Raw genomic sequence first — 71,020 nt, forward strand, 5'->3', positions numbered from 1 at the left:
CAATCAACTCATCACTCAAGACATACGCCCGTCAAGATTACAGGCTTGTATGCAGTTGTGTGTCATTTCCGTAACAACATTTAATCTCTTTTTTTTATTTTGCTTGTTTAGCAGGCTGGTTATTTTGCATTTCACTTGTTCTGGTATCTAAAATAAATGGTATTTGTGGCTGGAAGGAAAAGGAACGCAGAAAGGTTATAACAGCATTTCCTGTTGCAGAGCTCATATATTGTAGGATGCTAATGCACTGCAATGGGAACACAAATCATATAGAATGCTCAGGTTATTCTATTACTGTGTTTCAGTTCTTTCCATAGGCAATTTGGGAGGAAATATCAAACTCAGCGTTAAAACTGGCACCCGTTCATATCCTTGTAGGCAGTGTGGGCAGAAAAGCCCTGGACTGAAAGAGCCAGGAGCCTGAACTAACACGCTCATCCATAACAATTCAGGGTTGAGGCACATTGGTGGATTGGGAAGATTGCCTTACCATTGTCCATGCTGCTTCTATTCTGTAATTTTCAGAGGTGTTAAGTCCCTGGAAGTCCAGCTGAAGTCAATGAGAGCTGCAGGTGCTCAGCACCTCTGAAAATCAGGCTCTCTGTGGTTAATAAAGTCCTACACTAGATTCACTTACATTTATTTTTCATAGTTTTTTTTTTTTTTTCAAATAACAATTGTAGGAATTCATTTCAAGAAAGAGAGGTCTCATGCAAATCTCTTTCAGTTAGTACTTAGGAATGCCCTGGAAAAACATAAGGCTGAATTAATTTTGCATCATGTGGATCTTTATTTACATTTACATACATTATAATTGTGTTAAAATTGTTGCATAGTTTATGCACACATTTATTTGCAGAAATGATCCACCAGCTAGCACCATGTTAACCGTCACATTTAAAGATGTGGAAAAAGGAGTCACATAGTAACAAATAAGAATGTACGTGTGTGTTGTCTAGCGATGCCGAAAGAAGGGGAGGAGACATTTGACATGGGTTTAATCAGGCCACAACTTTATTATTAGATGTCTGAGACTACCTGGTAGATAACAGTGTACAGTCCAGGTAACCCCATGTTTATTCTGTAATTACCCGGGGAGCTTTTACCAGCTCCCCCTCTTTTTCCCTCCAGGTCCCTCCAGCAAATCCATTTCCGGGACCTTACCATCCACCCTCCACCCCCTCGTAGGAGGGTTAAGGTGGGCTATAATGGGAGGCTGGCTCCCTGCCGTACCAATCATAGGAGTCCCCAACCACTCCCTATTCGTTCCTTTAATGAACACCTCTTTTGAAGTCCTTTTCCAAGCCATTTATCCAATCACTGTATACCTTTCCCATTGAGTACCTGCACTGGACATCCGCCCTACACTTAAATAATGAGTTGTGACATATAGCCTACCATCCATCACGCCATGCATGAATAGACCCCTTCCTGAAACCCACTGTGGGGAAGGTGGAAAAAAAAAACAACTGCACCCAAGCCAATATGGTGGTAAGGGAAATATTCCTTCCCAGTCCCCCTAAAAAAGGGGTGGCTAGCATAATGCCCACAGCAGGTGTTGACCAAACCTGGTATTTTACCACCTAAAAGGGAGGGAGGGTGGGTCCTGCTTCAGCCTTGGTCCGTGTAAAAAGGAAGGCTTCAGGCGCTGAGCTGCTGCTTGGAAACCCTGCCGTTCCCAGGGGATGAGTCATCAACCACGCTGACCCCTTTTTGCAGCTGTTTTCATCTCTCCCCTCTCCCCTCCCCCCACCAGCCATAAAGCACTGTTCCCATCGCTCGGCCGGCCAGCCAGCCAAACACCCCCCACTTAAAGGTGCAGGGCAGTCATTTGCAAGAGACAAGCAGCTGCCTTTGAAGCATGAAATCTTAGGCCAGTTCCAGTTTAGTACTTGCACACAACAGTCCATAATCATCTCTGACCTACTCTTTTGACCTCTCAATGGATTTACACTAGAGTTGAGTTTGTCCTGCTAAATTCAGCCTCCAGATGTGAGATACCTGTAACTGGTTACGGTTCTAACTGGTGCTAAGCACTCTCAGCTTCCACAGAATGCTCAACAACTCACAAGATCAGGCATCAAGTCTAGAAGCATGTGGCTTGATCTACACCTAAAACTTAGGTTCATCTAGGTACATCGCTCAGACTTGTGAAAAATTTCTAACCCCCAGTGTAGAGACAGCTAGACCAGAAGAAGGATTCTACTATCCAGCTACTGGTTCCTGAGGGGGTGGATTTACTACAGTGTGGAAAAACCCCTTCCATTGCTGTAGTAAGTGTTTACACTACAGAACTACAATGGCACAGCGGCAGCGTACTGCAGTGCAGACATACCTGTGAAACGTAGCAATTTTAGTTTGCAGGGGTGTCCGCGTGAGCCTTCTTTCAGTTTGGTTCATGTGGGTTTGCATCCAGAATTTTGCTTTATTTCCAAATCTTGAGGAGACCATTCATCTGAAATCTCTTGAATGTTGTCTGATTTCCATTTGAATCCATAAGCTGGTTCTGATTCATTCAAGTCTGGCCCTGGGCTCACTGAAAGCTAAGCCCAGCATACTTGAAGCTGGAGAAAGGTTCATCTAAAGTTCAACAGGGTTGTTGGAGCGGTTTGTCTAACCAAAAAATATCCACATAAATGAAACACACTTACATGAAAGAGAGTAATTCTCTTAAACTCAGATAAGTCACCATTATAAAATCATTTGCAGGGTAATGATCTATATTTGTCATTAGGATAATGACACATATGCTGGGTAAAGGATATGAGTGTTGCTCTTCTAGAGCAGTAGTTCCCAAACTGGGGTTCGCGAAATGTTACAGGGGGTTCTCAGGAAAAAACTCCCTAATGGCGGACAGAGCTGTCCCTAGGGACCCCAGGCAGCACAGGGCCAGCTGCCCAAAGCCCCTGAATGTCCAAGAGCTAAGAAGATCAAAGCAAGCATTTCTATCATACTGAGGAGATTTAAACGTCAAGATTCCTTATAAGAAATGGAAAGGGAGGTGGCTATTTTTTGCTGTTTTTAAAATTAAATAGGCAGCTTGTATTGTTTTTAAAATTATTATGAAGAACAAGTTTAAGCTTTGTTGTAACGTGCGTTGTTTGCCTGGACTGCTCAAGACCTGAATGCTTGTGTAGGGGGAACTCTTTGAGTTGTCGTCTTAAATACCTTCATGCTGTTTCACATCTGATACTCCTTGATGAAACATAGGAGCCTTGTCTTATAACAGGCTTATTCAAAGTGATACAAGCTACGGAAGTGAGATCTTGGAAGAGTGTTGCCATTTTCATAATGTAATACAAATACTGTAATGATAAATAATTAATAGTGTGTAATAAGCATGTCATAAAAACACATTTTATATTTCCAAGATCACGGCTTTCATAATTTATACTCAGGTAAAGGAGAAAATCCCTGGAAATATTCATTTTTAGGAGGGGGTTTGTGAGACTTGACATTTTATTGAAAGGGGTTCACAAGTTGTTAAAGTTTGGGAACCTCTGTTCTAGAGGGATGGATACTTTAGCTGATGGTAGAGTTAAAGACCAACACTTTAAAAAAAACAAACATACATGACTGGAAACACAAGCCTCTGGATACATTGCAAAACAGTCCCTGCAGAGAAGCTGCACATTTAACTTCAAATGTCTCTTTAAACTTAAACGTTAATGAATAATAATTAAGGCTGTGAGTTTGTCATGGAACTCATGGATTTCGTGACTTTCTGGGACTTCTGCAGCCCCTGTGCCAGCCGCACCAGCTGCTGCTGGGGCAGTCTTGAGCCCCCGCGCCACCAGCAGCAGCAGGAGTTTGGGAGTTCGAGGGGGCTGGGGGTTGGGGCATAGGAGGGGGTGAAGGCTCTGGGCGGTACTTACCTTGTGGGGGGGCTCCCTGGAAGTGACGACATCCTTCAGCTCCTAGGCAGAGGTGTGGCCAGGCAGCTCTGCATGCTGCCACTGCCTGCAGACACTGCCTGCAGCTCCCATTGGCCACAGTTCCCAGCCAATGGGAGTTGCGGAGCCGGCACCCGGGGCAGAGGCAGTGTGCAGAGTGCCTGGCCACGCCTCTGCCTAGGAGTTGAGGGAGGAGGATGTCGCCTCTTCCGGGGAGGCACGAAGCCAGCCAGGAAGCCTGCCAGCCCCGCCAACTGCCCCTCTCCCCCCCGAGCACCAGCAGGGGTCCTGGGCCACCCGACCCCAGCAGCCGCGGCCCCCTCCCGCCCCCAGGATTTAGTCAGGGGCATATAGTACAAGTCATGGACAGGTCATGGGCTGTGAATTTTTGTTTACTACCCGTAACCTGTCCGTGACTTTTACTAAAAATACCCGTGACTAAAATATAGCCTTAATAATACTTTGAATTTATGTCAAGTCTATTATTTGAAGATCTGAGGGCTTGCCTGCAAATGAAAATTATTCTGGAGTAAGGTAGGCCATCGTGTCAACACTCTTATTCTGGAATAAGAGTGTCCACAATGAGGAGTTATTCTGGAATAGCTATTCTGGAATAATTGGTGTGTAAACAGGCCCTAAAGTTCTGATCCAGAAACACTCATTGACTTCAGTGGGCTTTGGATCAGGCCCTGAAAGCCTTACAACAACTTGGTGAGTTTGGTAAGTCTTAATGTTGCTAAACCCATTTTTTCAGAGAGATAAATTGAGGAACAGGGAAGTTTAAATGACGTTTCCAAGGTCACATAGTGAGTCAGTAGCTGAGCTGAAAACAGAGCCCGGGAATCCTGGTGTCCAATGCCATTGCCCTAAACCATTTAAATAATGCCACCTCTTTGGTGACATATAACACGTATGTAAGAACAAGCTTGTTGCAAAGTATTGACTTTTTCATTCATCCTGTCTCTTTTAGGTTTCATAGACCGTAGCAGTTCAATTCTACTTGACTACTATGCCATCTTTAAAACCTAACTAAAAAGAACCGTAAGTGCTGGTATTATTCACTTCCTGTTGCGTACAATGTAAATCTTCTGAACTGCCTTTTTAAAATAATTAAATTAAAGAGATAAATGAAAATAAAGGGGGGGGGAGAAGCAAAAATGGAAATTGTACTTACATGTGATGGGTACTGCTACATCATCAGACCTGCTGGCACAAGCTTCGATAATAGAAAATACCTCTGGTGGGAATCATACCAAGAGCTGGCATCTATGTTTATGACTTCCTGACATGTGGATTCACCATATTTGTCCAAGCCCAACTGGGAATGCGTCCATTCTGTCTTCAGTCACCCCGCATCCTTGCAAGCATCTGTCGCCTGACTCCAAAGAAAGCTGAGGCACTTGGTGGTGTTCTGGGAATGACTGTGCTGGGGGAAGCCTCCAAGAGGCCTGCAGCAACGTTAAAGCACTTTTAGTCCAAACACTTCATTCAGCTTAGGAGCACCTTAGAAGGACAATGAGGGAGGAGAACTGCTCTCAGGACCTGCCCGCTTTCCGAGTACAAAGAAATTCACTTTCCATGGAGGAGTTTGTGACCGGTTGATCTTCACCATTTTGGTTCACAAGAACAAGAACAGCATTCCTTACTGAAGGGTGGTTTGGCTCAATCAACTTTTTGTTTTCCAAACCTAATTATGACTCCACAAACATTAAGTAACAATAATATTGGTAAATAACAAGCAAAAGGCACTGCCTTGACCTTGTGTAGTCATTGGTACCTGTGCCTAGTGATCGTAAAGGCGCGTAGAGCACAATCAAATCAGAATAGCTGGGTTTTCCCTCCAGTTCACGCAGGCGTAAGGCAGCAGTGACTCAGGTCCAAGGTCTGGATTCCAAGAAGGTATCCATGGGATATGTATTATTCTGTATGTCTGAGATTTTTAAAGGGCAGATTGGGCATGTACAGGCCTGCACTTCAATCATATTGAGAATAATCTTTTCTTGGTTCTGGTGTAGCAAAACGTGGGCCTTGTGTAACAAAAATATACTATTGTATTGTTATGGATGGCTCAGAATTGTCTGCAGTATTTAGAATCAAGGCAATAGGCAAAAACCCAGAGGCTTTTTTATACTGGCATGCTTTTATCTGTTAAAATGGCTACTTACAGCTCAGTACTCACTCTAGCCCTGACCCAGCAAAGCAATTCAGTGGGTCAAGCATGTGCTGAAGTGCTTTGCTGGATCAGGACCAGAGGGTTCAGCGCCTTGCAGCATCCAGCCCTGACACAATATAAACCTATCAAGCTGGAAACAAATGTCTGTGATTTAATCCCTTATGAGAAAATATACTGCTGCACTCTGTATAAATGGGCCAAAACGCTGAACTAACATTACTGTAAGTTGCAATGCTCTGGATCGTGACTGTGGAATAATATCAAATGTTGTTTTGCTTTTTAAAGTTTGTGCAGGGAGGCCTAGGTTTTCTATGACCACGGTATCCTTTGCAAGAGTTCACGTGCACACACAACCACTCACCCTTCCTCCTATTCTTCCCTGGAGTGCCCTGGTAATACAATACCCACCCCCTCCACTGATTTCAGATTAGCATCAGATTGAGGTTGCTTTAACAGGTGTATATTATGTGTCCAGTTATGTGCAGCACACGCTCAGCTCCTCTTGGACCTGTTTCTCATCCCACTTGCCCTGGTGTAAATCAGCAGCAACGCCATCTAACTCAGTGAAGTTACATTAGTATAAAGCCCACGTAAATGACATCAGAATAATGCCTATTGATTTCCTTAAGGAACTGAGGCGGGTCAGCACCTACCAGGATTGGGCTGTATCTGAGAAGAGTGGAAGCATTTCAATCTCATCTGAGGTCACCCATGTGACTTATGAATGAGCATTTGGGGAATATTGAATGTCTGTTACAGGGCGGAGGGCATTAAAAAGAAAGCAAAGAGCACCTCAGCCATTCCCACAGGAGCCAAAGTACTGACTGTTGCCCTTTTGCCTCATTTCTATTTGAGGTAATAGGTCTTTGAAGTTATTACTTAGCACTGTTAGTGGTTTCACAATAGCCTAAAAATAAAGATGATTCCTGCATCCTCATCACACGCACAGGATATACTTACCTGGACTTGTCAAAAGAAAATAATAGTCCCAATACACTCTGGGTGAAGATGATTTATCTTAGACAGAGGAAGCCCTGCCTTCTGTATAAATATGATCTGCCAGTGACGAGTTCTAACTGTCTTGATTGCAGGACATTGCAGATTAAAGTTAGTGGGGAAGTACAGTGCAGTTCCTCAGACAAGAGTTCACCAGCAGTGAGAACCTGATGTTCAACGTTATCAGCACAGTGCAGGAACAGCAGAGCAGGTATCCGCCTAGCACATATTGCTGCAGGGTTTTTTCCCTGAAACCACAGGTGTGCATATTATTAAATTCACTCTCACATATGGCTTGAAAGAAGAAAACAAAGGTCTTGGCATTATGAAATGGCCTGGCAACATGGCTGCTTCAAACAGCTGCAAGCCCCGGGATTCAGAATGTGACCTCCCACAGCTGCCCACATGTCCTGGCATCTCTGCCTGGTTGTCTGAGGTTAAGTCAGATGGGAGGGCTGAGGAAGCAGTAGCGACAGAAATCAGAGTATTCAGAACTTGTGTGTTGGTGGGAGGCAATAAGGAACAGAACGGGTGGATTTGGGTTTCTTGTTAAACAGGAGGAATGAGAGGCTGAGATAAGGGGATAGGCATCAAGCTGTTGCTATCACTGCAGACTTCTCGGGCAACACTAAGCCGCTGGTGGAGGAGCACGCACAGGAAATGCCACTGTAGCAATACAACCTGTCCCTTGTGTGTCAGGGCCATGTCGCAACCCCCAGTACACCTGCAGGTCAGGCAGCCGGACTGAACTGGCCCTGCTCAGTGGTTTTCTAGTTTACCCAGAATCAGGTCTCTACTGTATGGTCACAATATTGCAGGCTACCATGTGGCTGGAGATAAGGAATAAAGCCAGATCCCACTGAACTCCCAGGAAGTTTTTTTCAGGATTTGCTCGGCACTGAGACAAGATGTGGAAGGCGTTTGAGGTATTCTTCCATTTGCCTGACATTCTAGCAGAAGACATTGCAGTTCCGCTCTGATCTGAAACAGTGGAACTGCCATGTTTCTCATGAGCTGCAGCTACAGCACACTGCGGGAGAATCCAGGTGAAATGCCCAGCATAGCAGCATCAGTCCATGCTACACAGCTGGCATTTCTTCTCCCCCGAGCCTAAGGATGTTTGGGTGTTTAGCAGGAATTATGCCCTGACAAGGCATCTTCCTGAAAGGTGACTTGTTGGTGACTGAACACTGCATTGTGCCCTCAGTTTACTTACATCACTCCGATTGACATTCATGGAAGTTTAAGAGAAAAATGAGGACACACTATTTTTTTTTTAAATCTATTTTCTGCAGAAGTGCAAATGCTTTTCCCATCAAATACTCTGCTAAAGCCATGTCCGCTGAGTTACTGTACTTGGGATTCCATCTGAAACAAGGAGTGAGCTTTTCTTAAAAAAAAAATTGGCCAAGTAGAGCTAATAATAAAGCAGATAATTTTTCTACTGAACGTTCAGTTATCAGCAATGAGTTTCATTTGGATTAGAAGGATTTATAATCATAATAGCACACAATTCACTTTAACCAGCTTAAAGAAACAAAAGTAGGTTGATGAGAGCAAAATTTTCATCTACTCATCATTGATTGCTAAAAACTATGTGGAGGAAAAAATGCCAATGGTGAAAAAGAAAATATATTAGTAATAATCTAATGAATCAATGTTAATACTTACAAGGTGTAATGCAACATCTGCTCTAGAACTTATGGAAATATTAGTGGAAAATTGAAGGGGAAAAAACAAGGAGTTGTGGTAAAAATAATCATAAAACTTCTAATTGAATGTTTTGCTTAGTTTGAGAAAGTGACACAAACTACTGAGAAGTGATGGTGACGTCTATTCCTCCACCTCCAGGCCAGAGATCGTGTAAAATAGAGCTGAGTGAACTATTCATAGTGAACAATGTACTGTGCATTATCCATTTCAGATCGGAGTAGGTTTCAGGGTATATATAAACTCTTTGGGGCAGGGCCTGTTGTGCATCTGGTGCCTAGGACACGCTACCAGGAAAAATAGTGAATAATAATAATAAGCTTCTATTTTTACTAATTTATTTATTTGTAGTTGTTCAATGAACCCTTGAGAGGTTTCAACCTCAGGGTTACATGCAAGCACTTCACTTTGTCATTGACTATTCTCTCTTCATCAGGTGTGATTGGTCACCTGAATAACATGTTACTGCTTCTGCATGCCGACTGGACAGCTGAAACTTTATAAACAGGAGGAGAGCACTTCCAAAAATGACCAGCAAATACTTACATTCACACACACATACCCATGTTCACATGCAAATAGGGTTATGACACGCAGAACATCCATCCCCCAATGTTCCTGCAAATAAACCCACTTTGTACAAATATCCATGGAAGAAAAGGATGAAAACTTGGCCAACAGAAATGGTTACAAATGCCCACTGCTCACCCAGCTCTAATTTAGTATCACTTCTATAAAAACGAAGTATGTGAAGGGTACATTAACTGCTTTTCCATGCGTCTCTCATACTCCAGAACCAGTTGCATTTTCCAGCTGATATACAAGTGTATGTACATAGTTTGTCTTTGTATAGGAGTGAATGTGGTGACTGTCAATCATGTGCTCTTCCAGTATTGTAATTTAACAGATTATGACTGTATGAAAACTGTGTAAATAACTAGAAGAAAAAGTAAACTGGATCTCTATGTCCTAGATTTTGTACATACTGAAACTGCATGGAATTTAAATTATTGTTTGTCTCTGATGTATGCAGTTTCTTTAAAAAAAATCATTTTAAAAAAACCTTTCCTAGTCTTGTGTATTTTATTCACCTCCTGTTATATTCTTTGGCAGATACTGCAAAAGAAAAAAAAATGTACTTTAAGTTACCAGCCCTGCTATGGGGTTGTAAGCACTCAACACCTCACAGTGTTAGGCCTGTAAGGGAAAAATTATTGTAATCAGGATGACAGATCCTCAGAGGGTGTAAATTGGCATGGCCCTACTGACTTCAGTGGAGCTATGCCAGATTACAACAGCTGAGGCTCTAGTCCACCATCTCTGGGCCGGCTCAGCAAAGAAGACTGAAGGAGATTCGCTGTTCACTCTGCAGCTACAATCGTTTCAAACACCAAGCTAGTAAACACTGGTCTTCACTGCAGAAAAATCCCACTCAGCATGTTTTTTGCATTCCTTCGAGTGCCCTTTACAGGAGTCACATCTGTAGTGGTCTCCCCGTTCTGGAAATCTCACAGGCACAGAAGTTTGGTGGATAGTATTAGAGCAGATTTTGATCAGACACGTGCAATCAGCAACAAAAGCTCATTACAATTTAACAAAAGCCACAGGAAGAGAAATACTCATTCAGGCTCTTGCAAACAAAGGGCTTCTGCTCCTCTTTTTTCTTTTCTCCAAGTGCCTTTATTCTTTGTAAAGGTTGCCAGCTTAACAACACTGCAGAGTGAAATTTCCTATCCATGAAGGGAGAACAACTTGAGGTGCTGAAGTACAAGCTTCCCCACACTCCACTATTAATATTCTTCTCTACACAGACAGATGTGAGGGTAACACCCCCACCATGCCCAGGCGGTCCAGGGTAATTTGTGATGTGAACTAGTGTCCCCAGAGAGCTGGGCTAAAACCATCAAGGATAAAATCCACAAAGGTATTTAGGAGCTAAACCACCACTTTGTGCCCTGAGATTCTTACAGCCCCTGTTCAGTTGCTGCCTAACCCTCTAGGCACCTAAATGTCTGCTAGTAAAATCCCTTAGTTGCCTCAGTTTCCGCCAGTGGGCATACACAAAACTGCCTAAATCCTGATGACACCAAGCTTCTTGGTACTGTAGCAGGATGCCCAAGACCTGGTTAGATTCTCAGAGTAGGTGTTTCCCTGCCAGTCTTGCCTGCAGAGCCTGATCCAGTGGGTATTCTCCGAGCATGCCTCACCAGCACAAAAGAGAACAAGGGTGACCAGATGAGGAATTTTTGGGGCAGGCTGCCTGGCACGTGTACTACAATACCCAATAGCTCAGGAGCTGGGACACTCACCTGGGATGTGGAACACCTGTTTTCAAATCCCCATGCTGCTGGATTTGGAGCAGGGACTTGAAACTGTGTCCCCCGGGGGCATGCCTTTAACTCCCAGCCTATTGGATATTCTCGGGTGAGGCTCTTTCAGCCTCTCCTGTTGGAGTTGTTGCTGGCTTTTGTGAATCCCATTTTTAGGCACCTAATTCAAGGCTGTGAATTCCACTTGGCAGCAGGACACCTGCCACACATGCAATGCATAACTCCCTAGGACAAATTAAACAAGGCATCTGTAGGTAGTCTAGCTGGCTCTAATAAACTACAATCCCCTCAGAAGCTGTTGGGAAAGGTAGGGGGCTGGGTGGAGAGGTCTCACATGTGGAAGGGTGTGTTTGCTGCTGCTTTCTTTCTGAGGCTGGCTTAGAGAAAGCTTGGAGTGTGGAGAGTGACAAGTAGCAGAGGAAGGCTAGACCGGAGCCTGAGAGCAGAGTATGGGAGAGAATGACAGCTCATTGGAAATGAAGGTACTGTAGTGGGCATAAGCTGGGCTTGTCTTGCTTTAGAGACTTGTACTTTGAGTTCCTGAAGGGGGAAAAAAGTCTTTGATTGCACTTGTGAAACCCAGAATGTGCAGCATTTATAGAATCTGTGTCTGAAGAACTGCTGTGTTCTGTCTCCTCCCCTCCTTCATGTCTGTGGTAGTCAGGTCTACCAGGCAATAACCTGTCCTGGTGACAGTGCCTTTGTGGATTTTAGTCCCAATGCGCTTCACGTTGGTCTCTGAATAACTCTCAGATGGCAATAGCATTTGCTCTCTAAAAAGCCAGGTGGCTTTGGCTTGCTCAGGTAGAACAGGGAGTTCTACGTATTTTACCAGTCCCAATTGTGCTCTGCCTCCTCGCTATTGCTGATGGGTTCTATAGCAGACCAAACATGGTAATTCTGCCAGCGTTTTCAAATGCTTATGTTTTTAGCAATCCCTTTTATGATAAGGAAAATGGGGGGGGGGGGGAATCCATTTACTTTGACTAAACAGCAACAAGATACGATGTGTTTTAACTACAGACCCATGAGTTACCACCATTACTGAGTTACAGCTCGGCAAGGCTGCCTGCATTTCAGGCTTGGTTTATTCACGACCCATCAAGTATGGGGCTAGATTTTCTTCTTTTAAATAAACATTTGCTCCCTTCTATTAGTTGCTTTCTGTCTCTTCCTTCCCACCTCTCCCCCCCCCGCCCCCCCCCCCCCCACACACACACACACACACACTTCTCAGCATCTCATATTGCCTCAGCCTCATTGGCCAACTTCCACATTCATCTGTGCAGCTGTACTGCCCACCTTAGTTATTAAGTACAGTAAGCAAGAGAAAAGCCTATTCAAAACTTCCAGTGATTAAAAAATTAGGAGGAACATCTGGATTTGCCATTAGTTCAGAACAGATGAGCCCGGCTGCTACAGGTGTCTGATTATACTCAGTTGCTGTAGACTGACTGCTCTCTGACAGACTAATGTAACCTTCCTGAATCAGCGGCTTCTTTCAAACTTTAAAAGCTAAAGTAGTGCCCCAGACTGGACTAATGAAGGCGGGGCCTGTGCTTTCATTAAGGTTAGTTTATTACCAGCACATGGATTGTAATCTTGCTCAGTCTGGAGGAAGAGGGTTCTCCTAATCTCCATTGAAAGGTACACTCTGGTGGCCAGTTTGGGAACAGCATCAGTGTCATGTGCAGAAGCAGCAATTTTAGACCAGCTTTATTGAATGCTTGATTAGTCTAAGTGCTATAAAATCTGTACAGTTAATTGCATTGTATTGATATTTGGCACACCTCATGCGGGTGCTGGTGAGAGTTAGTAAACCAAATTTAGGGCCATTTGACAAAGGGATTCCCAAGATCCAGCCCCCTGTAAAAGTGTTTCTTACGGTTTATGGATCCTTCTAACTTCTCTCTGTGCAGATAGGAATGGAAACAAGGCTGTGATTGCCGCTCCAGAGAGCGGGCATGGCACCCACAAGCCTTCTGGGGACCAAAATTCAGAACAATCTTAGCCCAAGAGTCTGTCTCTCAATTTCGGTGCATGCCTAAAACTTCTAAGACTAGGGTGATCAGGTGTCCTGACTTTTTCTTAAAAACAGGCAAATTGTCCCATATTTTCTAATCCGCTGCCCCCATCAGTACTGGTAAGTCCTGCTGCTGGCCGGATCCCTGCTCACTAGCCACCTGCCCACCACCATTGGGGGGGGGGCAGTAGAGTGGAGTGGTGGTGTGGGAAGAGTGGCTCAGCTCAGGGGGGGGAGGTGGAGATTAGGGAAGGGATGGGATACTGAGGTTGGGGGGGACATGCAGGTGGAGGGATTGGCATGGGAGGCACCTGTCAGCCTCATTCTCTCCTCCCATGTGTGCACCAGGATGTGGGTGAGGCATGGCCATGCCCCGTTGGTAGGTATCTAAGATGCTGCTGTCTCTTGGGAGCTGGGATGTGGGGGGGCTCGTCTTTCCAGGTGGATTACAGATCCTCTCCATGTCCCCGCATGTGAGCCCCTCTGGGTGGGCAGCTGAGAACAGGCACACTCGGAGCATGCTTCAAGAGAACACATTGCTGACACTGCTGTGAGGCTTGATGGTATCACAGGCTTTCAAGTACTCATTGGAGACATGAGGGCACCCACTGAGATTACTGAAGTAGTCCACATGTCTCAGCTATATTGTCTCAGGCTGTATTCATCTCCATAGGGTGTTCTCATTCACATGACATGCGTCTGACGAAGTGGGTATTCACCCACAAAAGCTTATGCTCCAATACTTCTGTTAGTCTATAAGGTGCCCCAGGACTCTTTGTCACTTTTTACAGATCCAGACTAACAGGGCTACCCCTCTGATACTTGACTCCGTCACATGAGATTCTCACACTGAGTGATAATGGAATGGGCCACTTCATACCTCTCAGAGCCTCCAGTGCTGTGGATCTGGATATAGCAAATCCATTGGTGATGATTAACTTCATTAAAGATATACCTATCTCATAGAATGGAAGGGACCCTGAAGAGTCATTGAGTTCAGCCCCCTGCCTTCACAAGCAGGACCAAGTACTGATTAAGCCAGATTGCTAAGTGGACCCCTCAAGGACTGAACTCACAACCCTGGGTTTAGCAGGCCAGGCACCAACTTCTGCCTTAGCTGAGGTTAAGACTTGCTTTCTGTTAAGGCTCAGCTAAGTACTGCATGGTTACTCAGATTCCCTTGATACTCAGGGTGCCTCTAGGGGACACGTGGTAGGGTTAGTGATCCAAATTGGGGGACAGTTGAGTGTGACACTTGAGATGCAGCTTTTTCTTAATGTTCAGATTCTAACCACTTTTCATGCACACTTGGTTTCTAAAGTGCTTATGGGACAGGAAGGGAGGGGTGAGCTGGTAATGGGGAGAGGGATACTATATGTTGCAGAGGACGTGGGAGAGAAAAACCAGTCTTCTCACACATGAGGGTTAGCATAACTTTAAGCATATAATAGTGTCAAGTTTTGGGTCATAGATCATGTCTGGGATTTTTCTCACCTATGCACTTCAAGGCACAATCATCCCCACTCACCGTTAACAAAATTTTACAAGTTTTGCGAATACCTGGAGGATGAAGGGGTGATCACTAGCAGCCACTATGGATTTACTAAGAACAAATCATGCCAAACCAGCTTGATTAACCAACCGCAAACAAAGAGAAACTAATGGAATGATGTCAAGTATGAGGGGGTAGCCGTGTTAGTCTGTATCTACAAAAACAACAAGGAGACTGGTGGCACCTTAAAGACTAACAGATTTATTTGGGCATAATGGAATGATGTTAGATTGGAGGGAGGTCTCAAGTGGGATTCCACAGGGATCTGTTCTGGGTCTGGTGTTATTTTACATCTTTATTAATAATCTGGATGTAGGACTAGAAAGTGTACTGATCAAATTTGCAGGTGACATAAAGCTAGAGAGGGTTGCAAACACTTTGGAAGATAGAACTAAAATTCAAAGGGATCTTGATAAAGTATAGAACTGGACTATAGATAACCAAATGTAAGGTGCTACACTTAGGGAAGAAAAACCAAATTCATAAATATAGAAAGGGGGATAACTGGCTTGGCAGCAGCACTGCTGAGAAGGATCTGAAAGCTGTGGTGGATCACAACCTCACGTGAGTCAACAATGCCATGCTGTTGCAGAAAAAGCAAATGCAGTTTGGGGTTGCATTAACAGAGTCCTAGCATGCAAGTCACAGGCATGGGTGTATTTTGGGGGTTGCTGGGGGGCATTGTCCCATCCCAAACAGAAGTGATGTGGGGGGGCACATGCCACACATACCCCAATTTTTGCAAGCGCCGAGCTGCCCTGCAGGGCTTGCGCTGCTTGGCCTGTGGCAGGGAGGGTGGGCTGTCCTTCCCACACTGCGCCTCCCCCACCTGCCAGGCCAAGCAAAGGGAGCAGGACAGAGCAGCTGCTCTGGGTTGCTGCCCCAGCACCAGGATGCTACCTCGTGGGTCCTAGTGCCGCCTGTTTCCTGTACAACAGTGAGTGCCCATGGGGAGAGGAGTAGGAGGGGGGTGGTAGGGTGAAGAGACAGTGGAGAAGGGCGTGGTAAGGCAGGGGGAAGAGAGGGGATGGGGAGTAGGAGGAAAGGGGGATGGGTAAGAGAAGGGAATGGGGGCAGGAGAGTGAGAGCCCGACATGGCGTCCCCTTGCAGCAGCCGCAGCAGCACAGTGAGGCACCAGAGCAGCCACATCACTGCATCAGCCAATGCCAGAGTGGCCACAGCTCCTGTCCTCAGGGTCACCACAGCAGCAGCTGGGGCTCCCCCATTAGGCTAGGCTCTCCCATCCCATCCCCCCAGCACCAGTCCAGTAGCCCAGGTCATAGGCGCCGATTTCCTCAGTTCCCGGGGTGGTGCTCGACCTCTGCTCCACCCCAGACCCCGCCCCCAAATAGAGCAGTCAGACTACACCTACGGTCATGGGAGCTGATACCACTCTCCTCGGCGCTGGTTTGGCCTCAGCTGGAGTAGTGTCCCCAATTTTGGTCTCCGCTGTATAGAAAGGATGTAGAGAAATTGGAAAGGATCCAGAGGTGAGTGACAAAGATGATCAAAGGGACCGAATGCAGCCATACGAGCAAAGGCTGAAGGAACTGGGTATGTTTAGTTTGGAAATGGCAGTGGGACACTTGGGGATAGAACCCCAACTCCTTTCCTCTGCATTTCACTCCTGGCTAGCTCAGACAGCTCTGTGCTCATCTTATTGGCTGCTGGGAACCACTTCTTAGGCACCTTGGGCAACTCTCCCCATCCCATGGAGGAGGAGCCTTGACACCTCAGTCAGGGCTGTGACATCAACTAGGTAGCAGGGATCCTAGGAGTTAGATGGTGCAACACCTAATTCCCTTTGTGGATCTAGCCCCTTGTACCTACAACCATCTCTCTGTTATATATATGACAAGGTATTTATGTCCAATTCACAAATGTGCTCTTGGGTCACTGTTACTCTAATTTACTGAGCGAGCTCAAAGTTACTGACGCTACACCACACAACAGAGATCACAGAAAAACCTTGGCTGAGAATTGCCCCCCATTAGTGTCATCCTCTGCTGGCCAGCATTGTCGTTATCAGCTGGAGGCTTTGTTCAAGTGCCACAGTGCCACATTCGGATGCTGCCAGTGTAAGAACTACAACAGGCAACATGGGCTCAGCTAGAACCAGGGCATCTTTTTAAGCCTCTGGCAGAAGAACACGACTGCTTTTGGGTACAACTGGAACACATCAAGGTGGTGCGACTTGCTTGGCAGATCCATGGAGTTGTTTTCCAGGGGGTCCCCCCTCCAAAATGGATGCTTCAGTGCTCTTTCCTTGTAAAAACCATTCCCGCAGTCTTACACTCACACTCATGCAGTCACCAGACTCATGCCTGGCCAAGGGAGGAGAAATAATGCACCTGACACTTTAGTTTCAAGCTTCCAAGGGGGGGGGGGGTAGTTTAAATAACTACGATCAAATGACTTTGTGTCTCTTGTACAGTGACAGGGAGCAACAGAAAATGGGATCGCAAAGCAAATCCTTTATTTGCCCCTGTGGGCTAAGGGCCAAATTTAGACCTGTTACAAGCTACTATTCCCTACTATTACTCCTTTGCCCACACACATTCTTAGATGTATTTAGCACTATTCATTTCAAATGATTCCAAATTGCTTTCAATTCTCCATGTACTTCAACTAGGCAGGACAGGAGGACATCGCCTAGCACAGCCCAGGCCTGTATTTTACACAGTAACATAGAGCAGATGGTGTCGTCACCACCCTGCCTCTGCAAAATAGCCTCAGCTGGCAAACCGCAGCCTGGAGCCCTACACAAGCCAGCCAAACAGAGCTGGTAGCCATCCAGCTACTGGCCCTTCCACCCCATGCTTACGCCAAAAATAACAGTGCTACCCCCAGCTTAGTTCCTCCAGCCCAAGCACCAATCTACATGTAGTTCAGTGGCTGAATATCCCAATTTGACAACGCACACCTGTGGGCACTGACCTTTATTTTTCCTGGTGCATGCGCCACCCCTGCTCTGCCCCCAAGGCCCCACCTTCCCTTTGCCTCCTCCCATCCCTGCTCCGCCCCCTTCTGCAAGGCCCCCTCCCGCAGCATGCTGTTCTCGTCCCTCCTGAGTACCCTGCCAGCAAGCTAGGACTGGTGGGTGCTGAGCACCCGCTATTTTTTTCCATGGGTGCTTGAGCCCCAGAGCACCCATAGACTCACCAGCTATGCCTGTGGGTGGTTTTTTTAATATATATATATATATACACACACACCCCCCACACACTTACCTGGGCTGGAGTGCATTTCCAGCAGGGGTGATCCGAAATGGGAAAGAATAGCTGTGTGTGACAGGCCAAAGATGGTCCCTTGCCTCCCTAATAGTAATCTCCCCCTGCTCTCTGATGCAGCCCTTCTGCCTTCACCCCATTGTCCCATGTCAAGCCCCCAAACAGCCCTAGTCTCCAACTGCCCAGCCATTAGCAGGGATTTCCCTCAGCTCTCTCACCGCATCCCTGCTCAACTCCATCAGCCTCTGACAAGCCTGCTTGCCACTCATCCTCCCCTGTGTCACCATACTTGCTTCTTACCTCAACTCTCCCCTTTATCTTCCAGTCTTCTTCCCTGGCTCAGTGCTGAGCTCAGCTAGTGACACAGGGCACTGACAAGTAGCTCAGGAAAGAGATGATCAGCCCCAGTGGCTGACTCGGGGCATAACTCCTTTGAGGTACGATTAATTACCAAATATTTGACATTAGCCTTCCAGTGTAGGACACAGGTCACCTTTGGGTGTGCAAAGTTGTGTAACTAACACAGAGAGCTGGGGTGCAGTAGCAGTGAAACTTTATAAAGTGAACACACTTTTGTCACAGTAACTAATTGCACGTTCTCTCTCTCTCTCTCTCTATATATATATATATATAAAATCATTTAATAGGTATCAAGACTCAGTATGACAAAACTCACTCATTCATGTGTGAAAAAACAGTTGAAATGAAAAGCTCAACACTTTAACTGTGGCATCACTAACTAATAGCTCCATAACACAGAGCTTAGGGAACAGGGAGGCTTAGGTAGGGGTGGGGTCCTGGGGGGCAATTAGGGGCAGGGGTCCCAGGAGGGGGCAGTCAGGGAACAAGGAGTGTGGGGGGGTTGGGAGTTCTGAGGGGGGCAGTCAGGGGGCAGGAAGCAGGAGGGGCAGGGGTCCCACTGTCCTCTTTTTTGATTGTTGAAATATGGTTACTCTAATATAGCTCACCAATCGACTTAATGAAATCCCCGAGTTGAAATTTTTGGTCCAGTTTTAAAATAAACTAACCTCTCATAACCAGATGGTGGGGATAGGTGCATGGAGCTGAATCAACTTGTTTTCTGGCAGAACTAGGCCCAATCCTGCCTGAAGAAAGATCAACTAATGAGCCTGCCAGAGCATGCACTCCAAAGATGTAGAAATTTATTCTATGCCATCCCTGATACTAGATGTGGCTAAGATTGCAAATTATTTTTTTGACCGACCTTTTAAACCGCGGTGTTGGAATGGAATCCCGAAAGCATGGGAAGATTCATTCAGTGTTTATTACAATGTTTACATAAAATTGCTATTGTTAACAAGAGAAGTTCAAAACTGTTTGTTTGTATTGCTCCTCACAGCACCCTTTGGGACCTGCCTGACCTAGTAAGGCATTTTGTTTGCATTTGATTAAGTAGTGAGTTAAAGAACATTCTCCTGCAAACCTGAATGCAGTCTGCCATAGTGGGTTTCTGATTAAACAAGCCCCTCTTCCCAGTCTACCAGTTGTTGCTTCCTTGTCACCACAGAACACACTTTCAATTAAAAAAAGAAAACCCAAATATAATCTGCAGTCCAAAGATGTAGAAATTTATTCTATGCCATCCCTGAGCTATGCAGTTAACTGTTTTTAATATTAGACTATAATGCTGAATCAGTCTTCTTTTCACTGAAGACTCCATTTCAGAGGAATTGCTCTAAATAGGTGCATCCCAATGGACCTTTTACAGAAGGAGGTCTACACCCATTCCATGGAGTACTTTGCACTTGAGATACTTCGAAGTGCTGCTGGACTCAATTTAAACATAAAGGATTTATTTGTTATGAAGGTGTAAGCAAGCCATGAGAGGCAAGCAATGATAAAGACGCTTTACTGTTGTCTTTCTGTTCCGTGACTCCAGCTGGAATGTCGCAGGCTTCAGTAGGTTGGTTAGAGATCTATGCCTAAAAGAGCCTCTCTCCCAGAACAATGATCAGGGCACCAGGAGAACTCACGCTCCTTGGGAGTTGGAAGCATTCCATCTGTGATGATCCCACACCCTGCTGACCACTCAGTGAAAGTCTAAAGCCTGAATTTTGCAACTGTATTATTGCAGCATCAAGAACCAAGTTAGAATCTTTTTAAAAATAAAAAAGCAAATTAGTGTAGGGCGACACCCACCTGAAATGTTTTTTTAATGAACCAAAGAGTTTTAGGTACGACTCCTACCCAAGACCCCTTGACTATGTATATGGTTTTATAATCACACTTTAGTAACTTGCTCTTCCCTGTTGCTGAGGGAAAGACCCACACAAACACTGGGGGGGAAAGAGTATGTACCAACTGCACAAAGGGAGAGAGAATTTTTCCCCTCTTTCCCCTTTAGTGATCTTAGTTGTAACAAGAGAAAGTCAGCACCTCTTTTTATGCTGAAGGTTTTTGGGATTTAGTAAAGGGGGATGTGCTGTCTCTGGCCAATGTTAAAGCATGTCTGAATTTCATTTAAGTATTTAAAGAAAAGTTTTTTCTATATTCAGAGCTGCACCCTTGTTCCAAAAATCCCTTTTTAGCAACATGGATTATTTGAAGCACCAAGCAGTAAACACATGTAAGATAGGTTGATTTTTTTCCTTTTCCCCCACCCCTGGTTGGCTGGTAACCTTTAACATCATGACTTGCATTTACACTAAATTTGATGCTTTTTTACCAACCAGGAGGATATAGAGAGCATATTAATTCAGATTCTTAAACACCGAATGATTTATTTGTGACTTGTATCAAGCTCTATTTGGATGGAAATTGTTAATCAACAAAAACCGCACTTTTAAATTGTTTTAAAAACTTTCATATATAAAAATATCCAGGAGCTAAAGTAGTTTTAGCAAAACATGTTTTGCATTTGATTAAAGGAATAGAGTGAGCAAATAACTGACCCTTTTTTGTTTGAAACAGCTAAAACAAACCCCTTTTTAAATTTTCTTCCTTTTCTCAACTGAATCTATTTGAAGTTGACCATGATTTGTTTCAGTGCCTCCCCCACAGTCCCCCACCCTCCAAAAAAAACCTCACCCTGCTCTACTTTCCTTGAGAGGCAGGCCAGTCCTCGCTTACAGACAACCCCCCTAACCTGAAGCAAATACTCACCAGCAACTACACACCACACCACAGAAACACCAACCCAGGAACCAATCCCTGTAGCAAACCTCGTTGCCTACTCTGTCCCCATATCTACTCTGGCGACACCATCAGAGGACCCAACCACATCAGCCACACCATCAAGGGCTCATTCACCTGCACATCCACTAATGTTATATATGCCATCATGTGCCAACAATGCCCCTCTGCCATGTACATTGGCCAAACCGGACAGTCCCTCCGCAAAAGAATAAATAGACACAAATCGGACATCAGGAATGGTAACATACATAAGCCAGTAAGTGAACACTTCAATCTCCCTGGTCATTCTATTACAGATTTAAAAGTCACTATCATTGAACAAAAAAACTTCAGAAACAGACTTCAAAGAGAAACAGCAGAACTAAAATTCATTTCCAAATTTAACACCATTAATCTGGGCTTGAATAGGGACTGGGAGTGGCTGGCTCATCACAGAAGCAGCTTTTCCTCTGCTGGAATTGACACCTCCTTATCCATTATTGGGAGTGAACTATATCCACCCTGATTGAATTGGCCCTGTCAACACTGGTTCTCCACTTGCAAAGTAACTCCCTGCTCTCCATGTGTCAGTATATAATGCCTGCTCTGTAACTTTCACTCTATGCATCTGAAGAAGTGAGGTTTTTACCCACGAAAGCTTATGCCCAAATAAATCTGTTAGTCTTTAAGGTGCCACCAGACGCCTTGTTGTTTTTGAATTTTTTTGGTTACCATGTCCTTCAAAATTTTAGAACTAGTAGAGCTATTTTCACACCTAGTTTACTAATAGATTGGGAACTGAACAAAGCAGAAAAGCTTGTTTTCTTCTTCCAGTTTGGATGAACTAGTTGAATAAACTGAAGTGAAGAAAATATTCTCTACAGCTGCAAAAGAGGCTACTGCTATCAAAAGCTGATTTAGCACTCTCACTCTGGTTCCAGGTGCTTACACACTGACTTTCATTAAAACTTGGCAGCAAAAACAATCTATGTTAAACAGGCTTATTTAATACTCTTTTTTTTTTAAATCCACCTCATCTGATAGGAGAGATCGGTTCATCACTTGCTCAAACCTGTACACAGCTTGACCCTGCAATACGATGAGAGTCTGGTTCTCAAGAGGCAATCTTCAACTTCCACTGGCTTGAAGGAGAGATGAGGTGCTCCTCACTCTACTGTATTGAACCCATAGGGAAAGGTGTTGGCTTGGAAGAGATTAAAGCCACCAAACACAATTTTGGTAAAGCATTTCAATCATGGCTACTGATCTGTCTCAGTGTCTAACTGAGGGGAGGATCTTGGGGATGGCAGTGGTAGCTAAATCACTTTCTTCTGGTAAGTTATTTATAAATGCCATTTAAAAAAAAAATCCATCTGTTTCTGCATTCCAGAACAAGACACAATAATTCACAATTTTATACAGTTTTTAGCAAGCTGCTTATTTACCAAGTCTAATGCACTGCTGCCACTGTTCTTAACCATAAATTGAGGTAGTACCTAATAACTATTAACATTTTAAAGCCTGTTCCCTTCTGTGTTCAAAACACCATCACTTGTTTCAGACTGTCTACTAATATTTAATTCAATGCTGTAACAAGTTTTTTTCCCTTAGAACTTGATTTAACATTTTTAATTCCATGGCACTAAAAGGCTGTCATTTTATTAGTGTGTATATATACCACAAAGGACAGCTTTCTTTAATTGTCTTATATAGACACAAAATGTAACTAGTTTAGTGTGTCATAAAGAGGCATGCAAATCCGTTCTTGCATTGTGTATTAGATCTTCCCCTGCTAAACAACTTACGTTAATGCTACAATTCAGAGGACCCTAGCCCAGTGGTCCTCAACCAAGGAGATGCATACCCCAGGGGTACATCAACTCATCTAGATATTTGCCTAGTTTTACAACAGGCTACATAAAAAGCACTAGTGAAGTCAGTACAAACTAAGATAATTCATACAATGATTTGTTTATATTACTCTCTATACTATACATGGAATGCAAGTACAATATTTATATTCCAATCAATTTATTTTACAATTATATGGTAAAAAGAAGTAAGCAAGCAATTTTTCATTATTTTTTGTAATAGTGCGCTGTGACACTTTTGTATTTTTATGTCTGATTTTGTAAGCAAGTAGTTTTTAAGTGAGGTGAAACTTGGGGTACACAAGACAAATCAGACTCCTGAAAGGGGTACAGCAGTCTGGAAAGGTTGAGAGCCACTGCACTATCCCATTTGAATGTTGCAACTATATTACCAAAATTACTGCTCATCACAGCACAACTCAATCTTTATTTTTACTGCAACAATTTACAAATTAATCAGTGTGATATTTACAGCAAAAATGTGAAACAATTTAATGTCTACAGATACTAATCTAGGGAAGGACAATCAGAAGGTATGTCCTTCCAAACCGTGAGGACTGCAGCAAGTTCTCATACCAAATGTACCGGTGTCCCACAATGTTTGTGCCACAAATCAATAGCTTTGCTCACTATTGCGTCAGTGTTATCTTGAGGAATCTACAAAAGATCAGGAGAAAGGTTTGTGTTAAATTTAACAAGGTAGTCAAAGAGCCTCAAACAAAATATCCAATCACTCAAAGTAATATTTATTTCTATTCTCCATTCTGTTTATTTCACTTTCCAAACTTGTCATTTCTTGCCCCTAATCAATACTTATTTTGGGCATGGGTAGGAGCTGCCTTTGGATGGATCCTATGTGTTCAGGCCTAGCCAGATTGGCACCCAGCTCTCAGAGAAACAATCTCATTGTTTCCACATAAATGGAGGTGGAGGGCGGTGTTTCAGTCACCTCCACAGTGAGCACTCTTTGGGGAGGGAGCAGGCCAGGACCAGGTAGCATCGTGCCATCAACCTTGTGAGGAATTCCAACAAATTAACACAGCTTGAAGCTACACTAACTTTTCCACAGAAATCTCTCAGTACCACATGAACATGAGTGGGATCCAACGCCAGGATACAACAAGTCCTAGAAAGATGGCTCAAGGCAGTGCTGAGGCATTGATGGTCCATGCAGAGAGCCTGTTGCCTCCATGGATGTCTGGAAAGCTCCACTCATTCAGTGTGGGGGAGGAAGAGGAGCCCAAATCACCCCCAACAGAACAATTTGGGGAAACTTAAAGGACAGTGGGTTCTCCCCATAATCCTGATGGATTTTTCTGAAGGTGGTTATCAATTTGGGCTCTAAAGGTAAAAGCCTACATCAGCCACTGCTAAAACCCTGAGACCAGCCACCTTATGGACTCCTTTCCTCCTAAAAGTTAGTAACATTGTAATGACTGCAACTGCTATTAGAACTATGGTAAACTTAAAATTTAAAATATTACCACTAAATAAAAATACATACAAAAATTGAACATTGCTTTTCTACATTAAACCCACAATCAAACTGTCACTAAAACTGAGAAAGATAAGGCAGATTGAGTATTACCCAGTTCTCAGAATTACGTGTAATATCATGTAACTCATTTTGCAATGCTTTTTATCCTAACTGAATTAACAAGGGACAAAAAGTTTTTTTTTTTTTAAAAGCTGAAAATATTTGCTATACCACCAAAAACAATGCACAGCTAGAATGAGTACTTACATTTTCCAGAAACTGTGTGATCTTCTCTGCGTTAGTCAGGGCCATTATCTTCATTTTAAAGGTTAATAAAATCTCCAGAGCAACAAAAACAAGAATCTTGCAGGATCCACTAATAACTTTGTCCCAAACCCTAAAATAGTAAGTAACAAAGTCAACAAACCATACTAATCTGTTCTAATCTTTTATTCATTGCAACAAATCTCTTTTTCATATAATTTCCATGAATGTAGCAATGTACTAAATTATACATGCAGTACCTGTTCCAGTACCATTTATATTCAAAGTAAGGAAATCAAATGTTACAAGTTAATGACTTCTACTAAATCTCTAACTATGATGGATTAAGGGCAGAGCAGTACAGTAGTAGTGCCTACTGCTGCCAACCTTACACAAAGACCCCAATTAGAAATAAAACACATACAGATGTTCTGCATTGTTAGACGATTATAAGCTAAAATTTAACAAGCAGATCTTGTTCTAGTAAGCTTAATAATTACACATGGATGACTGTCACAACAGTATCAGTGACAATGAGATTTTTTTCCTGGTGCCAAGAAAAGGAATAAAATTAGCATATCTATAAAGAAATTTGTCAAATAGTTAACCAACTGAAACTAAAAGTTCAGAAGGAATAAAGTGCTACGCTAACTAACCAAGAATCCGAAGAAGTGAGGTTTTTACTCACGAAAGCTTATGCCCAAATAAATCTGTTAGTCTTTAAGGTGCCACCAGACTCTCTGTTGTTTTTGTAGATACAGACTAACACGGCTACCCCCTGATACTTAACCAAGAATACTTACTTTGACCAAATATTCCAGCTTATTGTATGAGAAGTGTAACTGATATCAACATGGTATCGCCAATTATGTTTCTGTAAATAATAATTATACACAGATAACATCTACTGACCCTCCCAACCCACTCTCTTCCTCACATCCACCCCCCCCCCCGTATTCTGCATAAAGCTACAGATGACAACTTTAGACGGGAACCTGAATGATAAATTTCCAAAGGCTGCAAGTAGTTTCACTACATGACTCCTTATTAAAAAATAATCCCTCCTTCTTTCAATTCTTCAACCTTCATTATCATAGCTCTTGATGTCACCATTTGTGCTCATTCTCCAATCATTGTAAAATCTACACAGGACGTGAAGGTGTAAAAGACCATAAAATCCTCAGGCCTACTTTATACATCACAAGTCAAGAAGAAAAGGCACAAGCCAAATGATAGTGCCCCAGACAACGTTTACTTCCCAGACACTAGAAGTATAATGTGTAGTGACTGCACAAATAATTATAATCCTAAAGAGAGCAGGGCAAGAGTCTTTCCAACATGTATTAAAACTAAGCTACTGTGACACATCCAGCCTTCTTTTATGATTCTGCTGCCAGATTTAATTGGAGTGGTGACTGAATTCATTACAGAAAGGTAACAGCATGGCTTTTAAAAAAGCCCGAAACATATCCATTGATACTCAACCTGTTCCCAAACAAGCATTTCAGTCATTTCATTTAAATGCTCATATTAAAACAACTACAATTAGTTAACTAATCCCCAGTCTAACGTTACCTCTGTTCCCCTAAAAACCAACCCAGGGTCACACTTGTATTAGTTTTATTACAATGCCGCTGTTAGGTCAGATAGAAAAGAGATGGAGCTTACTCATACACGCCCACATTCGCCACATTCATACCCTCATGCACCCACACACTTACACAGGCGGAGAGTTACCAGCGACAGCATGGAGGCCGAGAAGCCGAAGCTGGGGAGATCTGGTGTGTCCGCCTGCGGTCACGAATCCAGGCTGCTGAGCAGGTCAAGGAGCAGCACCTTGTGTGTGTGGCTGCTTCCTTTTATTTTGGAACTGGGCAGCTCCTGTCACGTACACTGAGTTTTCCTTCTGTGTCCGTCACCGAGAAACATTCCCAGTCCCTGTTCCTGTCATGCATCTTTTCTTTACAGCACTCCGTGATTGCCTTCTCAGGGCAGATTACATCAGGCACACCTGTCTCCGGGCTCTTTTCTCCTTGAAGTTCTTCTCCGCCCAGTCCCACATACACTCCCTTGTTCACACTCCCTTATCTTCCCCACACACTCCCTCGTTCACACTCTCTCTGATTGAGTGATGGGATATTACAAAGCTTGGAAGTTCATACAAGTGGTAACTTGAAAAGGTTACAGAGCTTGCAAAGGTTACAAAACTTCAAAGGCTGTGCTAACAATCACTGAAGTTACGAAGTCTGCAAAAAGGTTGCAGAACTTAATGATACAAGTTACAGATCTTACAATCGCATTTGAGCGGAGGCTTTACATAACACACACTTAAGGAAAGGAGTGGAGACAAAAAAGCTACACTTAAAATGCTACATCAGCACAGCTGCACCAATGTAGCGCTTAAGTGAAGATGCTCCTACACCAACAGGAGAGAGCTCTCCCATCAGCATAGTTAATCCACCTCCCCAAGAGGCGGATTACATGGGGGGTTAAATTCAGTATAACTACATCGCTCAGGGGTGTGAATTTTTCAAACCCCGAGAGACGTAGTTATAATACCAGAGGTGTGTAGTGTAGACCTGGTCAATGTTAGCACTAACCAGCTCTGTCTCCTCTTGCCCTCTCTCCTTAACTTCCAGCTATTATTACTGTCCATGCAGCTCAATTAATTTAAAACAATAAATGGGAATGGGAGTGTATGACATGATGATAAATACACTAGCAGTTGTCAGTGCCTTGTCTATGCTACTGCTACCACCAACCGAGCTGCAGCAGTAGAAAATGATAGAAAAAAGGCTAACGTAGAAGGCCACTGAGTTTATTTATTGATTTATTTTTGTAATTAAGTATTTTCTTACATAGTTTTTACACCTTACATCTTTATTAGTTCAAGTGTTCTTATCCTAACTTTTAGGATCAGACATACTTTCACGGTTTATGGCTTCAGAAAACTTGTGAAAGTTAATTTATTATTACATTGATGGGGAAATGACTACAGAAATTTAAACTGTACGAGAAGTCCTACTCACTGTCACTGAAAGTTAAAGCAAACGTTCTACTCGTTACGATGGGTTGGTGGGATTTTTTGTGTGAGACTAACATCCTTAGAAATGTAATAGGTATTAAACTAGCCACAGAAGGGCTCTCCTACCATTCCTTCACTGCACAAAAACATACTGACAATTACAAGGGGAAAAAAATACTAAATTAAATAATATGAAACTGAAACAAAGTAAGCTTCATGCAAAATCCTATGCACATCAAGTTTTATTTACTGTGAGTTGTGGAATAGTTCTTTGCATTCTTTGAAAGAACGCAAAGAACTATTCCACATCTACATTTTTCTGTAAACAAGGCACACATTACAAGTCTATGTAAAAAGAATAAATGCTAGAAGGTTCTCAGGGAAACTTCTTAGATTCCTCATCAAGTGCAGTCCTTTATTGAAAGTAAATTCTTATTCTGCCTTATCTCAGTTCATTACCAGGATTTTCAGTAACTGTCCTGAAATACTGTTTTGTTTTGTTTTTCAAAAATTGGCAATACTTCATTCATTACTATGAAGTCTGTACAAATACACCTCTACCTCGATAGAACGCTGTCCTCGGGAGCCAAAAAATCTTACCGCATTATAGGTGAAACCGCGTTATATCGAAATTGCTTTGATCCGCCGGAGTGCGCAGCCCCCCGCCCCCGCCCCCTCCCCGGAGCACTGCTTTACTGCGTTATATCTGAATTCGTGTTATATCGGGTCGCGTTATATCAGGGTAGAGGTGTATTTTAAAAAACACTTAGCTACTACAGTGATAAACGGGCTCCGATCCTTCAAGCTGACATCTCCACTAGGGACTCTGCTGGTATAACTATACTAACACAGCAGTATTGGCAAAGCCTGTGTAGTGTAGACTAGCCCAGTGTATGCTTTATTTTCACAGACTTTATCATGCTTAACATATCAAGTGCTATATTTTTAAACAAACTCTCCCACTATATTTTTAAATTCAGTGATAATCAAGAGTAAACATTCACTTAGCAAAGCAGTAACTGCGACTAAAACATCTGAAAATTCAGGTGCCTTTAGCTGTATGTCACAAAATAGGGATTTGGGGTTTTAAATACTAAGAAGCTGAAAGTGGTGTTAGCACACACAGCAAAAATTCTTACATTTTAACCTCATCTTTTTTAAATACCAAAAAAATCCACACTTTTAAAAAGATCTTATATCTGTAATAAGTGGAGTCACATCAAATTTTGTTATGATTTCTAAATCAGTGCTACTTTAAAATCAGTTTTCCTCAAATCTAGTTCATATTCTGGGTGATGAAATAAGAGAAGTTATCTTGTACTAGCAGCTAAACAAAGCTGAAATTCCTAAACAAACAAACAAACACAAGAGAACACTTGCCTCTGTAAACTGGATTCAGGTAAACACCCTGCAAAACACTTCTTAAACCAAAGATTGTAAGGAAGTTTGCTCACTGCAGAGCAGGCCTTCAGATGCGCCAGGAGTCTGTTATCTTCAACATTCAAATACTGTTCAAGAACTTTTGGCTGTAGAAAGAACAGGGAAGCAAAGTTTTAAATACCTCACATCAAATGGAACTCAGAATTGATTCTCACTTTAAGAGAAGTGTCTCAAAATTAAACACATGTAAAAAGCAAATACTAAAATATTAATATTAGATAATGTACTGCAAGGTCACATTCACCTACGGCAAGGTTTATTGAACTCTGCATTTGGCGGATAGCATATTTGCTAAACCAACTGCTTCCCCCCTTCCTAAAAAAAATCACCTACCATTATGAGGGCTTCTAAATACTGTAGGATTTGTTCCTTTGTGTAGTAAGGAGTCAGAATTTCAGGTGGCGCAGAGGATTATACCTGCACTAAACTTTCACCATTTGGGGACTTGCGTTCAATTGCTGCTACCATCACAAGTAAAACTGAGTTTAGTTCATCACAAACCTAGCTCCATTTGAGCACATCACAAAACCAACACACAATGCAGCAAAACAGGAGAAATCACGTCTCAGAGCAAATCACTATGCAACTTATTAAAAGCATTGTTTGCTGTTTAAAAAAAGCCTGTCAGAAGTGTTTTTAGAAAGACCAGCAAAATGGTATATAATGGTGGGGTTTAAAAAAAGAGTGAATTTAAAAATCATCATTATGAATTTATAATTCCAATCTTTTTATATAAAAAACACAAAAGTTTCACTATTTTCTGACAGCTGGACAAATGACTAATTTTACAGTTGTCAAAGGCAAAAAGATTTTCCTGTGGCTGTATTCCAAAATTCCTATTTTTGATAGAATACATAAACTATTGAAAAAAATCTGGGAGTGAAGGATCTATAGTCCCCTCTCTTGCTAATAGGAACACTTGTGAAAACACCCCTTCAGGCATGCAAACACTAATAATTATGGCAATTGATGTAGTTGAGTGTATTAACTCCAGTAACAGATGGTGGGTTTACAAAACAACTATTTTATAACAGGAACATGTATCTACATTAAGGATTTGAGCTTCCACTCATTGACTTTAATTGTGCAGGATCAGGCCCCCAGGTATGTATTTACATGAGTGGACACCGTTTATGAACAGGTTTCTTACTGTAATGTTATTTGAAAGGTCTAGATAAAGCAATAGATTTCTTATAAATACTAGTAAACCTAAGAAAAATTTCTTCAAGTTGCCTTTAACAAAGAAATACTGAAGAAACTCAACACTACCTGCTTTAAATGTCCACTAACAAAAGAACTCAACCTACTAAACTGGCATTTTATTGCAATTTGATTCAAAATGTATTGTTTTCCTAAAACAACAAAACCTGTTCTCAGTTCAAAACCAGCACCAGCACCTGTTGCCTGAATATCGGCTCATGAAGGATATGTGATACGCAGTAGCAGAGACAGAACAATTTAAACAGCTCTACAAGTGGTCTGATGCAAAGTACAGAATTGTCGGTGTAATTAGGCTTGTGACAGATTTTGTTTAAAATCAAAATAATTTTTAAAAAGTGACTGCAGTTGTAGGAATTCTAGTTGAGCTTGGATACTGTGACCCTAGGCATCCCTGTATTTACACCCTACACACCACTGCAATAATATTTGTACAAAATATGCCTTATGAGGTATCAGATGAAAGCTAAAAACATGTTGATTACTAATTTATTATAAAATGCATGTGTTAACCTTATATGCAAAGTAATGAATTCCCTCTGTATAACATTACAGTAACTCCTCACTTATTGTAGTTATGTTCCTAAAAAATGTAACTTTAAGTGAAATGACGTGAAACCAATCCAATTTTCCCATAAGATTTAATGTAAATGCAGGGGTTAGGTTCCAAGGAAATTTTTTGGGGGCAGACAAAAGGCATTATATACTGTACCGTATAGTACCGTACTGTGGTTGGGAAGTGCCCCTGGCTTACCTCACACGGGCATAGCCCATAGCTAGGAAGCACCTTGTGCAGCTGCAGTGGCAGCTTTCCCCCAGAAGAATAGGCACCGACTTTGCCGGGAGATGCTCCAGGCCCACCTCTTCCCGTCCCTGCTCCACTCCAGGCCCACCTCTTCCACCCCCACTCCACCTCCACCTCTTCCCTGGAGCACACTGCGTCCCCGCTCCTCCCGCTTCCTGCCAGTGCTTCCCTGCCACCAAACAGCTGTTTGGCGGTGCTTACGACTTTCTGGGAGGGAAAGGGAGGAGCGGAGACACGGCAGTTCCCCACTCCCTCCCTCCTTCTCAGAAAGTCCTAAGCTGAAGCGCTGGGAGGGATGGGGAGGAGGCGGAGAAGAGGAACTTGTGCAATGCTCTCTCGTAAAGTCGCTGCTCTTCCACAGAATCCTATAAGCAGTGGACAGAGCAGGCAGCCAAACAACGTTATAAGGGAACATTGCACAACTTTAAACGAGCATGTTCCCTAAGGGAGCAGTCACGGAACTTCAAAACAACGTTAAGCGGGAGGATGTTAAGTGAGGAGTTACTTGTACTAGAACATATTTAAGAACTGGTCTACACTAGACAAGTAGGTTAGTTTAATTAGGTCCATCAGAGGTATGAAAAATCCACACCACTGAGCAACATGGTTCCATCAACATAGCTACCGCCTCTCGGGGAAGTGGATTACCTAAGACAACTGGAGAACCCCTCCCATCAACGTAGGTAGAGTCTACACTAAGGTGCTGCAGCTGTACCACTGTAGCGTTTTAAATGTAGACCATCCTTAAGGCAAAGACAGTTTAGCCTACATAAAGGTAATAAACATGTCTATCTTAGACAGAGGAATGTAGGTTTACCTCGATTTACACATTAGCCGAAAACAAAGCTATTAAGCTAAGCCAGTCGGGGTTCTCTTGAGCCTGAACTCAAGGGACAGAGAATTAACTGACTCCTGCACGGCAGAGAGACACAGGAGACTGAATACCCAGGAGGTCTTTCTGAGCTGTAAGACAAAGACATCTCTTTGGGGATATAAGGACCAGAAAGATACTGTAGGGCTCCTTCACCTTAAGGAGACAGAGAAACCAAGCAATTTGATCTCTGTGATAGGTCTTGGCCAAGCCAACCAGTAAAAAGCTGTCAAGGAAACTCGGGGTGAGAGAAACTATCTTGAACAAAAACTATATTTTGCTAGATTAAATTTTAGACTTTTTGATGTGTGTTTTCACTTGTAACCATTTCTTCCTCTCTCTCTTTTACATGGTATCACTTAATCCATGTTTTTCTATTAATAAACTTGTTTTACTTTTACTATAAACCAACTCAGTGCTGTTTGAAAAGATGGGTGTATTTACTCCAGTTAGATTAATAAACCTGTGATGTATGGACTCTTAACAGAGTGGCAAACTTAGTATCTTCTGTGCATGCAGAGTGGTAAGGGCTGTGCATTGCAGACAAACATCTCTGAGGAGCTCAGGGGTGACTGTTACCTGCTAGGCAAGGGCTGGGCCAGGAGAGCCTTGAGGACCCAGCTGATGAGGAAGACTGGGCTGGTGTGGCAGAGAGCTGAGACACAGGCTAGTCGCTAGCAAAACTCACGCTTGCTGAGGCAGAGGGTAACCCAGTGGCTTACAGCTCTGGATATCGGCAGCAGCGGGTTACACATACAACAGCTAAATCCTATCTGTGCTCAAACCTGTACATTTTTGTTTAACTTAAAAGTCTAAAAATTCAAAATGCAATTGAAACATGTTTTAGCAAACAAGACCAATTTCTTACACCACAAAGTTTCTATCAGGGAATTTACAAAGCACAACTGGAGGCCTATATTATTATTTTATAGTAACTAGTGGCAGAACAGAACCAGGTCTACTGACTTCCAGTCCCTTGCTAGCTCCTAGACGTAGCTCCCAAGATGTTCAGTGCATACCAAGTCACATCTCCCCCCACTCCACTCAGTCTCTCTTTTCACAAACAATACTTACCAGCTGTGGTAACGAATCTTTGTATTTGTTGTTTAACTGATTCACAAAACTACTGACAAGCCAGTAGCAGTCGATATTATCCTCCACCACTTCCTCCATGGCTTTAGCTATGGCAAGAAACACTTCATCTTCTGGTTCCTAGAAAGCAAAAATAGAAAATTGGGATCCACAGAATTGTTGGGCTGCCCATGTAAGTTATTGTGATTCCCTGACCCTGTAATTTTGATAGATGAACTGAACAAATATGTGAAATGAGAAACGGTACTGACATAATTCAAGACTTTGGCAATAACTGCATAACTGTATTTTCTGTAAAATACTGAATAAATAAATAAATAAAAGGGGTTTATATTTTTAAATCAAAGTGACAGAAGTTTGGCATGGCTCAGTCATGTAACAAATAAAAAGTTCTCTGTATCAGGTGACATGAGTCAATATTAATGGTGTGTGTTCTATCAAATAAATGGGGCCATCCTCCTCCCTTTTACACCATGATGCTTGCTAGTTTATAGAACTGCTCTTTGCTTATAGATGTTTATGTGTACAGAATGATTTTGTTTTAGATAAAAGGCCACTTCTGTAGACTTTTAATTACCTGGATACTAGTAAACTCTCCCCCATGGGACAAGGCACCTTATTCCCAAAGTACAACTCAATAGGTACTTGAGATGCATGTTCTCTTCCTTTCACTAAGCATTAGATTTCCCTGTCACCAAGATTATATCATGCTCTCTGCTTTTAGACATGGAAAGGGAACAGAAGTCATGGAAATTAACTATTAGATAGCAGAACTCCCATCATCAATGGTCAAGTAGTTCTGTAGCGGCACTAAATGCTTGAATAAAACCCCAAAACAGCTCAGGTTAACAAAAATGCCAGGTTAGTAAATTGCAATAATTTAGGAACACAATGCAAGTTGCATAAATCACTACTTTTAGTGGCCCGGCCCCAAGACATTCAGGAATCCCTGCGGCAGCAAGATTGTCATTTGCTTTAAGGCATTTTAGACAAAAAGAAATGAAGGTAGGAACTAGAATACAAACGCAACGGAGTCCAGAAAAAAAAATATAGAAAAGATTTTAAGGCATAAAAGCTTATGCAAGAATTTGGGGGAAATGAATGAATGTACAGTTTGAGTAAAAGCTAGAATTTGATATTAGTATCCTGTTTTTACACACACTTCATTTTGTCTCTGTGTATATCTTTCATGCTATTAATAGTTTCAGTTTAATGTTTCTTTTATCTGAAAGAGTTCTGTTGAAAGTCAAAACAAACAATGACTGACCAGAGGAAAAGCCAAATTTCGAGGCAACCTTCCTGACTCCAGTTGATGCATGCGAAGGAAAATTTCAACCTGTGGGGTAGAATCCTTGATAAACCGAATTACTTGGAGGGCATGATACACATCCCTATATTGTTCTGTTCGGTACTTCATCACCAGAGCATGAGATTCATGGTGAGGAGGAATAATTCCTAAAAAAAGAGAGAGAGAGAAGGAAAGCAGTGAATCCTCTTTCTAAGGAGCTACGCTTACTTCAATATGTACTAATATACAGCCTGCAAAAGATGTAGGTCCCAATCATGCAGCTCTTACTCATGTGAGCTTGGTTAAAAGTTACAGTATGGAATCTTATAAAGACAAGACGACACAGAACAAGCAAATAATAATATTTATTAAAACGGAAGGTCATATGTTGACCGAATGCAGGAATGATTTATTCACGGACTTGGTTTACTGATCCCCTTTTAGGCCTCAGCATCAGGCTGATCATTTTTTGTCCATGAGGTCACTGGAGGCTGGTATGTTGAGAAGAGGTTTCATTGTTTGGAATGAGGGGAAATTAGTTTAATGATGTAATGAAGTAAATGCATTTAAAAAAAAAAAATCAAAACTGCCATTAGCTTGGATTTATCTGCAGCATTTACTATATTGCGTTTTCTGTGTATTTGTGCTGAGCCTTCCCTTTGTTTTGGAGATAAACGTAGCTGCAGAACAAATATTTTATTCCTTAGTAACTAAGACATTCATGGTCTCATAGAAAAAAACAAAATGGGCACTTCCTATACAAATGCCTTACCAACAGCATAACAAATCATCAGCAGCCTAGATCAAAGAGCAGTGATACAAAAACAGAACAGTTCCCTTTCCAAAATTCTACGGTCCCTCTAAGAATATCGGGGTTGTGTGCGTGCATATAAGTAACACAAAGGTACTGTGCAACTTTCTTATTTAAATTTACATTACCCGCAGTGGAACCTTCTTTACAGACTTTACCAGAGAGATCAATCTTCCTCTGAATCAGTGGTGGGAAGTAATTTCAATAACACTGGATGAATCAATTTCAGGTAGAGGCCCCATAACCATGTCAGCCAAAGAAGCATGTAACACACTAAATTTTCCTCACATAATACAGCTGATTATGTTAAACGCCAATCTTTCTACCACCATTACAAGAAGGATAAGTTATCTTTCCACTGTCCCGATAAATGATTTATGATATCCATAACAGACTAGGGTGACCAGACAGCAAGTGTGAAAAATTGGGACATGGGTGGGGGGTAATAGGAGCCTATATAAGAAAAAGACCCCAAAATCGGGACTGTCCCTATAAAATCGGGACATCTGGTCACCTTATAACAGCCTCATATGACATCTTTCCTCTAGTGCTCTCTTAATTGAGCACTTTCCTTCATCCTAATGATTTCACCTCACTTAGGACTTTATCTTGCTACCACTGAAGTTAATAGCAAAACTGCCAGTGACTTCAACAAAAGTAAGATCCCAATGAGGCCAAAGCAGAAATGCTCCTATGTATCACTAATGGTGTAAAACTAATCAGTAGTTTTGTAGGAACTAATCAGAAGGAGGCCCTCTTCAAAATTAGTCTTGAATCAGGTTAATCTGCTGCTTTTGCCTCTCTTTAAATGAAGGAGAATAGTAATCCCAAGTGTTAACCCAGGAAATCACAGAATTTGAGTACCAAACAAAATAGATACAGACACTTTTCTTCAAACTGCCAGAGCAAATCATCCTAACAGCTGGGATTGAACAAGCCATCATAACTAAGCAAGTACATGCTGCTAAATTTACAGGTTAAATCTAGAAAACTGACCCTAGGCAAACAGAGAAAAGGGAGTCACAAAAAATGCAGTGAAGTCTATAAATCATTTTAGTGCAAAAGACCCTCCACTTAGCTACAATGAGCCATACTTTATTGAGGAAATTAAGCAGGATAGATATATGGCACACTTTATAACCTGGGAAGGCATCAGGGCCTATCATCTTTCACATCTAATTTTAGAAGTAGTTCATTGATGGGATTGCAACCCTCTTGCTAAACTAGTAAATTTCTTTACAAGAGACAATGCTTCCCCACAGAAATGGATAAGGCTGTTCCAATCCTCAAGGCAGAGATGTTTTAGATTACAGTTCCTGATGAATGTTTACACTAAGAAAAATCTTTGAAGACATTACAAGAAATTCTCCCCGCACTCAACTATCCCTTGTGCCTCAGCAGACCCAAGGTGTCTGTAGAATGCTTTACCCTATTCTGGGTTGTTTAACTGAAAAGAGTTCACATATTTAAAATTTCCACACTGAGTTCTAAAATGAAATTTGTAAACATGTTTCTTACACTTTCTATATACTCAGAATCAGACTAAGATGTAAGCTGGTATATAAAATACATAGAAGGACTCGACCTACCCAACATTTCATTGTATCATAGGGTTGTAAGAGTCACAAATCATGGTGTCTGAGGCAGTGAACAAATGCTACTGGCTCTAAACTGAATTACAACTTTGCACAGAAATTCCTTTGTGCAGTTAACAGTGCAGTTTTGGATGAAAGATCTTCTGCTGTTACTTCTTAATACCATCTATATTTCTTCCTCACAACATTTTAAAGGATTCTGAATCTCCACGACTTTCAGTTACCTGTCTCAAGAACTGTGTTTATCCCTAGCTTAATTCTGTTATTGCCCAGGGTTTCACTATGTATGATCATTTAGTAAAAGAAACAGTATCACAAGGTTCAGAATCAACTTTTAGGTTTTGCACCAAAAAAGTGTTTACAAATCTTAACATGGACATTCATGAATTTTTAAAATAATTCACTTTTGAAATAAAGTGAACAAAAAATGTTTAACGAGAAAAGTTTTAGACAGGATTTAAACTTTCCTCTTCGGTGTTTGCAACCCAGACACTAAAGCATTGTGTTGGTGTACGAGAACCAGGAAGTGAAACTGAGCAGACAGAAGACTGACATTTACTACTCTATTTTTATTGTCATGATAGCAATGAATAAAGTAGATAGGCAGACACAAATAGTTAAAAAAAATAAATTCCAAAATTTATTTCAGTTTTAATTAACTAATGCATTAATAGGGATTTAAGTAAGGATTTTTTTTTAATGTTCAAACTGGTAATATTCCTGTAAAGTTAGCTAATGTTTGAAAAGCATCCTAAAGGTGAAGTTTGGCACGTTCATAGTTCTAAGAATTATTACTAGTCCTGGGCTACGCACACCCCCAGCTTCGTTAGTTCACACCTAATAAATCCAATAAACTGAAAAAGCTGTTCCAAAGCACCATTAATACTGTTGGAATTAGTAATCTGACTCACTTGCTACAGAGAATCTAGCACATGGCCTATTTATGGTCCTGGTTTCCTTCTCCTCTCCAATGGCAAATATCATTTAACATTAGAAGAAAAATTAGAGCTAAACCTTGTTGGAAAGCTTACAACAATAGGGATTCTAACCACAGACAGATTCTATTAAATAATCAGTTCAATACAAATCCCTAACTTTTTAAAATCTAGTTTTGATCAGAGATTCAGTTTCACTTAGATGTCCAATTTTTTTTTGACAATACTGAAAACCCTATTAGATGTCAGCTATTTATATTAAACATCCAACTTTACCCACACTAATTATTCATATCATGTCCATGACATTATAAGCACATTTATAGAAGTTAAATTCAATTACCTAATTTTGTAAAACCGCATGTACAACAGTTCCCAAAATGCATGCATAAAACAGAAAGTCAAATCGTTGTTAACTTGCATGTGTACATTAAATGTTCTCGGTGTGAAACTTGTGAGTATGCAGAAGTGGACCCATGTCTATCATTAGCAACTGGTCACAAAACAGAGTATTCCATGTTTTTACAATCCCCCAAACAAATGACAAATACCCAGCTTATTCTTATTTCTATAGTTAAAACCACAGTCTCACATGTCATACCTAAAAGCACCTTCCACACCAGGATACGATACATGGATGGGAGAGGAAATCTTTGACTAAATGTGCAAAGCTTCTCAATATCTGCAAAGAAAGCAAATATTTTTCAAAACATTTTAAAAACTTGAAATATTTTCAATAGTGGCACTGATTCACCGAAACAGGACAATTCTTTAGTTGCAGATCTACATCTGCAAATTGCTCTTTAAAAGGACTAACAATAAAAGCTAATCCGTTTCGGTTCAAAATGGATAGAAGTGTCATACAAACTGCTCCAATGATTCTACTGAAAATTTAAATCTTAACTTAAAATGAAGCCATAGGTACACCAGATCTAATCAAGGGGGGAAAAGGACATTTTAAGCACTTTTGAAAAATGTGTTGCTGCCTCAAGACTAATTACAAATAAGCTCTTTGGTGCAGAGACCATGTCTACCTTTCTGGTCTATGACAGACTTAGCACCCTCAGAGACCAGTAGAAATAATAATCATATCACAATTCATTGCGACTTTCAGGAGGAGAAATTAGCAGCAGAAGCTGAGCAACTCTTGAACAAAAATTACTTTCGTACAAACATTTTCAGTTTCTTGGCATAAAGAAGAAGAAAAATAAGCAAGAGGTTCTAAATAAAATATCCACTGCTTCTCAAATGCACCTATTGGAAGCTATCAGTACCACTGAAGTCTAGAATATCCCCTAGCAATTTTAGATGCTACTCTTTTTGCAACATTACTATTAATATGACAGTAAAAAACATAAAAAGTTTAAAGACAAAGGATCAGAGGTGCTAAGCACCAGCAGTTACTGCTGACTTCAGTTAGTTGTGGGTTTTCAGCACAACCAAAAATCATGCCCAGAAAGTACAGGAAATAGTGGGATCAACTCACCCAATCGATCATCTTTCAGTAGGATTTCCAATGATTTCTTTTCTTCAACACCACGAAATCCCACTTTTTCATAGTAGACAGAGCGGAAATTTCTCTGAGAATCCTCAGCCATGTTTTATTCTGGAGGAGAAGGTGGGGGGGGGGTCAAAAAAGTTATAACACACTGTTGGATATAATTTAGAGAAAACTGCCTTTGTATATTGATGAGAATTAAGTTCCTTCATCTCTATGGCATGAGTAACCATCTAGTGAATTTGAAAGACTTTCAAGACACGTGCATCCTTAGACAGACACCACTGAAAAATAGACTTTGGACTAAGTAGGGTAAATCTAATAGAGTCAGATTTCAAAGAGAATAAACTGGGTAAGAAGTTACATTGCTTTAGAAAAAAAAAAGACACTTTGTTTTGCAAAATCTATTAAAACAATATATGATTATTTTGTGAGAAATCTGACTGCTCACAAGCTTGGATAAGTAGAACTATTATCCAGACAAGTAAAACTGTCAGTATCTACTACACAAGGGTAACTGAGAAACTGATAACAGAGCATTAAGCTCTAAGAGTACAGGTGGATGAATGCAGACCTGTCAAAGACTGTGCAGCTTTCAATAAGACACTCATGTTGTCAGCATGCACAGCACCAACCACAACCCTGAGCTTGTCATTCTAGATCAAAGAAATATAAATAAATTATCCCTATCTTAAAAAATATGTTGTATATTATGCAATGTGTACATTATATTTTCTGATCGAAAATTTCCATTGTGATTGAACTCAATTTTTTACAGAGAGGATCTCTCGTAATTTGAGGATTTGCAAAAGCTAAGAAGCACTATGCTAGAACTAGAGTAATGAAAAACAATCCTGACCTTGATGTCCAAAAATATATGGACAATTTGACAAGAATTTTTTTTTTAATTTGTTTTTGGAGCGAATGGCACAAGCATAGAGCCTTTTTCAGCTATGGTTCTCTAGTGGCTTATAGGAGGACCAGGAACAAAACGTATTTATGGATATACACAAAGCCCCTGATCTTGCAAGTATGTAGGTCTTTGTTGTATCAGGGCCAAAATTAGCACCCAAAACCAAGTAGTAGTAAAAGATTTGTGTTTATTGTGTTTGATCAGATGACATTTAGATTTCAAAACTAGACAGACACTATTTACATTACTGGAGACATATCCTTCTTTGGGGATGCTCCCAAAATGCTTCACTTACATAAACACTTGAGACTTTTCACATGCCAAGCACTGCAAGATCGGGCCTTTAGAGTATTTATTATTAGTTTGTATTGCAGCAGTAGCCAGAAGCCCCATTGTGCTAGGGATACTGTAAACACAGCAAAAAAACAAACAAACAAAAACGCAAACCATTCCTGCTCCAAAGAGTTTTAATTTTTTACTTGTGTTTGACATATAATATTTAGACAGCAAATTAGTCTCAGTTCTCTTACAGTTGGTGGAGTGACATTTTAACGGATATTAAAGTAAAGGCACAACTAAACCTACAGTGACAGAATGCTAAAAATAAGAGAAACCTAAAAAAAAAAAAACCTATGGTACAACTGTATAGAGGAATGCTATTTAAACTGTCACCGTAGCAAAAACATTTAATTTTGATTTACTTGTGAATCAGATGATATCCCCCAACATTGGAAAAACTACATTTTTTGTCAGGCAACCAAACAACTTTAAAATCTTGATTTCATATGGTCAACTGAACAGGAAAAACTGTCTTCAGTGTGTTAGTTAAGAGACCTCTGCAGAAAAAAAGCAAACTCAATTGGTCTTTATATAAATATTTTCATTCTCAGGAAACACTTATTACGAGGTTATTAAACTAAAAGGCAGCAATTTAGGAATAAGTAGTAAAATATTATTAAACAACAGGCAAGCATGATATAGACAGAGTGGTGCCCCTTTATAACGAGGATTGAAAGGGTTAGATTTTTATTGGTAAGCGTCAATAAGCGTCAATTTTCCTGGACATGCACAAATGGATGAAAAAATATTTCTATCAACAATAATCAAAGTGAGAAAAATGCTGCTTAAGAATGTACTAGTTTTCTTTAAGGAGATTTGCTTTGTATATTTTGACATGTGAGGTTGACAATTTGTGTTTTAAGCATTATAAAGATTTAACTTTTTGAAAGTCAATGTCTACTCATTAATTGTCTGACCCTCCCATAATTTCCTACAACTGTGAAAATTTAAATTGATAAAAATAAACATCGATAATATCCATCAAAATTATAAAAATAAAAACTGAATTCTGCTGAATCTATTTATAGCTATAATAGTACCTTATTAATCAGCACTTATAACTAGGGTCCCATTCTACAAACAATCCCAATGATTTCAATGGGAGTATTAACTTGCATAAAGTTGCATGTATTCGTAAGTGTCTGCAAGGTCATGATCTAGGAGGTTTATTTGCAGATCAAGAGAATTTTGCCAATTATCAAATCAATAAACAACAGAAAAGCAAAGATGCTGCATTACAAAATGTACTTTGTTAATCTGATAAGCATAGTCTAGTTGATTATAATACCTCATAGAAAGCTAGTAAAATGTTCTTTAGCATATTGTTGAAAATTAATATTCTTGTAGTAAAATGACGGAGTGGAAGATGGCAGCCTTCACAGGGCCACTCTGTTAAGTGAGAATTTACAACAAATGCCATCAACTCAGCAACCAAACATCGCTCAGCGATCTCCTGGTCATTAGAGCAGCAACTCAACAAATCCTGAAGTTCCTCCTCAGGGCCATACAACGTGCCAAATGGGCCCTGGAATAAGAATCCTGAACTTAATGTTGAAGGACTCTCATGGGCAAAATTCAAGTACCTTGGAAACTTGCTGAAGATTTACACCATTGATATCTTCATGTTGCAAGAGACCCATGTTGGCAACAACCAACAGGCTAGGCACTACCACATCTATGGACACAACCTAATGACTAGCCATTACCATCCTAAATATGGCTTGGCAATATACATCAAGGACACCATCACAGATTTCAATATTATTCCATCAACTGAAGAGGAGATCACATTTGCCACAACTATCAAAGTAGGGGAGCTCCACATTACCAACGTCTATAAAGCCCCTGGCACAAAATGGCCAAAACCAGCACTACCCAGCACTCCTATTCCATGCATCTGTGCAGGTGATTTTAATAGTCACCACTAGGGCTTTGGAGCAGAGCCCGGAGCTGGAGCGTGGAGCAGCTCCGGAGCAGTGGAGCTGCAGGTTTTTGCCTGGAGCTGGAGCAGAGCTGGAGCACATCCCCAAAGCCCTGAAATGCTATCAACGGTTTGCATGGCTCCTGAAAGTAGCAGGAAAGAAGAACATTCCCTGAGGTTTCCGAAAAAAGCACACTCCCTGCTGGATAAGAGACACACAGGAGTTGCTCCAGCAATACAATCAGACCAGGAGCTCTCATACTGCAAAAGCCCTGCTACATTCCTTTGACACAGCAAGATGCCAGCACTGGCTTGATTGGGTGCAAAACCTTGATTTTACACATTCAAGTTGTCAAGCCTGGACACTACGACGACGTCTTGGGGCCGCCAATGCCACACAGTACCCGTCACACAAAAAACAGCCAAACTCAATAGCCTCCAAACTGGTAGCGAACACAAAAGGACCACTTGATAAACACACAAGAAGAGAAGTGTATCAACAACTCTACCGAACACTTGCATCAATCCCCTGAGGAGAACCTGTCACTGTCAGCATTGAGGAAGTAAAAGAAGGACTTGCCATGATGAAAAAAGGGAAGGCTGCAGGCCCTGACGGTATTCTGCCAGAATTCCTCCACCATCTCAGCCCCAAAGGACTCCAATGGCTAGCAACATTGTACTCCGTTATCTTAAGAATAGCACGGATCCCTGAAATATGGCATGAGTCAATGGTAACTGCCACTCCAAAGCCTGGAAAGCCCCCTGATAAAGCAGGAAGAGATAGGCCAGGAGTTCTCAAACTGAGGGTCAGGACCCCTCAGGGGGTCACAAGGTTATTACATGGGGGGTTGCAAACTATCAGCCTCCACCCCAAATCCCGCTTTGCCTCCAGCATTTATAATGCTGTTAAATATATAAAAAACTGTTTTTAATTTATAAGGGGGGGGTCGCACTCAGAGGCTTGCTATGTGAAAGGGGTCACCAGTAAAAAAGTTTGAGAGCCACTGAGATAGGCCAATTTCTCTACTATGTACGACCTATGAACTTCTTCAACATACCCTCCTCAAAAGAATACGCCCTTTTTCTGAGCCAATTATCCCTGTGTGGAACAGGCAGGCTTCCAGCCAAAACTTAGTTGTTGTGACCAAGTTCTGGCACTCACAACTCACATTGAGGCTGGCTATCAAAAAAACCCTTAAAGACTGGCACAATATTTGTTGACCTCTCATCTGTGTATGATACTGTATGGACTAAGGGCCTGATGCTGAAACTTGCTAAAATTATACCTTGCTAGCAAACACTTCACCTGTTGTTGATCATGCTGAGTAACAGACGCCTACAGGGGTACCTGGGTAATAAAAACAGCTCACCCCGTGTCATAAACAACGGGCTACCACAAGGCTCTGTACTTGCGCCAACCCTTTTAATATTTACATAAGTGACATGTCTCCAGTTAAATCATGAAAATCTGGATATGCAAATGATCTTTACATGACAATCCAAGCAAACCTCCATGACATTGAGAAAGCATTAACTGAGGACATCCAAAATATGGAACAATATTTCTGGAAATGGAGGTTCAAAGTAAACACTGGAAAAACAATAGTAAGCGCATTTCCTCTCGATAAGAGTGCCAAAAACACACAAAGTAGCTTTCTGTGGTAAAAATGTGCAACACGATTACTCTCCAACATATCTCAGAGTGAAATTCGACACCACCCTCACCTTCCAGGACCATCTCAAGAAGGTAGCTGCAAAGATAAAAACGAGAGCCAACATAATCCTGAAACTAGCAGGTATAACCTGGGGTGCATCCACATTGCGAACATCTGCAATAGCACTTGTATATTCAGTAGCTGAATATTGTGCAGCCACACATGACTTGTGGAGTGCCAGCGGAATACAGTGAAGCGGTGCATCATGGGAACCCTTAAGTCGACTCCAACACCCTGGCTACCTGTCCTGTCTAGCATCGCTCCCCCGCCGATACACCGAACTGCTGCAACATTCCGTGAAACTCAGTGATTCCAGGAAAATAGATGTCTTCCTATTGACCATGACCTTGACAATGTCCCCCGCACCAACATCTTAAATCCCACAAGCCTTTCTGGGAACATTCGTTTAGCCTCATACTATCAGGCTATGATCAGGAGGCTTGGAAAGCAGATTGGATTAAACAAGAGTTAAAAAATAAGCACGTTGTGCCAGATCCCATGCAGAAGGTTCCTGGGTCTGAACTTCCCCAGTCATCTTGGTCAACTCTGAACCGAATTCAAACCAACCATGGTAGATGCGGATATCTAATGCACAGATGGAAAATCAAGGACTCCCTGGTGTGCAAGTGTGGTTCCCCACAACAGACCATCAATCATATCATTACCTACTGCCCAATTTATAAATATGAAGGAGGCATTACTGCAATAAATTTTGCTACTCCTGATGTAACCATTTGGTTCGATCAACTTCAGGTGAAATTGTAGTTGCTGCTCTACACCAACCATACAAAAGTAGTAGTAAAATGACATCCTACTACACCACCTTGCTATAAAATCTTTGCAAAGAGGGAACAACCATCTTTTGGCATGGACCTTATGGGGCTATGTGGATTAGCAAGGTTCTACAGCGTACACTCACTCTGGAGAAGCAGCAAGTGACACTTCAACCGTGTTGGTCCATACACACAGCTGATATTTTGTAAGTTTTCTGCAAACATCCACAATTACAAAGGAAAATCTTCTAGCATGTATTTGGGAAAGTGGGGGAGGGGTCACCTACCACCAGGATGAAATTAAAATTACTAACACAAGTTCCCCTCTGTGGCACCCCAATTCACACCACTCTCCTCTCCCTACCAGCCTCCTCCATTGAGGCCAGGGGTGTTTGACACCTACCGAAGATACCAAATGCACGGAGGGAAATAATGGGGGTGCAATACAGGGCGGAAGGGAACAGCAGCCTGCTACGGGAGCTAGATGTTGACAGGGAGGAAGATAATGAGTGGGTGAGTGGCTGATGATGAGGGGAATAGTGGAGTGAGTGGGTGCTATAGAGGGAGGAAATGGCTAAGGGGGATGGGTAGCAGAATAGCAGGGTGCTGTAGAGGGCAGGTGAGCAGATGGTGGGGTAGGGGATAGTGGTGTACTACAGGGGCTGGGTGGTAGCTAGAAGTCAATGGGGTGGTGGCTAGAGGTCAGTGGGATGCTATAGGGGGGAAAGGGGTGGCTATAGGCCAGTGGGGTGCTATAAGGGTGATAGCGAGAGATCAGTGGGGTGCTATAGGGTCGGGGTGGTGGCTATAGGCCAGTGGGGTGCTATAAAGATGGTGGCTAGAGATCAGTGGGGTGATATAGGGTCTGGGTGGTGGCTATAGGCCAGTGGGGTGCTATAAGGATGGTGGCTAGAGATCAGTGGGGTGCTATAGGGTCTGGGTGGTGGCAATAGGCCAGTGAGGTGCTAGAAGGGTGATAGCTAGAGATCAGTGGGGTGCTATAGGGACTGGGGGATGGCTCCGGAGGGTCGGGACGCTACAGAGGCTGGGGGTGGCGCTGTAGGGACCGGGGGAGGAGCCCGTAGGGCGCCGGGGGACAGGACCCGGGACTAGACTCCCCACACCCCAGCCCCCGCGGCCCCGGCTCCTTGCAAACCCTGCGCTAGCGGCGGCCGCTCTCTGCCCGCACCGCTGAGCCCCGGCCCGGGCCCGGCCACAAACACACGACGGAGGCGGAGCCCGGCCCGGCGCAGGCGCTGCCGGCCCGCACAGTGTAGAGGAGGCGGCGGGGGGCGGGCGCAGGGCTGGAGGCTGGGCCGCGGGAGAGGGACGCGCTAAAATCCACCCCCAGGCTGAGCACAGGAGACAGACACCCCCGCCCCATGCCCCTGCCGGGGGGAGCGCGCGCACCCCCCAAATCCACTCTGCCTGGGCGAGGGAAAACAGACCCGCACAGCAGATCCCGGGCGAGAGACTGTGACCCAGAGAAACACTTGGAGCAACTTCCCAACGTCCCATGCTGCCCTGCCGCCCCCCCAGCGAGAAAAATCCAAACCTTGCTCCTCGGGGTGGGGTTTCAGAGCCAAGGTTTCCGCATTGCAACTGCCAAGCACTCAAACAATCACGAGATGTTTAAAAAAAAGAACCGGTGGGGTCTTTTAATTTACCTTGGAAGCTTTAGGGTTTACAGTTTGAAGCTTTTCTATACAATCAGAAGGGCTAAATACCTTTTTTTAATGGACACTCAGAGGTTCTTTTATAACTTTACTCCTGGATCGGAGTCTTTAAGAACAACACCAAATACCAAGAGACTCATGAATTGGTTCACTGAGATTTTTTTTAAAGACCTAAAGTTAGGCACCTAAATCCATTTATAGGCACCAAAATACATAGGCACCTGATTTTCAGAAAGAATGAGCATCAATTTCTTTTGAATCTTGACTGACATGTTTTTACTGTACATGCCTGCAAGAAACCATATTATAACGCCACTGGGCAACAGCTCTGCTTGAACATTCTTGTTGAGCGTGTATTCAGTTATTTACGTTTATTGCAGTAATTCTGTACAGCACCAGATGGCAGACTGCTGTCATTTTTTTCTGCCTTTTTTGACTGCATGTGTCAAAGCAAGGGATGGCGCTTGTCTCTGTGCATGGAGTGGTTTGGGTTCTGTTTGTGGTGTTCCTTTATGGAAACAGGCTTATCAGTTTCACAAGCTTTAGAATACTGTTGCTGAAGCTCACTCAAACCTCCATCTTACTTTTATGTTAGGCCTTGTCAACAGTCAGAGCAGAATCATGCTGAGTTTTAAGAAAGTGGACAAGGTGGGTGAAGTAATACCTATTATTGGATCAACAATCTGTTAGTGAAAGAGAGAAGCATGGGAGCTTACACAGAACTCTTCTTCAGAATCTCCATGAAGCTCAAAAGCTTGCCTTTTTCACCAATGGAAGTTGATCCAAGAAAAGATATTACCTCACCAACTTTGTCTCTAAGAGCCTGGGACAAACACAGCTACAACACATTCTAAAAAAAAAAAAAAAAAAAAAGGTTGCTGCTAGTGCAATTTATTTGAGTACAGTTTCCATGTAAAGCATCTGTACAGGATTTTTTTTTAAACTGTGGTAGCACACACTGTGCTAAGGAGCTGCGGTATACTATTATTTATTGCATTATCTCGACAGCTAGAGGCCCTAATCAAGATCTGAGCACCATGGTTTTTCAGGTGCTATAAAAATAAAGAGTAAAAGATAATCCCTGCCCTGAAGACTTCACAATCTAAAGACTACCCCTGCCAGCATTTTGGAATCCAGTTTGTAGTATGTTTTACAGCATGTTAGGTTTAGACACAAGCCATGTTACAACTGTGTTTGACCATAGCTATGTTTGAAAACAGTTTCAAACATGGTCATAATAGAGCCTAGTGTGGATATCACCTGAGGCAGGAAATTAATACAATTAATATGGATTTTATAGACATATGGAGTTCATTCTATCCAGGTTTTTGGTTATCTTAACCAGCTAAACCTTCCTCATTATCTAGCCCCTCTTCAGGAAAAAAAAAAAGTTAACCGTTAAAGTATTTAACAAACACAAATGAAACTGAAAACATTAATCACAGAGAGACAAAATGTATCATAAGCACAATGATTTCTACTACATGTGACCATGTTACATGAGTTAGTAAAGCTGGTTGCATTTTCAGTTAAACACTTGGCTGCTAAATTGTTGAAAACCACCAATTGATTGCTTTTCTGCTTTTAATAAACATTTATTTCTTCTTGTGCAATGGTGCCTCACAATTGCCTACACTGCACATCACTGAAATGTCTTCCATTGTACGCTGGTGTAGCAAAGGACACTGGTAGTCACATTAACTAAAACACCATAGTATAAGCCAACCTACAGATAGTATAAGCCAAATTCTGCTCTTATTTACATTGATGCAAATCTGGACTAATTCAATTTATTTCAGTGGATTTGCCATTGTAAATAAGAGCATGCAGTACATTCTAGGACAATCTTCTCCAGATTCTGAATAAGACTTTATAACAATTGAGGCAGAGACTTGCTACAGAAAGAACTCATCCCAAGAATGAATTCAGCGCATGCTGGGAAGAGACTTTGATAATTTTGTCCATGCAGTGTATATTTGTTCAAGAAAGCCTGTTAATAACTCACTTGACTAGGCCACTTTGCCAATCTAAGGGCTGAATCCAGCTCTTGCTGAAATCAATTGAAGGAGTTATTGACTTCACTGGGAGTTGGATCTGGTCCACAGTGCTTCAAGGAGCTCCCAGAAATGCAGAGAACCACCCTCTTCAATGCTGCATACCAAGTGAACAATCAAATAAGAAATTCAGCAAATTGGTTCTCTTTCAGTTTTGAGTGATTTGGTCATTCCTTACAGGCAGTTTTCTTAATGTTTTTTTCCCCATTGTGCCTTCTTCAGGGTTCATCCCGCTAAGCAATAGTGCTGGTTATAATAAAATTACAAATATATTGTATAATATATAGCAATATATCTATTAAACAACCATAGCCTAAATGTTGAATTTTTTAAAGTGTGACAGAGATATCAGAAAAGGGGACATAACAAAGAGTAAAAAGGGACTTGAAATTATATGGGTGTTAGGTGGCATTATAAACTAATTAATAACTAATCCCTAATAAACTACTAATTAATTTGATGGCATACTGTATCTCTTGATTCTTATTTGTTAGTTGGAATGCTAATGTATTTGTCTTTTACAGTGACATGTTGTTTTGTTCAACTTAATTACCCACTTGCTTACAAAGCAAGATGAGGATGAAGCCAACTGGTGTTAATTATTTTATTGCATAATCTGAACCACATAGTGTCCATTGTTACCCATGAAAAGAAGTGTTTTTGCTATTAAAGCCAGAACAATTTTATGGCAGCCATGTCCCCTTAAGTATTATGGCTCCTTGGAAGTGCATTGTTTTCTAGTCCCTCTTGTATCATTGCCATATCAATGGGATGACAAAAGCTTATTTGAAGCTGCAAAGATGCATAGCAATGTAATTAAATTATCAAAGACAGATTGAGCTGTGAAAAGGTGTATGAAAAGCCAATGCAGTGAAATAACATCCATCATACTCAGCACAGGCAGCTACATCTGCATTGTATCAGAGTGTATGTGATGCTGCAATGTACTAGAGCTGAGCCAAGTAAACCAGGTCTTTGGTTTCAGTTTTGCAGAACTAAACCTGAGCTAGATTGTTTCTGTGTAGAATTTTATCTGAACCAACTATAGATGCACTGCTCATCTGTTTGCAGGCACTCAGCCTCAGTACAGCTGAGACAGTGTGTGCCAAGTGTGCACCACTAGCCTAATGCACACCCCTTGTGGCTTATTGCCACAGTGACTGGATAAAGAAGAACAGGAGTACTTATGGCACCTTAGAGACTAACAAATTTATTAGAGCATAAGCTTTTGTGGACTACAGCCCACTTCTTCGGATGCATAACTGGAGTGACTGGATACTACACAATAACTAGCACGGGGGAAGGGCATGAATAGTTAGTTGGGTCAGTCTAGTTTTTCTTCAGATATGATTTCACCTCAGCTATTTTCTTCAGGAGAGTGAACAATTATTTTAAGAACTGCTGTGTGCGGGGGAGAATATACTCTATTCATATAAACATTTCATTGTGAGTTTGAGCAGAGCTGGGAAAACTTGGCTCCATTTCCTGGCAACATCCTGGCCACAACAGGATCACTCTATTGTTTACATTCTACCTGCAGAAAGAATGCAAATGTTTTAGCCAAAAATGTTCACAGACTAAATTCCTTGTTGAAGCGAGAAGGGGAAGAAATGACAGTTTAAGGTAATAAAACATAATTAAATGGTTTGGAGCAAAAGGGAGTTTAACCTTTCTTTTTAGCATGGTAGCACAGTAAGTAGATTTGTCTCTAAGGAGATTGTGGACAGTATCTTTAATCAGGGAAGCAGTTAAATAAATACAATAGAAAGCCCCATCATATAACAATAGGGAGAGAGCCTGATGACTCACTGGGCAGCTGTCTTTAGAAACCTGGGTTCAGAAGTGCCCCCAGTTTCCCCTTTCCTTAGGCTAGTGAAGAGTGAAAGCATTGTAGAAGTGATGTTCACAAGTCTTAAGGCAGGAAGGGTGGAGACTGCAGATTATGAAACCTAAACAATGTCCAAAAAATGACTGCATACACATGTGAACTCTGGCTTAAGCAACCACCCAAGGAATCAACAAAATTCAGTTGCTTGGTCTATAACTAAAAAACTGGTGCTAGAAAACTTGGATGGGATCATGAAAGTACCTAGGCACCTAAACTTATTCACAGTTTCGGCTCTGCTGCAATCCACAAAATTCCTGCTGAATCCGGTAGGTGCCTAAACTCAATGAGCCCCGAAATTTTTAGAATAAAATTTCCTTGGCACTCACGTTTCTTCCTCTGGGCATGCGGACACCTAGCTCCCGCCTGAGCAGCAGAGCGATTCACAAACTGGGAAAAGATAGGCATTCAGCCACCTAAACTGTATATGTGGCACCTGATCCAAGAAGTATAGTCAAAAACTGCCCAGATCCCATTCAAAATCTAGCTAGAGGCAATACCACCTTATATCCAGGTGATTAGAGCACTTCTGATAGCCAGGTTCAATTCTCCCCTCTTTTGCCAGAGGAAAAGAGAGAATTCTCTCACTTCTCAGAAGAATGCTTTAATCACTGAACTATGGGATATTCTGACAAGGGGATCCCTCAGTGTTTCCTGTTGAAGCTGTAGCACAGGGGTTCTCACAACAAATTTTTTGGTGGCCGCACTCCTGCTGGTGGCCACACTGTTAGATCAAGACAATTAAGATGAGGCTTTACTTCACAGAAGATGGACTATCTGCAGTATTCTACCCACTCCGCATCTATCAACGGTGTTTTAGTGTAGTTAATACACAGGCAGGCTAAGGTTGCAAACAACAAAATAGTGTTTATTGGGATACACAACAACAAACTAGGACTCCCTACAACTAAGATAACACAAAGAATAACTGCTTGGCTGTTAACACAGCATAATGGGGATGAACCCCAGAGCCCAAACCCTTGCACAGTGGGGTTTTGCAGAATAACAGAGAAGGACTATACCATGTCTTGCAGACACTGGACAGAAGAACAGGAACAGGAATGCAGACAGGAACCAGGACCTCACGGACAAGTGGAAGGATCAGGAATCTCTGCAACAGGTAAGTAGATCTTCAGCGAGAGGTCTTCTGCCTTCTACTCTTGACCTCGATGCCCTGCATGCTGAATGTGGACACTACACCGTATGATGGTTTAACGGGTGAGTGAGGGTAAATCCAAAGGAACCTTATTAGGTGTTGCTGGTGCACCTTCGGCCTTATTCCCTCAGCTAACAGCAAGGCTGGTGCTGTGGGAGGACTTCTATGCCTCCCTGGAATGACCTGTTTTCACAGCACCCAGAGACACAGAAAGAACCAACCCTCAGGACTTGAACACACCCTTATATATGTTCCCTGTTGCTGGGCAGATTTTACTATCACGTGACACTATCTTTCCCTCTGCTTTGGCACCAAGCTTGAAAAAGAGCACCAAAAGAGCTGAAGGAGAAGGGGTGCCAAGATGGAGGACAGGTTGTCCTTTCACCAATCCAAAATGGCGACTATGTACACTTAATAAATTGACCCTTTTCTACCCAACAACACTGACACTTTTTCCTAAAATATTTCATTAACTTTAGGGAAAATAAATAAAAATGCCCAAATCCACATCCAAATCATTGTAATTTATTTATGTTTTTTAATATTTTTCAATAATAAAAATAATGCTGTGAAAATTGATATTTGTATGTTTGTTAATATCACTTTTTGCAGGACACTTAGTAGCTCCCTGGGAGGCTGTGAAAAGTGATGTGATATTAACAGACATACAAGTATCACTTTTTACAGCCTCCCAGCTAGAACATAAGAACGGCCATACTGGGTCAGACCACTGGGGGTGATGGATGCAGGGCCAGGAAGACAGCGGGGCCAGGGGCAATGGGGGGGATGGATACGGGGCCAGGGGAGGTAGTGAGGGCCAGGAGCGATGGGGGTGGGCAGTGAGCCCTGCAGCCGTGCGGCTGGATCCTGGGGTAGGTGCCCAGGTGAGTGTCTGCTGCTGCACAGCCAGAAGCCTGAGCCAGTGCCTATCACTGCATGGCCGGAGCTGGCTTTTGCTGCTGTACGGCCAGGGGTCGGCACCTGGGACTAGCACCACTGGAGCCTGAGCTCAGCACCCACTGCTGCATGGCCAGGGCTGGGGATCAGCGCCTGGGGCTAGCAGCTACTGCCGCATAGCCAGCACCCAGGCTTAGCGTCCAGGACCAGTGCCCGGGATCAGCGTCTGAGGGCAGGGGTCAGAGCCCACCGCCATGGGTCTGCACCAGAGGCCAGTGTCCGCTGCCACACGGCAGGGTCCAGGGATCTGCAGCTGGGGCTGGCGCCTGCCGGATTAGTACCCACTGCTGAACGCCAGGGGCTAGGGGTTGGCGGCCAGGGCCAGGGTTCATGGTCAGCGCCCACTACCTGCAGTCAGGGCTGGGGGGGGCAGCAGCCAGGGCTGGGAAATTTGCGCTCAGGGTCAGCGCCCGCTGCAGCATGGCAAGGGCTAGGGGTCAGTGGCCGGGGCTAGCACCTGGGTCAGCGGCCAGGGCTGAGGGTCGGAGTGTGCAGCTGTGGGTCAGCACCCGGGGTAGGCAGCCGCCATCAGGGGTTGGCGCCGCACAGCCAGAGTTGGGGATCGGAGCCTGCCACTGCATGGCCAGGGGTTGGATGGAGCCTGAAGCCCCATGGCCGAAGGCTGGGGCCACATGGTGAGAGCTGGGGTGTCAGCGACCAAAACACCGTGGCTGGAGCGGGGTGTTGGTTCCCAAATCCCCATGTCTGGAGCCCTGGTCCACACAGCCAGGCTCCCTAAGTCCCTCTGTCGAGCCCACCGCCAACCACCCCAGGGCTGAAGCCTCAGCCTCACTGCCCACCCCATCCCTATAGGTCGAGAACTCACCTTGCTCCTTCAGCATTGTGTCTCCAGAGGTGGTGCAGGGCGGTGCATCCAGGAGCAATAGGGAGGGAGGAGGAGGGAGTGATTCTTTGCTCCCCCCCACCCCTCAATCACTGCCCAGGAGGTCTGTGGCTGCATGAAAAGTCCCTGGTGGATGCATTTGGCCATGGTGGCCACATTTGAGAAACACTGAGCGCGCTATCCAGATAACAATACTACAACAACAATCAGCACCTAGTTCTGCAGTCTGTACTACACAAGTAGTCCAAATGGCCCCGATTCTTGAGTCTGCCTAAACTGTGTTCAGCATGGGATTTGAACGAAGAGGTAAAGGCGGTTTTATGCCACCTCTGTGTTCTCCTGATCCTGGTGCCAGCCAAGGATCAGTTCAGTATCTGGCACAATTTAGAGTAGCCAGAGATTTTTCTAAAGTGAACCCCAGCTGCCCACAGCTTCAAGGGGTCATTCCAACAGCCAGGGTCACTGAAGTACAGCTGCACTCTAAGCAGGCTTCTTTGCCGTAGCCAACACCCTTATGCCAGGGACTTCATACCACCTGGTACATAGCTAGCTACGTGGGGATATTTGAGCATGCTAGGGGAATCCTCAAGAGACAGAGTAAAGTGGATTTACAGCTCCTTTGTGCTAACAGAGCTGTAAAAAAGGGCTGTAGCAGACACAAAAATCTGGCCCAGTGACTTTAATGGGATTACTCATGTTAGTAAAGGCTGAAGGATTAAATCCTAAGAAAATAATACTTAGCATGTACCTAACAGTTCACATCTTCAAGGAATTTTGCCATCTAAGGCTCCTTCCTGCAAACAGATCCGCTAGCATGGACCCTGCACTCACGCAGAGTCTCATTTACTTCAGTGGGGCTCAGGGGTTTGTATTAGCAGGCTTACTTGCAGGATTGGGCCCTAAATAATTAATTATTCCAAATTATATCAGTCATGTCTCAGGCTTGTTTTAATATGAAAGAACAAGCACTGTTAAACTGGAAGACCTGGTATGTTATTTTGTGATGGGGAATGTATTGTATACCTCTTTCCTTTTCCACATTTTCTGGACTTGTTTTTGTTATAGTCCATATTTCCCTTGATCATTAACAGTTTTGTTAGCACAGCTTACCTGCTGGTTGTTGGTTTATAGCATAAATATTGAGCTGTGAAAGTCACAGAATAGCACCCCCAGAGCCGTATAGAATTACCCTGGGGTGGTTGTCAGCAGGCTTACTAGGTAATTGCTTGCTGCCACTGCCATCTAAACAATGCAATGGTAAATCACTGGAGGGTTCAGTGAAGCCCTCTGAATAGAAATAATCACCAAAATGAATAGAATGCACTGCAGGATGCAGGGAGAAATACTTCTCGTATGTCTCCAGACTCCAATGTTTGTTTCTTTACTTGACATCATTTTAAATCAGTTATTCTAGTAGCCTATGGGACTTCTCGGTCTTGGCAACTGAGCTGGAGTTGTTCATGCTGATTATTCCTTCAAGTAAGAGCTGAGCTACACCTGGTTTTTGTACCAATTTAACTATATTGGTTTAGAAGCTGATACAGTTAAATGGGTGCAATGCCTTAGTGTGGGCACAATTATGCAAATGATACAGTTCTATAAAGGTGTTTATAGCAGTATAGCTACCACCTTTAAGCACTATGAGCACTTTTCTAAACGGATATAATTAAAATGGTACAAAAACTGTGCACAGACATTCCTAATTTGCTGGTGTTCACATACTATAGCATATTAGAAATGGATTATATATTATAACTGATTTGTTCTATTAATTACATTTAATTATGGTTAGATTAGGGACTGTGAGTAAAGGGAGTGGAAATTAGGAGACCAAGCTTCTGTTCCCAGCTGTCACTGACTTGCTGCGTGACCTTGGATGAGACAGTTAACCTCCCGGTCCTTCGTTGTCCAATGTATAAAATAAGGATATTATATAGCCAGCAGCAATTGAGATCCCATGATGGAAAGTACAACATGAATGCAAATTATTAGTAAGATACTGGTTTCTTTGTTTGTTGAGTCTTTCATTGTGGGCCAGATTGTGAATCTCTTACTCCCAGAGGTGACACAATAGGAATCATTTCAGGGAAACATCCTATTACATAAAAACACAGACCAGTTGAGCTTGCATCTAGTTTAAAATGAAAAGACATTAAAGTTGCATGTACATTTTGTAATGATAAACTGCAAGAAAGAACAATTCTGAATCATTCTTCTTGAATTTGGCTTTTCACACATAAAATAGGGTCTGATCCAGGCCCTAAATGAAATATTTCATAAATGGTCTTTGCTCTAGTATTACTGACAGCACAGCTGTACCTGACCGTGAAATTTCAGCCAATATAGGCCACGTGTGTATCACCAATGACTGAACCGCTGGTAGAGATGAAGTCTAATCATTTGAGCAGAAGACTCAAGGAATTTAGGAATTCTAAACCAAGCGATCATACTGACTTTCCCTATGGCTTCATACAAGATAAATAACTTTTCTACCTCAACTTTGCCATCTACAAAATAGCCAAGTATGATTATTCCCATGCCACGAGGGCCCTGTGTGAAGAGTCATTCATGTTTAAGTGCTCAGAATTTTGATACATTGTTTGTCAAACTTTGCTGTGAGCTTTCTTCAATCCTTGATGACTCAACCCCTCGGTCTGTTGGCCAGCCTGTTTCCTCCCTTTTTCCAATAGGCTAGCCCAAGTGGCCAGACAACAGAAGTTAGTTCTACCTAGCAACTGGTATGGCTAGAAGGGGCCTGGCTTCTATTACTATTGTAGCAAGATCAACTGTAGCACTGCTTTTGCAGTTGTGAAACCACAAACAGAAGTCTTAAGATAAGTGGATACAAAAAGAGGCCATTTTAAACAAAAAATTTATGTCAGACCATCTCAGCAGATGAGCTTTCAAGCACTGGGATTGAGACCCAAGCCTCTCATCACAAACGCAGTATTTTACACGATCTGGTAATACCAGCATCACTGAACTCGGCACATTGGTTCTGGAATCCTAGCAGCTTTTTGTAAGCTTTTGTATGTACCCAATAAATGAGTCATTAGCTTATTTTAAATATTTATTTTTAATCTTTAAACATTAGCAGAATTAACAATAACACTGTATTAGAAAGGAGAAGGATAGGCTTTGTGGCTGAAGCACAGTAACGGAAGGCAAGAGATTTGTGTTATGTCTGCAGACTTGAGGTAACTGCATTGAACACGTACCTGGAGTTATCTACGCTTAGGCCATGTCTACACTACAAAATTATGTTGACCTACCTTATGTCTGCGTACAGTTATAAAGTCACTTGAGTATGTGCACGCTTGGCTGCTTGTGTGGAAGGTGTGTGTTCTCACCAGGAGCGCTTGTATCGATTGTACTGTCAGTGTGGGGCATTGTGGGACGGCTTCTGAAGGCCAGTAACAGTTGATGTAAGGAACGCAGTGTCCACACTGACATTGCGTTGACTTAATTACATTAACCTTGACTCTATGCCACTCGGGGAGGTGGTATTACTAAATTAGCGTAGAGAGGCACTTACCTCATTAGGAGCCAAATTTAAGTGAAGACACTTCCACAACTAGGTCGCTGCAAGGCAATTTACGTTGACCTAACTGTGTAGTGTCGATCAGGCCTTAGATTACATTTCTTTAGTTAGCCTTGCTCCGATCAGAGAAGCCACACTGCGAAATAACATTCGAGTGGCTATGTCAGCACTGGTGCTGCATTCACTCGTGTGGCACTGAGACTTCTGGGGACATGTCCGAGGGTTCTTTGCGCTGCAGCATGCTGAGTTACTCTATGCATTCTTTTTCCATGAATTGCGGAAGAACTTGACTCTCCTTTCTGGGCACACGGGGGGATTGTGAGAAGGCATTGGAGGACCGGCAACACATGAGTGGCACTAGCCTGCATCCACATTGCAGAGGGAGTCTGTTAGGAGCTAATGAGTTGTGCTAATTCAAGCTTTAGCTTATGGCCCCTGGCGGGCCAGTCTTCTTGAGATCAAAGCATTACTGCATTCAGTGTAAGGGGTTTTGTGTGTGGACAGGATTCAAGTTAAATGCAACACTTGTGAACTCTGCCATGAAGACAAGCCCCTGATGTGTGACCTTGGACAAGCCATTTAACATTTCCATTTATTCGCCTGTCAAATGAGGATAATACTTACTTCTCTCAAAGGATGTTGTGAGAATTAAATCATTGACATTTACAAAGAGGTTTAAGATCCTCACGTAGAAGGTGCCAGATAAATGCAAAACATTATGCTGAAAGGGGCTCATGGCTGCCATCACGTTGGTCTTGAATCCAAAAAATTATGGACCTCGGGAAGCCAATGGGTGTGCCAAGGGTGAGCCTAAAATCTCTTTCAGGCTCAACAAATGGAGCAACCAAGCCCCTTCATGTAGTAAAAAAGCTACAGTCATGGCGATGACCCAAGACAATAGGCTGCCTGGCAGGCCAGAGTGAGCCCAGGGAGTTTAACAGAGATTTTCCTGGTTGGAAACACACGGAGTTAGGAAATTGGTTATAGACTGTAGGTGTCAGAAGCATCTGAAAGCCAGGAAGAGTTGTGAGACTCTAAGAGGAAGACAAAGCACAAGTCTTCTTGGGCACAGAGCTCACTGAAGTGGCAGACTTGGGGATTTCTGAGCAAGGAAAGTGCCTCTTGTTGTTTCTACTGAGTTCAGGGAAACAAGACTTTATGTGCACTTTTTGTAAAGTAATAAGTTTAAACCAAGAATATACTTGGAATTAACCTTGCAAGACCCTGAATATTGGCTACATACTTGGGCCAAAGGGGCAACATTATCTTATTCTTTCTTGCTTAGATAAGAAGTTATTTAAGCTCGCTTAGATAAGAAGTTATTTAAGCTCACTCCAGAAACAACTAAGTGTTACATGAGCTGACTGGGTAGCATATGTGGGCCTTAAACATATATACAATAGATTCATGGTTCTCTGATGCTATGTGGCAGCTCAAGATCACGCCCACTCCCTCTCTTTTTTTAAAAAACCCTCCAAAATCTGAACATACAATATTATTGGATTTTAGGGGGAAAGATTGGGGAAAGCAGACAGACATATTCATAGAAGAACAGCAGCTTAATATAAGGAAACTGACATTGCACTGAAGGAGATTAGCCACTAACATGCAAACTATTATAGATAAGAAAGCAGATGTATAAATATAAAACTAATGATGGACAACAGTGAATAACAAGGATGTTATAAATCACAAGAGCAAATCCTAGTAGAGCTAAGCAGGAAATTATAAAGTGTCCTGAATGACTGCTGCTCTGATTTAACATTTGCACTCTCATGGTATCACTATGGATACAAATCTCTAGTCACACTGTACCCCTGTGCTTGTGGAGTTTTTTTCCTTTATTTTCTTGAGAAATAAATCATTTGGGAGGACCTTCAGTAATATCATCCGCTGAACTTGCTTTATACTACAGAACACACACTACAGCTGATGCATTGCTTCAATACTTCGGCCCAGTTTAAAAAACATCCCAAATTGTTCAACAAAGGATATTTATTATTGTTTTCTGCGAATTTACATTTTAATCCTGTTCTTAATTTTCTTCTGCACACATACATCTTTTCAATCATTTTCCTCCTAGTGCTGGAGAACACTTCCTTACTGGAGTGTCAGCAGAAAGTTAATTATTCTAAAAAGTTAAACACCAGTTTCAAGTTTGGTTGGTTGTTTTTGATGCCCTGGCTGGATAGCCTGAGCACAGGTTAGAGCTTTCAGACTTAACTGCCTGAAGTTAGGCACCTGAATAAGCAGCCTAATTGTCAAAGATGATGAGCATCGGCAGCTCCCACTGATTTCAATCAAAGTCTTTGAAAAGCAGGTTTCTAAATATGGATTTAGATGCCAAACTTTACCAACCCAACTTTGAAGATGCTGGCCTTAGTCTTTAAAAGGCTTCATTAGCATGGAATGTTGTTTAAATTTACGGTTGTATTTGTATGCATTTTTATAATTATATATTGTATGCTTACCTGTACACTAATCATCCCACTGTATCTCTGGCAATTGTTTTCATGCAATTTCCCCTAGGGCACAGTTGTACAAGTGTTAATTAGTTTTTACTCCAGAAATAAAAGTAGGTCTCAGGTTAATGTGAAATTGCTGGGAAGGAATGAGATGTAAATTTCAGCCTTATGCAACTACTGTGGGAGGTAGCATTCCGCAAGGCTGGCTGACCAACGTAGTGATATTTTGGCCTACGCAGGGCAAACAATATTTAAAACAGAATTTGCAAAAGATATTGATTTTACACGGCCTTGTACCTTGGCTCTGTTTAGACTAGGAGAAAAAGGTGTTTTTTAAAAAATGTATTAGCTAACATGCAATAATGTTGTGATATTTATAAATGCGACTGCTGTAGGGAGGTTTTCACACATATTAAAGGTGTTAACTGGTTGTGATCCACCCTGGCCTCCCTCTAGGGTGGCTGTACTTTTTTGATGAGTGAAGTGATTTCCCTCCCCCCCCCCCCGCATTGTTTATATACAGTATATAGCACTTTGAGACCCTTTAAGATGAAAGACTCAGTAGGCCAGATTTGTAAAGGTATTTAGGTGCCTCAGCAAGCAAAGTTGCCTAGGCATTTCAGGACCCTATTTGCTTCTTCAGGTGCCTAAATACCAGTACAAATCTGGCTACATATGGTGTTGTAATCATTAATGAGTTTCCACCCTGTGACGGATTTAAAAATGCATCGGAATAACTGCACTTTATTTGTGATTGGGAAGTGGGCCAGGTCTGACAGAGCAGAGTTTTAACACCTTTTTGGTGTGCTTTACTGTCAAACAAAAGAAACCGTAATGAATACATTTGCAAATGGAAAGAATTCAAGAGGGATATTGATAACTAAAGAGGGTTCAGAGAAGGGCCACGAGGATGATTAAGGTTAAGGGATTAGAAAACATGACTTACAGAGACAGACCCAAGGAGCTCAATCTATTTATCTTAACGAAGAGAAGTTTAAGGAGTGAATTGATCACAGTCAGTAAGTACCTACATGGGGAACAGAACATTGATAATGAGCTCTTCAGTCTAGCAGAGAAAGGAATAGCACGATCCAGTGCTGGAAGTTGAAACTAGACCAGTTCAGACTGGAAGAAGGTGTACATTTTTAACAGTTTTCAGAGTAGCAGCCGTGTTAGTCTGTATCCGCAAAAAGAAGAACAGGAGTACTTGTGGCACCTTAGAGACTAACAAATTTATTAGAGCATGCATCCGAAGAAGTGGGCTGTAGTCCACGAAAGCTTATGCTCTAATAAATTTGTTAGTCTCTAAGGTGCCACAAGTACTCCTGTTCTTATTTTTAACAGTGAGGATAATTAACCATTGGAACAATTTACCAAGAATTGTGGTGGATTCTCCATCACTAGCAATTTTTAAATCGAGATTGGATGTTTTTCTAAAAGATCTGCTCTAGGAATCATTTTGGGGAAGTTCTATGGTTTGTGTTATACAGGTCAGACTAGATGATCACAGTGGTCCCTTCTGGCCTTGGAATCTATGAAGAATACCCTACTCCTTTAAGAGAAAAACACAATGGGTCTTGTAAAATTACAAATTCCTCACTTCTTGCTGAACACTAGTACCTTGCAAATGTGATTCTTTCCTGTGTCACAGAGAGAAGGGGGACACACACACCCGTTTTCTGGCAGACCCTGTTTTCTGGCAGAGCCTGTACACCCAGACATGGGATAGGACTACCAGGGTGTTTAAATTGCTACCCTGTCCTAAAGTGTCTTTCTGCAAACACAAGAACATTTCTCCAGGTTAAATCATTCCAGAAGGAGTCAGTTCAAAAACTTGCTACAAAATTAAATCTTCTAATATCTACTGCTCCCTTCCCTAACCCCACAATCACCTCATGCTGCTGCAAGCACAAATGTTGTATATTTTGCTCAGACGTGCTGAACTTAATCACACCAGAAGACAGAAATAACTGATGCTGTTTCACTGCACAAAACACAAGAGGACGAGAAAAAAAGAGGCTGACAGCTGGAATCATCTCCTTTTATGTCTTTATTTGCCATTCAGGATCCTTTTATTCCATCAATGCAAATATGCAGAACAGCCAGAAACCATGTTTTAAGCAGCACATACCATTTGGCTGAGTATAACTAACTACATTCCCCAAGCAATATAAAATGAACAATGCACATCACCTTCCAGGAGAAGAGACAGATATTGTGGCAACTGAGAAACACAGTTGGCAGCTTCCTTACAAAGTAGTTTGGCTGTTAAAATGCTAGAACCGTCACTGTCCATTTCTTTAAAAAAAAAAAAAAAGTCCTACTAGAATTTAAACACTATTTTTTTGCTATCTACATTATATATAAAATATAGACTCTGTTTACTTTATAACACTTATTTTTTCTTGATAAATAGCTCTTTAAAATATCTACTGTACATATGTCCATGCACTGACATTTTTATATATATATATATATATATATATATACACACATACACACACTTTGCATTTATGTTTGAAAAACACAATAAATATATGTAATATTGATATAGCAACAAACTGAAGATACTTTTGCTTTTAAGATTTTTTAAAAAAACCCAACCAGACAGTACAAAGAGAAGCAATGGGCACCATTCATGAACCAGGCATAGCAGGGAGCTACTGTCGGTCCTAGCTGGGCAATGGGAATTTAATTTATTTGAATTTAGTGGATTTTTACTAAAGCAATTTTTTGCTTTGGGATTAGCTTCAAATCAGCAATTAGCCACCTGACCTACCTTGTGTTACATAGAGTGAGAGCAAACCTGATGAGGAAGCAAAATATGCCTTTCTCAACAGATACCTGTCTTGATGACCTGCAATGGGATGAGAAAGAAAGTCCATAACAGTGGGCTTGATTGATGGTTAAAAAGAAAGAAGGCTGTGGGAAGGACTGTAAAACCATATACCATATGGTAAATGTGTTAATCCTTATTTTAGTTCTTCTAAAGATGATAGCTAGCACTGCAACACCAGAAGCGGAGAACCTTGATTATCTACAGCCAAGTCCATGTAATCAACCAGAGTTCCTATATAGAACAATGGCAATATATGAGTGAAACACACTGGGCCAAATTCAGACTCTGACAATACAAATCTATAGAATTGCACCTGTTTATACCAGGACTGAATCTGGCCCAGTTAAAACTAATTCAGTGCTGATCTGGCCATGATGACAACTTTGATTTAGAGGCAACATCGTCTCCAAAAGAAGAGACAATTCAGGTTCCTTGTTAGCACAATCCTGGTCATTCTGTGTTTCAAATGCTTGGCATCAGAGCAGCAGCAAGAAAGAGACAGTTGTTCAGGTATGGGTGGGTTCATGAATGCTGCCTTATGTACAGTCCTATCTATTTAAAATTCCTCCTTTCATGCACGAAGGAAGTGGGGATTTGGGGGTGGGTGGTTTTGGACGTCATTGTTATTTAATGGAATCTACCTTGTAGGTTAAGAAATCCACAGCAAGGAGAGAATTTTAAGTGAACAGGACTAAAGATTATTCATTCATTCTTCATCTGCGAAATGTACAGATTTTGCTTCCAATTTTAACAAGAACAACAACAGAACCTTCTATCCTGCATAAGCCTGCCATCTCACAGCTAGTCCTTAATACCCAAAAGCCATCTTTAGAGGTCAAACAGTTCAGTGTTGAACTTTTCAGCTATTTAAGGGCATATCACTTGCCCATCAAGGAGGTAAGAGTGTTAAGCCAATGCATTAAATAGCTGCACAAAGCCCAGGGTCTGCTAGATGCTTTTAAACTCTTGTAGGTACAAAATGAACAGATTACACTCAGTGTATTATACTTACAACAACATCTAGAAGTCCAGGGCTAAAAACTTCCAGTGACAAGCATTGCTGTCAGTAGTCATTTATGGATCTCTGCAAAGATGCAATGGAGATGCTAAGTTTGTCTTTTGGTGTGAAATAAAATTAGCTAAGAATAATGTTAATTTTTGTACAGAGCAGTCATTTTTAGTTGGTTTTTGCTATAGTTGCAAGGACATAAAAATAAACAGGTTAATGCCAGAATTGAATAGTTTACATGCCAGGACAATGTAGAGCAGAGATAGGGATACCCCTTCTCTTCTGTGGTCACTGTAATTCAAAAGCTATTGAAGAGATGAGAAAAGAAAAAAAAAATCAGTACAAAGTGGAGAGTGCCTCTGATTGCTTAGCTAGCTAGACAGGAATTTCTCATGCTTTCAGCCAAAGGTTAAGATGAGTTTTGCAGAAACTCATACTGAGTCTGAGCTTGTCTGTGCATGCATTGACTCTATGCCATAGAGGGATCCCGGGTAAGAACGTATTATCTATACATAGATATTTTCTAACTATATAAGTTGAATGCTACTAATCTAGCCATGTGCAGGATATGAGATATGGGAAAGCCCAAAGCTTGAGATTGCTAATATTGTTTAGGGCTTAACTGAGCCCTGCATTGGGGCACAGCTCCAGAGGGAGTTCTGGGAGGAATTTTGCCCTTAGGAAAACATGACTCCTTCCTAAGCTCCCTGACACACAGGCAGAGTGCACCTGTTGTTACACCCGACCAGGGGTTACACTATACTTCACTTGCATGGCCAGCTTATTCTGCTGGCTAGTATATACAGGGCCATAGACCCACCTTCTCACCCACTTGGGGTATCTTGAAACTTATGGGGCACATGGAAGGACTGCAATTGTGCCTTGCTGCTACACAGGGATATGAGGAGGGGCTGCACTCCATTTACCTCCTTGTTCACTTGGAGCCCAATCCAACTCCACATGGAGTCAATGGGAATCTTTCTACTGAATTTACTGCCAGGCATAACCTGCCTCTTAATGAGCATTGCTTTGGCTCTCTGCCTCTTTGGCGGCAGATCACAATTTTTAATATCACAGGTACACAAGTAACGAATGGCAAAGGAAAGAGCCTCTCCAACAGCAGCCCTAGAAAACAAGATTATTTTTGATTTAGCAAGTGCACAAGGTTACTTCTAGGCTACTGTACATTAAATAGTAGCCTGGATTTGAATAACTGGGTCTGAACCAATTCTAGCAGGAGCTCAAATCTTGTGGCACTAGAGCAGAGGTAGGCAAACTACGGCCCGCGACCATCCTGCCCGGCCCCTGAGCTCCTGGCCTGGGAGGCTAGTCCTAGCCCCTCCCCTGCTGTCACCCCTCCCCCGCAGCCTCAGCATGCCACGCCGCCAGCGCTCTGGCCCGCTGCTCCTACCGGGCAGCGCGGCGGCATGGCTGGCTCCGGCATGGTAAGGGGGTGAGGAGCGGGAGGTCCCAGGGGGCAGTCAGCGGACTGGGAGCAGTTGGATGGGGCAGTGGTTCTGGGGGTAAGGGAGGCGGTCACTGGACGGGGAACGGGGGTGGGGGTTGGCTAGTCATGGGAGTCCCAGGGGGCCTGTCAGGGGGCGGGGGTGTGAATAAGGGTCGAGGCAGTCGGTCTTGGGAGGGGGCGGTCAGGGGACAAGGAGCATAGGGGGTTGGATGGGTCGGGGTTCTGAGGGGGGCAGTCAGGGGCGGGAAGTGGGAGTGGGCGGATAGGGGGCAGGGGCCAGGCTGTTTGGGGAGGCACAGCCTTCCCTACCCGGCCCACCATACAGTTTTGCAACCCCGATGTGGGCCTCAGGCCAAAAAGTTTGCCCACCCCTGCACTAGAGAAAGAGTAGCATTAAAACTGCTATTCCAAATATATTGGTACAGTACCAGGGATTCTTTTAAATTAAATACTGTAAACCTTTTTTAACCATTGGTCAAATTCTTAAATGTGATGTGAACTCCAGGGGTCAGATGCAGCATTCTGCTCAATGTACTTCAAACTGTCCCAAAAATAATGAGGGTTTGATAGTGCAAATCTAAATAGCCCTAGTATAGAGTAAGTCATGATTTTATTGGAATATTAAGACACATTCTACAAATAAACTAGTCACTTGTTCCTTTAATTCAGATGGCAGTTTAATATATTTACATCTGATGCTACCAAAACCTTGCCCAGATAGCAGTATTTCATCTCACCTTACATCCTGGAAAGTACTAAAACTTCATTCAATCCTGACTGCAAGCAGTCACCAGTTGCACTCCAGTTAGAGTTAAACTCTGCAAATTGCAGTATCCGAACCAATAAGGCTAAGGAGAGGAAGGGTGATGCACACCACCTGAAAGCTTTCAGCTCAGGGCCAGAAAAACTGAATTCAGTAGGACTCCGTGTTCTGCCTGCATGGAGCTCACTGCAGGAACAAGGCCCAGGATTCCAGCACTTATGCTTTCAGCCAGAACCATAAAACTGCAGAGAGGCACAAACGTTAAAAATATAGATGGCAAAGATATTAAATTTTGTGCAGCACCTGGCACAATGGGGTCCTGGTCCATGACTAGAGCTCTGTAACCCTACCGCAATGCAAATAATAAATGAAGAGAAACTAAAAAATATTTTGGTTCAGATTTAATTCAGGTTTTGGACAGTTTGGGATGGTGTTTTTTGTTCTGCTTTTTTTAATCAGACTTGGTTTATCATACCTAGCTCCCTGCCATTGATTTTTCTGTCCCTTAGTCATCCACTTTATCCTACATCCATGACTCTACCTTTGTTCTCAGTAAGGAGATTACACCACACTGCATTAAAAAAAAAAAAAAAAAATCAATATATGTCTCTTGACCCTCTCTGATTAACATCATTCTTTTGCTAGAGCAGGTTTATTTAAATAAAGGAATAGTGTTGTATGCAACGACGATTGTAATCTTGGCTATTTCCTATTTGCTTAATTACTTCATTGACAATTATTTTCCAAGGAATAATTTTAAACAACTGGAAAAAAAATAGAAACTTGAGACCCTGGCAGGAGAAGCCCTGCATCCTTGCCCAAGGCCCTAGCAGAAGCAGTAAACAACAGATACAATTGCTAGAGCTGGTCAAACAGTAATCATCCAATAGACTGATTCATTTCACAATATTATTTAAACAAACTGTATGACCTTTTTCCTCCATTATTCACGCTATTTATAGATCTCAGTAAAAAAGTCATGAAAGTTCACAAATATCTAGGATTTTACATATTTTTTCTAATAAAATTTGTACTTAGCATTGCTCTCCCAGTTCAGTAAATGCAGCACTAAAGCCTAGACCATAGCAGTCAAGAGACCAAGGTAATAAGGTAAGGGTCAGTAGCAGGATTCCTAAGGGAGCTCTAAGCACCCCTACAGATGACACAGCTGTAAACATTTTTTTTTTATGTAAAGAATCATAATTTTTGTAATCTAAACAATTAATTAGTATACTGACCTGGTGTCCCTGAGAAAAAGGTTCAAAATTTCTCTCCCAATCCTTAGAGCAAACATAAATCTTCTAAGAGGTTCCCCTCCGCCCCCCACAATCAGATTAACCAAAACAAGTCGTTTTGCTACAGTTTAAGACAAATGTAATTTTGCTTTGTATTCTTTTGGGGATTACATTTTGTTGTGTTATTTTCCATAGCTGCAGCCCCGATGCTGCAAACTCGTGAACACGTGAGTAGCTTAATGCACAAGAGGAGTCCCACAGAGCTCACCAGGACAATTCACAAGCATCCGCATAAAATGTTTGCAAGAGCAGGGCCTAAGACATTAAAGACAAAGAGGATAAGTAAACCAGAGACCATTTGTCAGTTCCTGCATTGATGACAAAGGGAACAGTCAGCACAGTACCTGTGGCTGCTGACTTTAGGCAGGTAAGGAGGTTTTTGCTTTTTTCCCTGCAAATCTTTAAGAATTTTTCTCATTCTTTGTGGTTTATCATTCAGACCTTCCATTTTCAGGAGCTGAAAGCTTCTGGGCTGAGCAACGTGGAACTTGGTGGCTGGTGCAGATTTTTTCGTTTAGGTTGAGGTTCACATACATTTAAAAACACAAAAACGCAAAACATAGCTTTCGGGTAGAAGCCCACTTAGTTTTGTATATTCTTTGCCATAATTCGAGCCCGGTTCACTCAGAACTCAATCCCAGGCTCACAGGAAAGTGTGTAAACCTAGCCCAAGTTTTGGCTGTGTAACAAACCCCAAATCAGAGAGTGTCACATGGCCTGGATTTTGCTGATGAACGTTTTGCACAAGCCTTCTTTATGAGCACATCTGTACAGCTAACATTGAAACTTAACATGAGCTTGTAGAATGCTTTCCCCATCCCCCACAGTTATATGAGCTGCTGTTGGAGACGGACTTGTTTACAAAAGCCACAGTGTTCCCTACTTAATTGTGTTAAAAAAAATAAAATTAAAAAAAAACCCCTCAGAATAAACTATGAAAATTGAGCTGCCAAGTTTGTCCAGGTCACATGACACTTGGTCACACCAAGTCTTCTTATTCTAAGAACTCGTTAGTAATGTAGTAGTACAGTGTGGTGTTGTCAGCTGGCATGGTAGGAACTCTTCACGTCAGATGCCACAGGAGACTCTCTGACATGACAGAGCCTTCACAGCCCTCTGGCAGGACAGGTAAGTCAAAAAGGACCTTCCTGAACTTTCACAGTAAACACAACTGGATCAGCTAAGCACTTCCATGCAGGAGACTGATTCCATGATATCTCGCTATCCAGACAGTTAATACTGCTGCTAAACAGTTAACACAAGTTATTTAGGTCAGCCCTTAAACAATTCTCATTTCCAGCTGTCTAGCTTAGGCATTTCTAATGCTCCCATCACCGTAGTATAGAGGCACCAACTAGTTTAGTTGGTTTAAACACCAAATTTGTCAAACTTTTATATGTCCAAATCCTTATGCTGTCTGAATTATTCTTTAAGAGCTGTGTTGTTTCAATTCCTTTCTAAGAGCTGAGTGAAGCTAGCAGTACAGAGACATTCTGCTCCTACGCATGGCTTCACTGATCAGGTATGCAGGGCTCAGCTCAGGCTCTTCTGTCATGATTGCAATGTTCTGCCATTCCCCTAGTTGATTTGACTTTTTAATGGTGTCCACTACGCACAAGGCATACAGGCAGTCATCGAAAGTCGCAGCCATGGTGAGGGGCCTCCCATCCCAGGTTCTCCTGTCATCCTGGTCCTCAAACGCTTGCCGGATGGCCTGTACCATCTTAATAGTGCCCTGAAGGTATGGGGATGGGATATCACTGAATGCTTTCTCAGGCAGTAAGGAGTTGCTGACTGGCATAGAGTCCTTTAGAAGGAGCTCTCTTTGAGGAGAGCTGTTGCTCTGCCCATACAGATCAGTGCCTATTACAATCAGTCGACCAGTTGAACCTACCATAATAATATCCTGTTTGAATTCCCCAGGGACATTGAAGTTAAGGGTCACAGTGCAGCACACCCCTCCTTCCAGAACCATTTGAAACGTGCAAAAGTCATCACTGGTGATCTGACGTATTCCCTTGATGTGGTCTGTCTGTTTCACAAAGGTCTTGAGCAGCCCATGCACTTTCACAGCCTTCTGGCTGGTGAGGAAGGTCAAGAGGTCGATGATATAGGTACCGACCGAGTGCAAACCCCCGCCCCCCATCAGGTCATCACAGCTCCAGTTGTACTTCTTGCCCAGCAGACTTCCGCTGTGCACCTGCACCTCGCACACCAGCAGCTCCCCCACATAGCCCTCCTGAATCAGCTGCTTCATTTTCACAAAGGCAGGCAGGAAGCGGAGAACGTTCCCCATGATGCTCATGAGCTTGGGGTAATAATGGGCCGCAGACATCATCCTGAAGGCATCCAGGGGAGTTGCTGTTCGGTCACAGATAACATTTTTTCCAATGCCTGCAAAACAGTAAAAAAAAAAAAAAAAAAAAACCAGAGTGAGCGAGCTCAGGACATTTTAATGGGCAAATATTGATCAAGACCAACAAGAGACATATTGGAAAGAAGACAACATTTTGTGAACCAGTGGTACCATATGCACAAAAATCCCGCAGTGTATTCATAAGATGTGTCAACTGACTGAGTACTGCAATGAAAACGAACCCCTTCCTGTTTTCAAAATTCATTCATCAAAAAAAGTGGGTACGAAAGTGAGAAGTTAATCCTAGCCTTCCCTCATTCTTACTTGCAGAAGCGCATGGTAGAGGAGATCTTATGCCCATAGTAGCCCACACTAGGACACTGAAAATCCTGGGATTTTCTTCTGAGGGGACTCATTTCTCCATACCTACCCTTTCTGTTTGATGGATTTTGTAGGGGAGGGAAGTGTATTGGATTGATTATTTTGGGTGGGGGAGCGGGAAATAGTATTTTACCCAAAAGAACATCACGTATCATTCTGGCTGAGGTGCAAAATATTTGAGGGAGCCCCTTGTCAAGATGTTAGTAACATATCTAGGATGTCAAAGAAGACCTGTGATGTCTCAAAAGAGGTCAAACATGTAAACATATAGCTGGGACGATCTGTCCTCCAACATTTCCCATATGTGCACATTGTTATATTGAACCTTTTATGAGGATTCTGTTTTAACAAGCTATCTGCATGTACTGAATGCAATTCGGGTTTTGATATCTAATAGTTGTTTTATTACTGACTTCTTCTTGATGGCTTCTTTCTTCCTGTACATATACAAATGCAGTGCTGGCAAGGTAAAGTTACAGGAATAGACCTGCAATAACTGCTAGCATGCAGAAAGCAATTCAAAATGACAGCAAGGTAAATCACTTTGTACCATTCCAATTTGAGCATTAGTTACAAGTAACACCTGTTCCCAGATAAAAAAAAGACTCAAATTGTTGTATATATTATGGCTGTACCTGGGCTTTTCACATGTAAAGGAGGGTGAAAAGAACAGACAGTTCTTGAAGTCTTAATTCCATTTATAATAGCACAGATGGATTTTTATGTCCAATGAGCAATGGCAGAACTCCTATCACCTATCCGGCCCTGAATTATGTCCTGCCTTCTTCTAAACAAAAGCCTGAGAGGAGGAAGGAAGTTCTTGTGGAGAAGGACTCAGGAGATGCATATTCAGTTCTTGTCTCAGACTAAATGTGTGATCTCAGGAAACCCATTTAATCTCTGTGTGACTCAGTCCCTTGTCTCTAAAACTAAATATAGTACTTCCCTCCTTCATAGGGGTGTTTTGAGGATATGTTCATAAATGTTTATCAGGTGCTCAGATGGGAGGTCATAAGGACAGACAACCCCTTGGGGTCAGACTGGGACCACTCACATAAGTAACTAACTGCTCGCACATGGGGAGGAAAAAGGGTCACAATCTGGCCTTGACAATCAATTCATATACACTTCCTATTTAGTCTTTGTCTGCTACATATGGGACCAATCAGAATTGGAGCTAGGGCTGTCACCACCGAAGAGGTAGTCAAAACTGGTAAATCATCTCCACAGGACTGAATGAACTGGATTAAACTGGACTGAATGAACTGTGTCCCCCCCAGCCCCTTTTATATGGTCACTGACAAATAGGCCTTATTCACACTGGTGACAGCATGTAACTTACATAGGGTTACCATATTTCAGCAAGCAAAAAAGAGGACGGGAGGAGCCCCGCCCTAGCCCCGCCCCTGCCCCTCCCACTTCCCGCCCCCCCAGAAC

General features: G+C 42.3%; 3 protein-coding genes across 12 annotated transcripts in view; 1 reads left to right on the forward strand and 2 right to left on the reverse strand.

The window, feature by feature from the left end:
• Window positions 1–9,822, forward strand: part of PHACTR1 (phosphatase and actin regulator 1) — a gene marked incomplete in the record, with an annotated part of 425,183 nt that extends 415,361 nt beyond the window's left edge. The window contains 2 exon segments of the mRNA XM_034762321.1: window positions 4,864–4,934; window positions 9,209–9,822. Coding sequence (XP_034618212.1) covers window positions 4,864–4,879 — 16 coding nt within the window.
• Window positions 9,823–23,318: 13,496 nt separating this feature from the next.
• On the reverse strand, window positions 23,319–46,179 carry LOC117873209 (TBC1 domain family member 7). Of its 9 annotated transcripts, XM_034762325.1 has the most exons (10): window positions 46,051–46,139; window positions 45,041–45,109; window positions 44,605–44,706; window positions 39,222–39,341; window positions 38,337–38,417; window positions 34,374–34,561; window positions 33,089–33,226; window positions 29,061–29,206; window positions 24,659–24,788; window positions 23,319–23,571 (listed from the first exon to the last, which is right to left on the reverse strand). In XM_034762325.1, the coding sequence occupies exons 4-10, from the start codon at window positions 39,331–39,333 to the stop codon at window positions 23,485–23,487; spliced, it is 882 nt and encodes a 293-aa protein (XP_034618216.1). In that variant the 5' UTR covers window positions 39,334–39,341; window positions 44,605–44,706; window positions 45,041–45,109; window positions 46,051–46,139; the 3' UTR covers window positions 23,319–23,484. The 9 variants fall into 9 exon arrangements, with proteins under 9 accessions (XP_034618216.1, XP_034618214.1, XP_034618217.1 ...); XM_034762323.1 differs by lacking the exon at window positions 45,041–45,109 and having other exon boundaries at window positions 46,051–46,179; XM_034762326.1 differs by lacking the exon at window positions 45,041–45,109 and having other exon boundaries at window positions 46,084–46,149.
• Window positions 46,180–66,200: 20,021 nt separating this feature from the next.
• The window catches only part of GFOD1 (glucose-fructose oxidoreductase domain containing 1), a 108,509-nt gene continuing 103,689 nt past the window's right edge, over window positions 66,201–71,020 (reverse strand). For both annotated transcript variants that reach the window (XM_034762331.1, XM_034762332.1), the window contains one exon: window positions 66,201–69,240. In XM_034762331.1, the coding sequence (XP_034618222.1) occupies window positions 68,321–69,240 (920 nt within the window). In that variant the 3' untranslated portion in view covers window positions 66,201–68,320. The remainder of the gene's footprint in view (window positions 69,241–71,020) is intronic.

The sequence above is a fragment of the Trachemys scripta genome, chromosome 2 (assembly GCF_013100865.1).
Source record: "Trachemys scripta elegans isolate TJP31775 chromosome 2, CAS_Tse_1.0, whole genome shotgun sequence".
In the NCBI taxonomy this organism is placed as follows: Eukaryota; Metazoa; Chordata; order Testudines; family Emydidae; genus Trachemys; species Trachemys scripta.

What these genes read in the sequence shown, in the direction of transcription:
- LOC117873209 (XM_034762323.1), bottom strand. Translation starts at nt 39,333, where the DNA reads ATGGCTGAGGATTCTCAGAGAAATTTCCGCTCTGTCTACTATGAAAAA. An exon ending in GAAATTTGGCTTTTCCTCTG is followed by an intron (nt 33,227 to 34,373) that starts GTCAGTCATTGT and finishes TTTGCTTTCTAG; the next exon opens with GAACCAGAAGATGAAGTGTT. An exon ending in CCTGAATCCAGTTTACAGAG is followed by an intron (nt 24,789 to 29,060) that starts GCAAGTGTTCTC and finishes TTACTATTTTAG; the next exon opens with GGTTTGGGACAAAGTTATTA.